This window comes from Coptis chinensis, chromosome 3 (genome assembly GCF_015680905.1).
Source record: "Coptis chinensis isolate HL-2020 chromosome 3, ASM1568090v1, whole genome shotgun sequence".
NCBI lineage: Eukaryota > Viridiplantae > Streptophyta > Magnoliopsida > Ranunculales > Ranunculaceae > Coptis > Coptis chinensis.
The window spans coordinates 7,759,560-7,823,375 of record NC_141458.1 but is presented as its reverse complement, the minus strand read 5'-3'; the positions used below and the strand labels follow the sequence as shown (position 1 = coordinate 7,823,375).

At 36.6% G+C, this 63,816-nt stretch overlaps 4 protein-coding genes and 2 long non-coding RNA genes across 11 annotated transcripts; 3 read left to right on the top strand and 3 right to left on the bottom strand.

The window, feature by feature from the left end:
• The first annotated feature begins 3,981 nt into the window (after nucleotides 1-3,981).
• Nucleotides 3,982-8,926, top strand: SHS1 (Mitochondrial substrate carrier family protein). Its single transcript, XM_086600380.1, has 3 exons — nucleotides 3,982-5,004; nucleotides 7,943-8,104; nucleotides 8,211-8,926. The coding sequence occupies exons 1-3, from the start codon at nucleotides 4,432-4,434 to the stop codon at nucleotides 8,682-8,684; spliced, it is 1,209 nt and encodes a 402-aa protein (XP_086456506.1). The 5' UTR covers nucleotides 3,982-4,431; the 3' UTR covers nucleotides 8,685-8,926.
• Nucleotides 8,927-9,828: 902 nt separating this feature from the next.
• LOC147507676 (uncharacterized protein At2g34160-like) lies at nucleotides 9,829-11,366 on the bottom strand. The gene is made up of 5 exons (XM_086599069.1): nucleotides 10,900-11,366; nucleotides 10,763-10,811; nucleotides 10,627-10,689; nucleotides 10,497-10,546; nucleotides 9,829-10,067 (listed from the first exon to the last, which is right to left on the bottom strand). Exons 1-5 carry the CDS (start codon nucleotides 11,029-11,031, stop codon nucleotides 10,005-10,007), a joined length of 357 nt encoding a protein of 118 aa, XP_086455195.1. The 5' UTR covers nucleotides 11,032-11,366; the 3' UTR covers nucleotides 9,829-10,004.
• Nucleotides 11,367-19,872: 8,506 nt separating this feature from the next.
• EMB1187 (Protein kinase superfamily protein) lies at nucleotides 19,873-27,677 on the top strand. 2 transcript variants are annotated; one of them, XM_086600378.1, is made up of 11 exons: nucleotides 19,873-20,059; nucleotides 20,232-20,323; nucleotides 20,468-20,574; nucleotides 21,220-21,325; nucleotides 24,487-24,609; nucleotides 24,754-24,845; nucleotides 25,530-25,614; nucleotides 26,147-26,252; nucleotides 26,367-26,433; nucleotides 27,080-27,172; nucleotides 27,252-27,677. In XM_086600378.1, the coding sequence occupies exons 1-11, from the start codon at nucleotides 19,926-19,928 to the stop codon at nucleotides 27,378-27,380; spliced, it is 1,134 nt and encodes a 377-aa protein (XP_086456504.1). In that variant the 5' UTR covers nucleotides 19,873-19,925; the 3' UTR covers nucleotides 27,381-27,677. The 2 variants fall into 2 exon arrangements, with proteins under 2 accessions (XP_086456504.1, XP_086456505.1); XM_086600379.1 differs by having other exon boundaries at nucleotides 19,893-20,059; nucleotides 20,404-20,574.
• Nucleotides 27,678-30,138: 2,461 nt separating this feature from the next.
• LOC147507674 (uncharacterized) lies at nucleotides 30,139-33,731 on the bottom strand. The gene is made up of 3 exons (XR_015216216.1): nucleotides 33,471-33,731; nucleotides 30,374-30,526; nucleotides 30,139-30,276 (listed from the first exon to the last, which is right to left on the bottom strand). It is a non-coding gene; the product is annotated as an uncharacterized LOC147507674 (long non-coding RNA).
• Nucleotides 33,732-39,951: 6,220 nt separating this feature from the next.
• On the bottom strand, nucleotides 39,952-42,868 carry LOC147507673 (uncharacterized). 5 transcript variants are annotated; one of them, XR_015217736.1, is made up of 7 exons: nucleotides 42,538-42,868; nucleotides 42,311-42,401; nucleotides 41,353-41,467; nucleotides 41,186-41,245; nucleotides 40,780-40,851; nucleotides 40,575-40,698; nucleotides 39,952-40,322 (listed from the first exon to the last, which is right to left on the bottom strand). It is a non-coding gene; the product is annotated as an uncharacterized LOC147507673 (long non-coding RNA). The 5 variants fall into 5 exon arrangements; XR_015217738.1 differs by lacking the exon at nucleotides 42,538-42,868 and adding an exon at nucleotides 41,916-41,984 and having other exon boundaries at nucleotides 42,311-42,463; XR_015217737.1 differs by lacking the exon at nucleotides 42,538-42,868 and adding an exon at nucleotides 41,874-41,915 and having other exon boundaries at nucleotides 42,311-42,463.
• A 19,738-nt stretch (nucleotides 42,869-62,606) lies between these two features.
• On the top strand, nucleotides 62,607-63,787 carry LOC147507672 (uncharacterized). Its single transcript, XM_086596377.1, has 4 exons — nucleotides 62,607-62,876; nucleotides 62,934-63,175; nucleotides 63,254-63,338; nucleotides 63,431-63,787. The coding sequence occupies exons 1-4, from the start codon at nucleotides 62,607-62,609 to the stop codon at nucleotides 63,785-63,787; spliced, it is 954 nt and encodes a 317-aa protein (XP_086452503.1).
• The last annotated feature ends 29 nt before the right edge of the window (nucleotides 63,788-63,816 follow it).

Here is a 63,816-nt window from a genome sequence, read left to right as displayed (position 1 = left end):
CCTTCTGAGCCCTTTCAACAATAACATGCGCATTCCTGCACTCACCAATTCAGTTCTGCACCTCCACCCGTGAAGCATCAAGAGATGGTTGCAACAAGGCCACCTTACCAGCAAGATCTTCGACCTGCGACCTCAGCCCAGACATTTTAGCTCGCTCCACCTCTTGAACAACGAGCAGCTTGTCATAAGCCTCCTTGGCAGTATCCAACTCCTTCTTGTATAGGTCGGAGATAAAAGCCATCTCTTTCAACTTCCTATACATAGCCAGGACCTGACAACAAACAAAGTAAATCACAAAGCAGTAAAAGTGGAAAACAAGATAGTACCCAGGTCGGAGAGGCACTTATAAAGCACAGGGAGTGATCCATGTCTTTAATGTTCATCCCCAGGTCCTTCCTAGTCTCCAACTGATGCCTATCTCCATCCAGGGTGCACTCCAGCAACCCTCCAGCAACTAAATAGCTCTTGAAACTACAGTCCTCATTCTTCACAAACTTACTCAACCCACTCGTTGGGTCCTCATAGGTGACAAGCCTATCCAGAACATCATCAGCACTCTTGTTATGTGGGGCCAAACTCCCCGATCCCTTCAACTTCTGGGCAACATGCTCATTCTTACTAGCCTTCTTCTTGCCCCGGGTATCAACAACCCCCATATCAACAACAAGTTCCTTCAAATCCATCCTCTTCAATGGAGCCGGACTGTATAAGAAGAAGCGACCTCCAAGTATTTAGGTAAATTTTATCAATTCAGTTTGGGACCTCTTCGCCCCTTCAGTCTCAACCACCTCAGAGCGCCTCTTTAGCTGAGGCCTCTGGAACTGAGTGGGAGCATCACCACCACCACCAACACTCCTACCACCATGACCAGAACGTTCACCATCACCTACTTCGGAGCGTTTGGACGTAGAACGTTCAGCATCACCCACTTCAAAGCGTTTGGATCGGAGCGACTAAAGCGAGCGACTATCGGCTCCTCCAGCCGTCCTTACCAAAGCAGAACGACTATCAGCAGCCCCTCCAGCCATTCTCCTTCCAGAAACAAGTGACTTCCTTTGGCTCTCCCTCTCCATCTCACCGTCTGAGCTAGAATCAGATATGTTAAAAACGAGCTTACGAGCCCTCTTCTTTTGCTCCACTTTCTTCCGGTTGATCTTTTCCCATCCACGCTTTTAAAATAGTGAGAAACCTCCCCCAAGATAGCTCATTTTTCCTCCCAACTCAAACAAGCAAACTTCTCTACAACGTCAAGCTCAGGACGACCTCAAATGGAAACCTCTGCACGAAAGAACACAAAAACATCAGAACGTACAAACATATCAAGTATAATGCTTGCATCACGACCTACAAAATAACTACCTACCAGCCCACTTTACAAAGCGGGTACTCAACTCGCACCCAGGAGCAGTGTAGTTACCCACAACCAACAAAGGCCTACGCCCCCAGTCCTCCTTACTCACCCCCACAATTAAAGACGACTTCCCCTTTATGACCTGCAAACTAAAATTTAGTGCAATCGATCTCTTCACATAGAAATGATCCAACATATAGGAAAACCCTCCAACTATTTCCTATGAACTAACATGGGGCTTTCTCATAATAGTTCAAAACCTCAACAACAAGACAGGAAAATGATAACCTCATCCCAGCCTTCAACTGCCCATAACAAACCACCAATCCTCCATCCGGAGGGACATAGTCGTCGTTATACAACCTCCCCTCTCCACCAAGGTCGTATATGGCCAGGTCGGTATTCACCCAACCGAACTCCTCCTTTAGATCAACATAAAGGTACCTGGGCCCCACCTCCTCAGCCCTCGTCTCTACTAAAGAAGACAATGAAGCCCCATCTCCACTACGAACCCTAACTTCAACGTCATCTCCACTCAAAGTTCTCTCTCTCCATTGATCAACTTCAACCTCCCCACTCAAACTATCACTGGTAGCAGACATTATGAGTTCAAAAAAATAAACAAAAGATCAAATTTTGCAAGATCAAAAGACGCACTTGATATCAAAGATGGGAAAAGTTTTTTTTTTCTTTTCTCTCTTTCTTTCTTTCGCTCTGCTCTTTCCTAGATTGATGAAATGAGAAAGTGGAACACCTTAACACGTCCAAACCCCTTAGCTGCCAAAACCTCGAGAGAACACAAAATGTTTCGTGTTCCAATATAACATAATCATTACTCACCCACAAATTGCCGTGATTTCGGTCCCACGAATCTAGCCCAACAGTTTCCGCATATTTTTCAAAAGCCAATTAAGCCTACCAACTGTCCAATTCGTGTTTTAAAAAGAAAACTTTATTTTACCCTTCCTTTTTACATCAAAGATGTCCAAAGAACGGATCAAATAAAGGGGGTTATGTAAGTACCCTCTGTTATGCACTACAGTACACGTGTCCATACACCAGGTCATTCTCCATCAGCTCGTACCACTCTATCAGAACGTACCAACGACTCGACCCTAGGTCGTCCCAAGCATCAGTTACAGCCATATATGTAAGCAAATCAAATAGCACAATCTTGGAGCTCAGTCAACGCACCAATCAAGGAAACATTAACTTTGTAATATCAGAATAATGGCGAATCATCAAGATAGCACACAAGGTGGATCTACACTTCATAACGGCCTGGAGCAAATAAGAAAAGTCATATCAAACATCTATAAGTAGAGATAGATGAACTACGTAAGGTTGGATTCAAGTTTACCCCAAAAAACATGATACGTAGGTAACTCTTATCCCAAAAAGAGTGTAGCCATTCCCTATCACACAAATCATCAGATCGTTATCCAGTAAACACCAAACATCTACAATGTTATTACAATAACATGGTTCTGACTCCTTACCCATAAGAATATGGCGGCTGCTCTCATGGAGTCGGAAGCCACTATAGCAGTACTTTTTCGCAATAACACACATTCTTTAAGGCCTTTAAGAATGGCCTTCAATTCATTTCTTGAAATAAGACTAATCTCATTCCACCCGAATTAGAAAACACAAGAAGCACTTCACCTAATTAAATAGTTTCTGATTAGGCCACCTATACCAGTTCTGACATCTGACATAGCTCCATCGGTGTTGAGTTTCACAGTGCCCTCAATAGGTTTTACCCATGAGCATTGTTGTTGGGTGTGGGGTTTGTAACTTGCAAAAATTCCTAGTCTTTCTAGCCGTTGGTTCCTTTAGTTTGTGTTATTCTTCAACAAATATTTCATTTTTCATAAAAGTTTCAATGAAGGTAGAGAATCCCTAGCATATGTGATCATTCTAACTTACTAAGTACATAATTCATTAGAACCAGTAGTAACGAAGTCCCCCACTCCCCCAAATGCCAAAATAGAAAAGACCCTAAGGGCATCTTCAATGATAGTATGTAAAACTACACCTCCACATAGGCTCTATGTAGGTGCCACTAGGATTTTACACTCTCATTTCTAAAATCTATAAAAGATATACCTCATAGCTATTCCAATAGTAGTGTGGAAACAAATAGTAAACAATGCATCCCAAGTTTTTAAAAGTGAAATTTGAAGACAACGGACATCATTTTAATTCAAGTCTGTGTTTTAAAAAATATGGAAAAGGAAACAAATGAAAAGTTATAACTTCCCAGTCTGTTTAAGTGACATCCGTACTTTATAAACCATCAAACGAGAGATTATAGGTTTGGGTTTTTTAATAGATAATAATATGAGAGGGGAATTTCCACCAAATTATATAAATTAATAGCTATTGACGTATTGTACACCCACCATTGGAAAAATGTTTTTCAAATTGGGGGTGTAAATTTGACGCTTTATACGCTTTACGCCCGGAGATGACCTAATAAGTAAATTGGTAAATACCACCAAAGCGTTTATTTAACGGATGTGCTCAGTACTTAGCGTACTAGGTGCTCCCAAATTTATGAGCTACCCACGGTTTTCATCAGTTCTGAAATACCTACAAATATAACATACACTTTTGACAAAGTACTCCTTTCGACAGTACCCTAATTCTAAAACTTACTAGTACTAGAAATAAACTAGGAATCCAAAAAGGAAAACAAATAAAATGTACAGAGCCAATCACAATTTGCTAATACTTTGGGAAAAAAATAGGAAATAAAATCGAAAGAGACAGCTTTTCTGGTCAGTACCACCAACAAACCTATTATTCCCTTCGTTATATTCTACACCTTGTTATTTTCATAGATTCTCTCCTACCCCCCTTTCTTCCCCTCTTTTATAGAGGTGTGGAACATAAGCCAACGCTACCATTGTCTCTCTTCCTTAAATCATAACCCATCAGTCCAATATCAAACTCTTTATGTTGATTCTTTAACACCCTTTTCTCTTTAACCATTTTTTTTGTTTGTCCTATTGACTTAATAAAAATCAAATTTTTACATTACCCATTTGTCCAAAATAACTTATTTTTTTATCACCATGAAGTTAGAGTCAATGGATAAAAGAAGATTACAACCAATTGAAGGTAAAAAGAATGGATTTTTATCTAGCCCTCAAATGGGTGTTCAATGGATGCCACAAGAGGATGGTTTATGTAATAGTGGTGGGTTGTTTGCAAGCATTGGGCAAGTGGGAATGGGTTCTCCAAATTCAATAGACAATGGAGTGAAAATTCCATATACAGACCTCTATGTGAAATATGTGTCGTCGCCGAAATCCGGTTTTCGGATTGTGGAGGTACCTCAAGAGGTGTCTGTAGTTGAGGAGGCGGTAGACCAAAAGATGATAAAGAAGAAAAGGGGTGGTTTGAAATTTAAAGTTAAGATTGGTAATCCTTCATTGAGGAGGTTAGTAAGTGGAGCTATTGCTGGTGCAGTTTCTAGGACATCAGTTGCTCCATTAGAGACAATAAGAACACATTTGATGGTTGGGAGTAGTGGGAACTCATTAACTGAAGTTTTTCAGAATATAATGGATACTGAAGGGTGGAAAGGCTTGTTTAGAGGTAACTTTGTCAATGTGATTCGTGTTGCGCCAAGCAAGGCTATAGAGGTGTGTTGAGCATTTAACTTTTCCCTTTGAAGTTATTCATGTAATTGATTTTGTTTGATTGAATTTCTATGGCTTCCAATTATTTGACTCGTTTTGATTATTTGGTTATATGATAGTTTATTCATTAGTTTTGCATTGGATGATTTTAATATAGTGGTTGTCACTTCATATTCTTGGAATGGTCTAACTACACTTACTTTGATACAAATTGTTTGCTAGTACTTACAACATGTGTCAGAATTTATTCTCTTGACATTTTAACAATGTCAAGATTGTCCTCTGTGTCTGAAACGTTTTATCTTACTAAGTCCCTGTGTTTGATGTTTAATCCATATTGTTTGTGAAGAGAGTGGTCTCACTGATTTTAGGAACAGAAGACTTACATAAGACAATTAGGTGACTGGTATTCTTGTCATATTTTTGTTCGGAAAGTAACAGTGTTGAAATCATGAGCCAGCCTTTTGAAAAACCAAAGTTCTCTCACATTTTCCCTAAAGTGTTGAGCATGTTTAGAGATTTCCATCGCTTCAAACTCTTCATGAATTTGTATCGAGTGCACACTAGGAACTTACTTGAGAGTATACCTTTAGTTGCTTATTCCTCATACAACTTTCTTTATTAAAAAATGAAAGGCTAGGCCTACTTTATCATCCGTGTCCCATCCATGATTAAGAAGTTGTTTCTCAAGCTTCCCAACTTATGATAAACTTACGAATCATTTATCCAACAATTCCAATAAGGTTTTGCATCTTCCACGTATTGTATGTTGATAACAGTTTACGATTTCTTGTTGGTCATGTTGGAATGGTGAGAGTGGTGTTAGATCGTTTGATTGTTGGAAGTTAGATCAAATTGGGAATCAGCGATGGTAGAAGCAGACTTTGCTTTGCAAGAAGTACTCAAATAAGGATCAGAGGAGAAACTCTGATATCAAATTTTCAAAGAAGTAATTGAAAGCCAACATTTGAGAGTAGAACCAATAGTCTCCACATTTAATTCATAGTTTTCTTTTGAAAGTTTACTCCTAGCTTTTTGATATCAGAGCTTTTCCCCACTTCGAAATTTAGGGGTCGTTTGTTTTTTTGAGCCTCTGAATGCTGAATGCTAAATGGCCCAACCTCTGAATACTGAATGTTGATTGCCGAACTCTGAAAAACATGTTTGTTTTCTGTTAGAATAATCTAGCTTTGATTGCTGAATATAAATCATTTAGACAATTTTACCCATGCTATCTATTTTAAACACTAACTTAATTTCTTGTAAAACAAAATATATATTAGATTTGAGGAGGGGAGATGGATTATCGAAGAAAAGAAATGATAAATAAGCTTATTTTAAAATATGCTTTTCAGAAATATATTTTAACGGTTTATTTTCATATTTTATTTACTTTCAAAAAATATATATGTAATTCTATTTTTAACAAAGTGGATATTATTCGCCCTAAAAAATGAAAACCCCGTGACGCCACAGTATCAAATTTTGAAGAACCCATTTTGATGTCATAAAGGTCAAGATAAGAAAGTAGATGGATTCTTGAGATTGGGTTCTTAAGAAAAGGCAAAAAGGGACTTCCTTGTTTCAAATATTAGAATTTAGCATTCACGAGGAACTTTGGTGCGGAATGTTGAATGCTGAAACTACCACTGAATGTTTAAACTACTTAAAAAAACAAACAAGTTTTTGAGCCTCTGAATGCTTAAAACGTAAGTTTAAAAGGCTCTAAATGCTGAATCAAAAAAAAACAAACAACGCCTTAGTAACAATTTCAAATTTTTAATCATCATGAATTCGACCAACTGCAATCAATTTAGCTACATTGGTTTTTTCATTGTGGCTAACTTGGTCATTGTCCAATTGTTTTAATTAAATTGTAATATGTCAAGTCAAAACTAAAATCATTATTTAGTCCTATTTATGGATTTGTGACCCTAAAATAACCATCTCATCAGACTTGAACGAGGAAAAATATCTGCTTATCGCATATGATGTTAACTTCTTTTTGTTTTAGACATGTCTGAAGTTCTAGTTAGTATATGCAACTCTTGGCACCATCAAGAATGTAGGTCCAAATTTTGGAGACAATCCTATGCTTTGTAGAGGGACTAAGATCAATCTGTAAGAATATTTGGAAGTTCTAGATCAATATCTCTAGAATTAACTCATTGTAATAGGATTTTATTATGGCTGCGTTTGGTTCACGGAAAGATGAGCAAAAGAAAATGTTTTCATGGAATCTAAAATCTTACGAGTGTTTGGTGAACCATGTAAAACAGAAAAGTGGAAAATGGATTCTCAAAGTATGTCAGAATGGGTGAAAACAACTTCCTAAAAAATATAAAAGAAGTTGTTTTCTTTTCTTCGGTCTCTTGTCATCTCATAAGAGTTTTATAATAAAAAAAAATAGCTTTCTTCGTTGAAACAAACAGTTGGAAAACAAATTTTTGGGAATCAAATTTAGGTCAAGCAGATTCCAGGAATGCAATTTCTTGTTGAAAGAGAATTATGCGAACCAAACATAGCCTATATGTTTGCTTTCCTAGACAACAAATTTACAATTTCTTATTTCTTGTATACTTTTTCATTTGCTAATAAATAAAAGATTTAATGATAACAAAGAGGAGGGGATTCAGTAAACCTTTGATTACTTTCATTATTTTGCAAGATGCCTCATTTGTTGGAGAATATAAGGTCATGACTATCTTGACAGAGTTTACCAATGTGCTAGAGCTCAACCTGCATTTTGTATTGTCGGTTGTTTCTACGGCTAACATAAAGGAAAATCAGTCCCATTTATGGGGATCCAGTTTCACTTCATGCAAACTATGCAGTTTCACTTTAATTCCATGACTCCTTTTGCTTTTCTTGCATTCATTTCAATTATTACGAATCATGATATCTCTTTTAACTTTATGTTGCCAATTTTGTGTGCCTGCAGCTATTTGCTTATGATACAGTTAAGAAACATTTGACTCCTAAATCAGGGGAACAATTGAAGATCCCCATCCCACCTTCATTAATCGCAGGGGCCTGCGCAGGAGTCAGCTCAACCTTATGTACATATCCTCTTGAGCTAGTCAAAACTCGTTTGACTATACAGGTAACTCCAAACTGAATTCAGTTGTTAGTTTTGTCTTTGTTTTTTCAATTTTATCTGTAATTGAAAGTTAATTCACTCTGATAATTGATTTGATTAAATGTTGCAGAGAGACGTATATAAGAATGTACTGCATGCTTTCCTGAAAATTGTGCAAGAGGAGGGACCTGCAGAGTTGTACAGAGGTCTCACACCGAGCCTGATTGGAGTGGTCCCATATGCTGCCACAAACTATTTTGCTTATGACATGTTGCAGAAGGCTTACCGGAAAGTTTTTAAGAAAGAAGAAATTAATAACCTTGCAACCCTCCTAATTGGATCTACAGCCGGTGCAATTTCTAGCACTGCGACATTTCCACTTGAGGTGGCTCGCAAGCACATGCAAGTAGGGGCTCTAAGTGGTAGGCAAGTTTACAAGAACATGCTTCACGCTCTGGCAAGCATACTTGAACGGGAGGGCCTCCCAGGTCTTTATAAAGGTTTGGGACCAAGTTGTATGAAGTTGGTCCCTGCTGCTGGGATATCATTCATGTGTTATGAAGCTTGCAAGAAGATATTGGTAGAGAAAGAGGATGACTTATAATGAGTGTCTCGGGAGTTAGTAAAGCCGGTGAAGTCTTTTTGAAAATGTCAGGTTAATGGCGTGCAAAAGAGCCTGAGTTACCTCTAGGAATTTAGGAAAAAAGTTGTTCTTTATGATTTAGCAGCCTATGAGCCTCGTTTGAGGTGAGAGCTGAAATTTTCTGACTTTTTAATCTTTCATTTGAGAGTTGATTGTTCTAAATGTGAGGCACTTTCAGTTTCAGAATGTTTTTGGTTCTTCTTTGGCTTCAGTGTTTTATGGTGTCATTGGCAAGAACAGAATAAAAGATGGTCATATTAGTCTCGGCAGATTCGGTGACCAAAGGAGTTTTCTCTTTACCCCCCACTAGATGATCCAATTAGGATTTCCCCCTCCCACTATACAAAAAAAAAAAACATGGTTTTTTTTATGTACTTAGGGGGAGATCTTAATTTCCCCATCTATAAGAGGGAAATCCTAATTGGCTCATCTAGTGGGGGGTTTCATTTCAGTCCAGAATATTTGCCACGGGACAGTAAAACTGAAAATGTATAATTTCCTCAAAGCTTAGCCTGTTAATACCAGTATCCTTACTCCTAAATTAATCTGATCAATTTTGAAATTTCTAATTTTGTACTACATATTTTTCAAAAATTATCCTCGTTATTTTTCTTCATCTGGTCGACTGGTCCATACGGCCCTCAATCGAGACTGGGAAGCTTCACAACTAATAGTAATCTTCTTGTCTGTTTGAAATGGTTGTTGTCTTAATTTCATTTAAGCTGGACAGATTCCCAAACACTGACTCCAAATCGAGTCATTCATCTTTCTCAGAATTGACTTGTTAGGGAGTTGAAAGTTGAAACAAGGAGTTGGAATTGAAGTGCTTGCAACAGTCAATTTGATCGGGAAAAAAATCCCAAACTCCTAGCTTTAGGAAGAAAAATCAACCTATTCCAAAGTGACTGGATATACAAAGTGACCGGAGGTCAGGATTCAGGCAGGCCAACGTCTATTAATAATGTCCCGGCAATTATCTCAGCTATATTGCTCACATAACTTTCACATCATTAGATTCTTACTACCCGCAATGATATGGATTACGACTGCTATTTGCAAGTGCTTTCAATATATGCTTATAGATATAACAGTAGAAGCCAAAAAGGAAACGAATGAAGAATTCAATTCAAAATTTTCAAACAGCAGTTTCTTAATCCCAAAAATCCTAACACAATGTTTATCCCTGTCTACTAGACTTTTTCAATGTCAATTTACTTAAGATCCACAAGTAATATCTTATACTCGGAAGACTTTTAAGTCAATCTGGAAAATTTCGGCTCTTTACACTTCAGCAGCACCCATCAACTCATCAAACTTGTCAGACTTGCCAAGCACTATCGCAATCTGAAACAAGAGAATGTCGACATTAGTCAAAGATTGAGTACAAAAAAATATCTTAGTTGCTCCAAAAGAGTACACAACAAAACACCAAACGTCGACAAAAAGAATACTTGAATCAGGGTTTTCGTTAGAAATTTCATTCAACTCCAACTTGAGATAACACAATTCGTCAACAATTAAATTTTAGACCTTGCTGTACATATAATCTGAGTCGCAACTACTTATAGTTATAGGCCAACCCAATATTAACAAAACGGAGAAAACCTGTAAAATTTTACAAGTGGTCCTATATACTACTAGAACAAAACCCTCTAAAATACATATCACGATACAATTATCACAGGCATAAATACATAATCGACACTAAACAGTTCCTAATATTATGAACACAATGATTAATCTATCTGTGTTATAATTCATAACTAATCTTACCTTTGCTTTTCGGATAGCATCATTCATCTCAACAGTAGATGTGAAAATCTCTGCATATTCAATTTCAGATTAGTCAACTTGTAATACTATAATAAGTAAATCAGAGACGTAAAGTGTAAATCTTTCTTACTTTTCTCAACAGCAAATCCATTGCTTTTCAGAATCTCCGAGATAGATACAACAGACGCAATTGCTGCAATATAATAAATCCAATTAATCTTTAATTCTTTAGAACAAAAAAAAAAAAAAAAACCCCAAGTCAATACCCATGCCAAGAGCAGAAAGTTCAACTTCATTATGTTGCTTCATAATTTTCTGTAAAAAACAAAACATGGGGTCAGTTAAAACATTGCCACGTAAACAAACATTCGTCCGCTTAAACCATATGATTATTATTATTAACCTTGGCAAGATTGACGTAGTGGAAGATAGAATTCTTAGTATTGGAAACTTGAATACGATTTTTTTTTAAAGTATCATTGACGGTCATGTTTTCAACTCCCTCAGTAATTCCTTCCACTGCAACTCCCTCCATTGTAATCCTAAAGATAGAAAAATAAGGGGAGAGGTTTTATTTACTTCTCAATTATGGGAAAGATGAGAAAGGTAACCTTGGTGGTGTATTTATATATATTTATATGTATGAGATCAATAACCGCGAATTAGCCCACACCGCTTTACCAAATTGGACTTCTTCTAGAAGTTCTTCTCGTCTTTTGATTTTAGAACTAGGGTTTCTTTTTATTTTGGGTGTGGGTATTGGGTATACGAGCATAAGTAGAGGCCCAATAATGGCCCAAGAGTGACAAAATGGATAAATATTTAAGAGCAAAGAATTTGAGCCTAATCCTAGAGAGAGAGTTTTACTATGTTTCCACTTTCCACTCACTTGTGTGGCTTTTAAAGAGCTTCCGAAAAAATTGAGGTGTCGACCTACGTAGTTGACTAGTTGCATGATCAAGCTTGAGCGAGTTAAGCTTTAGACTTTAGTAGCTCGGTTAGTTTATCCTTTTCCTATAGCCCAAGAGAGTACAATGGTGAAAACACCAAATTTTTTAATAAAATGCCAAACCAAAAAAACACCAACTAACTTAAAGAGAAACATTAAATATTCGATATTAAATGATGCAGTTTTGGATAAAAGCCATATAGATAAACCAAGGCCATCAGCTGACTTCTGGGCCCCTACAGCTTAAGGTCAAAAAAAGGCCCTAGATAAACAATAAACACTTGTATGTTACATACCTCAAGCCAGCCAAAACCAATACTTACATGGTCCAAGCCCAATAATTGAATAATTTTAAAGATTATAAGCCCAACGATCTACATGGTCCAAGCCAAAAACTAAATCATCATTTCGTTCAATTTTTAAAATGGAGAGGAATGCATCTGTTGGAATGAAAAAATGCAAAGTTCTAACCCAATTGAAGCCAAGGCGCTTTGTGAATCTTGATGATATTACAAGTTTACACGAAAACCAAATTAAAGGTTTTGTAATTGAATAGGCCCTATATTTTGTGCTCGCCTTGGGCCCCAAGGAACTCAGAGCCGGCCCTGTATAGTCCACACAGTTTTCTCAAAACCGCGCCACTGAAACTTATTTTAAAAGTCCAAGCCCACGTAGTTTTCCAGAAACCGCGCGATGTGTCGCACATCAACTTTCTTCTTTCTTTTCTTTCCCAATCTCTCGCGCGGTTTTGCAAAACCACGTAATTGAAGCCGACTATTTAGCACAAGCCATACGGTGCCCACACGGTTTTTCTAAAACCGTGATAAAGATTTGATACAGCACCAAATCTGGAACCAAATTTTGGCCGATTTGGTGTTTAGTTTGGTGTTTTCATCAAAATGTGTCTCTCCTGAAGATTAAAAAACACCAAATTTTGGCCGATTAAAAATTTGGTGTTTGATGCTAGGATAGTATCTCACCTAAAGATGCTTTCAGTTTTTAGATAGCGTCAAATATATGTAAAATTATCATCGAAATATATATAGTCCGGCTCCTAAAAGGACCTTAAATAAATACCAAATTTAAGTACCAAATCTAAAACAACCTACAACTTCACCTACAAAATGATTTAAAATTTAATCTTTTGTGTATATGATCTACTAACTATAAAGAACATCTCTACAAAAATTCAACTCGTTTGATATTCTCTAACTTAGATAAAAATTGTTGGTCACTTTTAAAAAAATATCTAAGAAATGTCTAGTTTTTGTAATCATCTTTTACCAATGTTAAAAATTGTTTTCAAACAAGTTGAATTTTTGTAGAGATATTCTTTGTGGTTAGTAGATCATATCCACAAAAAATTAGGCTTTAAATCATTTTGTATGTGAAGTTGTAGGTTATTTTAGATTTGATACTTATTTAAGGTCATTTTAGGAGCTATATATATATATACTCTTCCTCAGCCAGGCTTGGGCTGAATAGCAGAGCAAGTACAAGTATTAGTAGCATAGCAAAAATGCGTTACTCATCATTAATATGTTTGCTCGCGGTAATTGTGGCCTCTCGGGAGAATTGACATACGGAAATGATATATACGCATTACAAAAGCAGATTTGCACATTGAACTAAGGGCTGATTTTTGGTAGAGATGACTTACCTACTATGGATAGTATCTCCACAAAAATCAGTTCAATTAGATGTCTCTAGTATTGTCAAAAAGGTGTTTAAATTCTGGACCGTCAGATAAATTTCTAACTTGAACTTAACTTTTGGTTGGGTTTGATATGTTCAAAGGAGCTGATTTTTTGTAAAGATGATGATCTCCATGTTGTGGAGATCACATCCCCAGAAAATCAGTTTTTAGTTTATTGTGTAAATAAGTAGGATTGTGTATGTCATTTTCGTATGTCAATTTTGTATGTCGACATGGCCATATATATATATATATAGTCATTCTCTAAAAAGTAGCTACTTAAGTTAACTTAAAATAAGTACGTAGGTAAAATTTAACCTATAAAATAAATTCAAATCTAATTTTTTGTGGTTATGAAGCACTCACCATAAAGATAATCTCCACAAAATTTCAGCTCATTTGGAAATCTCTAACATCGATAAAAATTATTGTAATCTTTAAAAAGAAATCTAACAGTCCAGAAATGTCGAGTTTTTGCAATATTTTTTTGCCAATGTTGGAGGTTTCCAAATGAATTGAAATTTTATAGAGACGATATTTATAGTAAGTATATCATATCCACAAAACATTGGGGCTGAATTCATTTTATAGGTGAAGTTTTACCTACATACTTATTTTAAGTTAACTTAAGTAGCTATCTTTTAGAGAATATGATATATATAGGGATAGATCCATATTTTTATACGCACATTATAGCCACATTTTTCGACATACAAATGAATTAAGACCTAGATTTTTGTGGAGATGATCTCCCCACCATAAAGATCATTCTCACAAAAAATTATAATATTTGGATATGTTTAACCATGTGAAAATTAGTATTCATTACTATATATATATATATATATATATATATATATATATATATATATATATATATATATATATATATATATATATATTAAAGCTCCTACAATGAGTATTTTTTTAGCTCTCTTAAAATCTTGAACTATGACAATACCCCGCTTTGAGGTTCCAAACTTTGCCAAACTTAATTTGTGAGTTTTTCTAGACTAGATCCGATGGGGTAGTATGTCCTTAAAAGCAATACACCAGATGGTCGAGCAACCTTGAGAAAGGCATGCAAGGCCATTACTGGAAGATTCACACTACCCAAATCAGACTCATCATAGGGAACTTAACCCAGGGTATTCATACCCTCCAATCAAGCTTCACGAGATCATAGGTATCGATAAAGTCACTGAATGATGTTAATTGGTCAAAACGAAGACAAGTGAAAATTATATTCATTCACTAAGAAATTTAAAGGCTATTTACAAGTACTAAGAAACATAACACAAGCTACTTTTTCTCTTTCACTTTTTGTTTGGGGTTTAGAGGTAGTCATTCACTAAGAAATTTAAAGGCTATTTACAAGTACTAAGAAACATAACACGAGCTAATAAAACAGAAGATCTTACTGATGAGATCAATCCTGTTAATGAAAAACTAAATGTAATAATTGATGAGGATGCTAGAGGTGTAATAATATAGAGTTTAAGAAATATAGGTTTGGGTTGGCCATATATAATCCATAACTTTTTCAAAAAAAAAAAAACATAACATGAGCTACTTTTTTTCTTCCACTTTTTGTTTGGGTTTTAGAGATAGTAAATTTATTTATGTATGGCAAACCTTGAGCGTGTCATGCTCACTTAATGCCTTAATGGCTATCTATATTTTTCCGTGTGACCCACGTGATCTTACAAACCTTCCATGTAAAAACTTTTCAACCTTACCTCACAATTGAATCTTTTCGATCTAATTACCCATTTGTCTATAAGCAATCTAGACTTCTTAGGTATAAAAATATCATTTGATTGTTATACACTAAATGGACTAATGAGGAACAAGTAATGGCGATACTGGATGAAGCCTTATTTTTCGAACCTTTCAAGTATTAATATTGCTATTTCAAAATATGGTCCCCTGACCATTCTACACGGAAACTTAGTAATTCTTCTTCAACTATTTTAGTGACACGTGAAGGCTTTATAATGAACTATATTTTCCATTATTGTAGCATGCATGTCAAACATAATTGCTTTGATAGGAAACCCTAGGTGCAACACTATTAGGAATTATTGGAACGACGATGAATTCTCTTGCACTGTAACAACTAACAAGGTTGGAGACCATAATTGGTAAAACCCTTAATAGCGGGTTTTGGTTGAAAATGAGATTAAACTTGAACTTTTGAACTCACCTTATAAGTATCAATTGCACTTGTAAAAGTAAAGTGTTGTACCAAACTTAAGTACCTAATCTTTTGTGCATATGATCTACTAACCATAAAGAACACTTCTACAAAAATTCAACTCGTTTGATATCTTCTAACTTAGATAAAAATTATTAGTCACTTTTGAAAAAATATCTAACTATCTATAAATGTCTAGTTTTTGCAATCATCTTTTATCAATGTTAAAAATTGTCAAACAAGTTGAATTTTTGTAGAGATATTCTTTGTGGTTAGTAGATCATATCCACAAAAAATTAGGCTTTAAATCATTTTGTATGTGAAGTTGTGGATTGTTTTAAATTTGGTACTTAAGTTTGGTACTTTTTTAAGGTCTTTTTAGGAGTCGGGCTATATATATATATATATCGGGCTACGTCGACATACAAAAATGACATACATAATTGACATACGCAATCTTACGTACCTACATAATGAACTAAAAGATGATTTTATAGGGATGTGATCTCCACAACATGGAGATCATCTCCACAAAAAATCAACTCCTTTGAACATGTCTAACCCTACCAAAAATTGAGTTCAAATTAGAAATTTATCTGACGGTCCAGAATTTTAACACTCTTTTGACAAGACTAGACACATCTGATTGAGCTGATTTTTTGTGGAGATACTATCCATGGTAGGGAGATAGTATCTACCAAAAATCAGCCCTTAGAGCAATGTGCAAGTCCGCTTTTGGACTGCGTATGTTAATTCCGTATGTCATTTTTGTATGTCGACGTAGCCAGTCCGTATATATATTACGGACTCGCTATGCCGACATATAGAATTGAAATACAAAAATGACATATGCATTACAAAAGCAGATTTGCACATTGAACTAAGGGCTAATTTTTTGTAGAGATGACTTACCTTACCATGGATAGTATCTCCACAAAAATCAGTTCAATTGGATGTCTCTAGTCTTATCAAAAAGGTGTTTAAATTCTGGACCGTCAGATAAATTTCTAACTTGAACTGAATTTTTGGTTGGGTTTGACATGTTCAAAGGAGCTAATTTTTTGTAGAGATAATCACCATGTTGTGGAGATCACATCCCCATAAAATTAGTTTTTAGTTCATTGTGTAGATAAGTAGGATTGCGTATGTCATTTTCGTATGTCAATTATGTATGTCGACGTGGCCAGCCCGTATATGTATAATCTTTCTCTAAAATGTAGCTACTTAGGTTAACTTAAAATAAGTACGTATATAAAATTTCACCTATAAAATGAATTCAAACTTAATTTTTGTGGTTATGAAGCACTCACCATAAAAATCATCTCCACAAAATTTCAGCTCATTTGGAAATCTCTAACATCGATAAAAATTGTTGTAATATTTAAAAAGAAATCTAACGGTCCAGAAATGTCGAGTTTTTACAATAATTTTTTGCCAATGTAAGAGGTTTCCAAATGAATTGAAATTTTATGGAGATGATCTTTATAGTGAGTATATCATATCCACAAAACATTGGGGTTGAATTCATTTTCTAGGTGAAGTTTTACCTACATACTTATTTTGAGTTAACTTAATATATATATATATATATATATATATATATATATATATGATAAAGCCACATTTTTATGCGCACATTATAGCTATATTTTTCGACATACAAATGAATTAAGACCTAATTTTTTTGTAGAGATGATCTCTCTACCATAAAGATCATTTTCACAAAAAATTATAATATTTGGATATGTTTAACCATGTAAAAATTAGTGTTCATTACTACATATATATATATATATATATATATATATATATATATATATATATATATATATATATATATATATATATATTAAAGCTCCTACAAGGAGTATTTTTTTAGCTCTCTTAAAATCTTAAACTATGACAATACCCCGCTTTGAGGTTCCTAACTTTGCCAAACTTAATTTGTGATTTTTTGAGATGGTCGAGCAACCTTGAGAAAGGCATGCAATGCCATTATTGGAAGATTCACACTACCCAAATCAGACTCATCATAGGGAACCCAGGGTATTCATACCCTCCAATCAAGCTTCATGAGATCATAGGTATCGGTCAAGTCACTAAATGATATTAATTGGTCAAGACGAAAACAAGTGAAAATTATATTCATTCACTAAGAAATTTAAAGGCTATTTACAAGTACTTAGAAACATAACATGAGCTACTTTTTCTCTTCCACTTTTTGTTTGGGTTTTAGATGTAGTCATTCATTAAGAAATTTAAAGGCTATTTACAAGTACTAATTAGAAACATAACCTGAGCTACTTTTTCTATTCCACTTTTTGTTTGGGTTTTAGAAGTAGTCATTCACTAAAAAGTTTAAAGGTTATTTACAAGTACTAAGAAACATAACATGATCACCATCTCATGATCACATTGTAAATAGCTATTTAAAGAGATTGGAAGAATGTGTGGGTCGAATATCAGATTCAGTGGTAGTGGTTTTGGCATTTGGGTCAGGCAAACTTCCATGGTAGTTTAAGGATAGATGAAACAAATGTATATCTGCAATGCACTAGCTCATGATCACATCAACTTAGAGGGAAGTGAACTTCTCGGCAGATCAAGCGGTAAAAAAGCAACAACTATGTCTTCTGAGTCCCGTTTTCTATATCATGGCAAGCCTCCATGGTTATATAAATGAGGCTTGTACAAGTACTTACTTTAGATTCGACTAAATGGGGTGAGGTGCTTGAAGAAGTGTTGTATTAGAGGCCTACCTGGTAGGGTTGCAATTCACTCCCTCAAGTACTATTATCTAAGACAGTATCACACTATAATTCTAGTTTTCCTTTCCTTTATTTTACACTTTTACTTTCTATAATTTTCCTTCTCTTTTTCATATACTTAATACAATTCTCAGCTCACTTAGCAAAACAAAAAAAATAACATGAGTTACTTTTTGTTTGGGTTTTAGAGGTAGTCATTCATTAAGAAATTTAAAGGTTGTTTACAAGTACTAAGAAACATAACACAAGTTAATAAAGTAGGAAATCTTACTGATGAACATGTGATGTTTTGTATCAATCCTATTGATGAAAAACTTAATGTAATAATTGATGAGGATGCTAGAGGTGTAATAATTGATAGAGTTTAAGAAATACAAGTTTGGGTTGGCCATAACCCATAACTTTTTCAAAAATAAAAATAAAAATAAACATAACATAACATGAGCTACTTTTTCTCTTCCACTTTTTGTTTGGGTTTTAGAGACAGTAAATTTCTTTATGTATGGCAAACCTTGAGCGTGTCATGCTCGCTTAATGCCTTAATGGCTATCTATATTTTTCCCGTGTGACCCACGCGATCTTACAAACCTTCCATGTAAAAACTTTTCAACCTTACCTCACAATTGAGTCTTTTCGATCCAATTACCCATTTGTCTATAAGCAATATAGACTTCTTAGGTATAAAAATATCATTTGATTGTTATACACTAAATGGACTAATGAGGAACAAGTAATGGCGATACTGGATGAAGCCTCATTTTTTGAACCTTTCAAATATTAATATTGTTATTTCAAAATATGGTCCCCTGACCATTCTGCACGGAAACTTAGTAATTCTTCTTCAACTATTTTAGTGACACGTGAAGGCTTTAGAATGAACTATATTTTCCATTATTGCAGCATGCATGTCAAACATAATTGGTTTGATAGGAAACCCTAGGTGCAACACTATTAGGAATTATTGGAACGACAATGAATTCTCTTGCACTGTAACAACTAACAAGATTGGAGACTATAATTGGTAAAACCCTTAATAGCGGGTTTTGGTTGAAAATGAGATTAAACTTGAACTTTTGAACTCACCTTATGAGTATCAATTGCACTTGTAAAAGCAAAGTGTTGTAGGCACCGATCATGACTAGTATATGTACAATATCCAATACCTTATCAACAATAGATAAATGCTTAGCCTATTCCTAGTTATCCATGTTTTTCACGATAAAAATTCCAATACTCACGAAAATCCCAGATTTATTGAACTTTTAGAAAACACTAAGGGCTGAAAAATTCCAATCAAGTCGGGTTTTCAGAAGTGTAAAATGCATGTTGAATACCCTCGATAAAATTTATAGAACCACCACTGCCTCTGTAGGGATGGTATTCAAGCCAAGCTAGACACAACATTTGTTTGAGTTAAAAGAGCCATCTAGACTGATACGATTACACTAAAACAAATGGTTATTTCAAAATTCTTCAAGGCATGCAACATGAGAATATGAGCAATCAGTAATGTGATTGTCCATTTAAAGAGAGTTCCAATTCAAATAAAGCAATATTCTCAAAAGGAAAAACCTAATTTCCAATATAGAATATGAATGTTAAACAAGTGTTTGACAAATCAAAAAGAAGCTTTCTAACTGTCTTGTCTCTTTCTCTCTGGGCCCAACAACAAATTCGCCAATAATCACGTCAAAGAAGGAAAAGTCAGCTCAAACTTAGCCCCCGGTCCAACCCGGTTCAAATATGTCCGCTAATTTTTGCAAAAAACAGACCCAACACATTTTTGTTTGGCTTTGATTTGTTCGTTAAGAAGAAGAGAATGGGAGCACAGAAGATCTGGAACGGCATGGAAGTAGCAGAAGAAGCTAGAGAACAGTGTAGTTCAGACATACCATCTTCACATCTCATCATTGACATCACTCTTCCTCTTCCACAATTGACACCAACAATCATGTTTGTTTCTATTCTCTCTATAATATTCTTCTTTGTTTAATTTCATGTTTTCTTAGCTCACCTAATTAAACTCGGGCCTTTCCTATTTTTGTAATTCTAAATCTTATATATAACAAGATAAGACAGTAGAGATTTTAACTTGTTGTTTTTTTTTTTGCTCTGATTTGTACAGAAGTCTGTGCAAGGATTTGTTCAAGAAATGGTCTGTCTTGGATGATTCACATTTCGCGGTCGAAACAGTTTCTGGTGGCATTACCAATCTTTGTAAGCATACCATTTACTCACTGCTTGATTTCGTTGTATTGTGTTTTGGCATTTGGTATGTAACAGATCATTAGTTATAGGTCTTAAACATCATCTTTCCTCTCCAAGAAGAACGTGAGCAAAGTTTATCATTCATCTTTGCAGTGCTGAAGGTGTCAGTGAAAGAGGACGACGGGAGTGATTTTTCCCTAACTGTCAGATTATATGGCCCAAATACTGAATTTGTGATTGACCGCAATAGGGAATTGCAGGTGAGTCTCTTTGTTTCTATTGTTTAAATTGTTAAATAACTCATGGAGTGTTTTTTGGATTAGGAACGGTTCACAGCGGAGTGCTTTATTCTGGACCCTGTTATTTTTCCTGTTACAGTCACTACTGTGCAATTTGATCCCCTCGCTAACACAGTTGTACATTTAGTTATTAGTTGAGCAATTAAATTTTCCCTTGCTTAGCTCATTTTGTCCTTATGTATGAAATATAAAGCCAGAAGGGATAGCTTTCTATAATTGTCCATGTAACACTTATTTATAGAACAGTGTACACCTATTTCCATTTGGAAGGTTTTCACCTTTTCTCAGTGTGTGTTCCCAGTAGCACCATCCTTGGAATTCTTACACACCTTCTTTTGAATAGGTTCAATTTGTATGGTTAAAATGTTAAATGTGATGGTTCAAAATCACCCAAAGTCCATTAGATAGTCACGATGAATCCAATTTGGGCACAATGCTTGATTTAATGGTCCAAAAAACCTATTGACTTATATTAAACAATATATAAAAATTGTAACATTGAATGCTTCAAAGAGATGAGTCCTGGTACTATTTTGATGTGAGTCTTGGTGTTATTTCGATGAGCGTCCTTTCATATTCAGCATATACGTTCCACTTGGTGTTTAGGCCATTGGATATCTCTCAGCTGCGGGTTTTGGTGCCAAGCTGCTTGGAGTATTTGGGAATGGCACGGTGCAGTCATTTATCGATGCGCGTACACTTTCTCCATTGGGTATGTATTATCGACTTCGTTTTTCTAAATTCAGTTATTAGTAAATAGCTTATTAATTAGAAGGTGTAAGACTGTAAGGTGAATCTTTCATATCCAAGACCTGTAGTGGAAGCATTGTACATATAGGATCCTTCACGACCACTAAGAATTTCAGTTAAAAAGGTACTCTCACGTTAAAAAGGTACTCCCACTTGAAAACATAGTTAAGGAATCTTACCCTTCCATACATTTCTTTATCTGCCCAACAAAACATTGTCTTTTTGATGCTTAGAGTTTTGATTGTCATTTATCCTTTTAATTGCTATAAATACCCTGGTCTTTTTCTCTTTCCGTAATGACCATGAAGTTGCTGCTTGGAGGTGGTCTCACAGCTATTCACCTTTTGTGGGTGAATCAGTTTAGTTTTTCTTGAAATTAAGTAATGAAAGAGACATAGTTATGTAAAGAGAGTCAAATATCTTTACATATCCCAGCCGAGATAGAACTTGTACCAAAAAGTGATTCTCCTCCTTTTCATATATATTAGACTTTGAGATGGACACCCTCATTTCTTAATTTATCTACTGATAAGATTTCTCGAGTATAAGAGCCCAAGGTAGAAAGCCATCTTTTCATGGAAAACAAGGATTGATCTCATTTGGATCTAAAGCCACTGATGCTGATCCAAAGACTAAGCTAATTGTGCATGGATTCCATCACGGATATTTCCTATCTTTTATTACTCCCACACTCTTTGTATCACATTGCTTAATGAAGATCTTGCTTTGTTAAGAACTTCAGTAGTCAATAAGTGTTAGCTAACCTGACAGTTTTATAGCGGAAATTAGAAAGAAAACATTGAGTGAGAATGTAAGTCAACTTGGTTCGTTCAGCCTCCTTTGTCGTGCAAGTGTTATACTGTAGATATAGAAGAATAGTCCTGATAATGGTAGGACTCCAGAACTAGATGATAAAAATACCCAACTATTCTATTAAGACATGTAAATTACTGACTCGGCACACATACTCTGCATGTCCAGCTTGAAGTAGGATATTGAAATCTAGAAACTAAAACACATTCTTGCAAAACAGTTTTCAGTCTAACTTTGATGTCAAAACAATGAAGTATCAAGTTTTAAACAACCACATGAACTTCAAGCAATTGTAAGCGACAGTTATTGTAACACCCCGGATCTCAAAATAGATGTTTTGAGACCCAAAGTGCACTGTCCATAAAATATACAGATGAATTATTCCATAAATCCAAATCCAACATTTATTCTAAATGTCATCATACAAAATATTATGATCGACAATCAAAATCTCAAACTCCAAAGAATTAACGTTACGTCTTACATCCAGAAATGAATGAAAAAAATGATAATAGAAACCTATAACGTACAACTAATAGAATTCAACCCCTGAAATCCCGCTATCCACAATCCCACGAGCTCAACGTGTAAGAGAACTAATCTGAAAAAACAGTAAACAACGGGGAGTGAGCTTTCAAGAAGCCCAATGAGTTACTACAACTCTTGTAATCTTAATTACCAAAAAGAACATACCTGTAATGAAACAATTTTCATAACAATAAAACTGGTAATCGTTACTTAATGTAAAAACCATGCATATCCAAATATTCATCATGCAAGAACAATGCATTTTAAAATACTCTATCAATGTGAATACCATGTCGACTTAACCGCTCGACAAACGTTACCAAAGGGTTGACATTCGCCTGCTCAACCAAACATTCCTTGACGTGTGCACCAACGTCAATACACATGGATCCAGTGTTCCTTTTGGGTCTTACACCCTAGGGATATCAACACCCTTCTTAAGTTCCGAGTCTAAGCTCAATTCCAGGTCACATTTCAAGAACAATGAATTTCCAAAATTAGAACAATACCACATTCACAATATTTTACTAATTTCATTTTATGCACAACAACCATGCATCCTTGTGAATGTAAAATGTAGAAATTCAATTGAAATACACACCCAAATAACACAAGAGTTTCTTTAAATCGTTAATCGAAAATCGGTTTACAAAATATATTTTTGACACGTTTAACCAAAAATCATTTGATCAATAAATAGGAATTATCATTCTTCATAGTAATGGAAACTAGAAAAGGTGTAGACCTCACCAAATATCAGTGCTAAAAGCCAATTACTCTTTGCACTGGAAATAATTGAGTGGTCAACAATTTCCCCGAGAACACTATCTAGCAGGAAGGATTATGAACTTGAGTTGATACTGCCAACACTCGGCCCAATCAACAATGAAACAATGTAGACTTTTCATTGCCAAATAAAGAAAGGAAGAAATTTAAAGTCTGTGTTGATCGCCAAATTAGCCTTTGCCCTTTTGTTTTGTTAACTGAGAAGGCAATTTAAATCTCCAACCTAAGCACGTTCCAGGAGTAACAAACTACCACCAAGTAATATTTATCCAGTAGGCCGAACCCATAGTACTTAATACTTGTTCTTTGAACATATTGACCAAGGCTCAAGGACTTACTTTTAATTTAAGCACTTGGACTATGTGATGATTCCACAATGTATATCTCCAACTAACTCAACATGCTCATTTCTTTTGATCCATTCAATCATCAAATCTCCAAACAGTACACTAATCTTAATTATTTCCCAAGAATCTATTCTGAAAGTTCAATACCAATGATATTTAGAAAACTCCAAAACAAAATATTATCAACAAATTCTTGCAATCACTTAAATAATTAAACTAAGAAATCAATAAATTGGGATATTACAGTTATATACACGATCAACAACTAAGTATCACCACTCATGTCAAATTTCTAACAACCCATGTATATGCATAAATCTCTCGCAACAAGAAACAAAACAGCCTTTGTAAATGAAAATTCTCTCTACCCACGCATCACTCTTTTGGAGTAACTCATTACCTGTATGCCATTAAAAACATAATGTTGTCAGAGTTCTTCGTATTTATGGGACATTTTCTGAGCACGAATTCTAACAAATTTGAAATTGAATACTCTTTTCATCATCCAAACCAACCACATGATCTCTGCCTTTGCAGGCGGGAAGAAATACGCCTTTTGGATGGATTTACTTACTAATTTGTTGACTAAGCTCATCCACATTCTTTCTAATCTGTTGACTAAACTTTGTTCATCTTTCTTCCCTGACAGACATGAGTAAACCGAAGCTGTCTGCTGATATTGCTAGGCAACTTCGCAAGTTTCATGAGGTTGAAATACCAGGTTCTAGAGAACCGCAATTGTGGAATGACATGACCAAGTTCCTAGAGAAAGGTAGTCATTGATTGCACCTTGGGTCGAATTGGAATAAATAGTGTATATTACATTTACCTTTTATCAACCAAAATATTTGGCGTCCATCTTCTTTTGGTTCTGGGATATGCATCTCATACTTGTCTGCTGAATGTTGCTTTGCAGCATCTGGTCTTAAATTTGATGATATTGAGAAACAAAGAAGGTATGAGACAATTTCATTTGAAGAGGTTCGCGATGCAGTTAGTGAGCTCAAGGTATTCTTTTGAAGTTTCAATCGCTTGTCATTTGATTCCATGGTTTAACGACCTGTCCTTCTGTAAGTTAGTGGTAATATGATGAGTTAGAAAGTCATTGCTGATCAAAAAATGAAAAAAAGTTGGTGATCCACTCCTGTCCAGCTAGCATGACAATTGTCGTGGTCATGATAACTGGGTCCTTGATATTTTGGAAGAAGGTAGATTATCATTTCAAATGGAAGGAAGTTGTGATTTGTGATGAGCCTAGGAAAAGTGTTCACGGCTGTAACTGCCAATTATGATGTCAGAGTACCATAATATTTACACACCATTCTGTAATCATAACCGTAGAAGAAAATGCCGTAAATCTTGAAATATTGCGATATCTGCCGATCTTTTTGGGATCAGAATCAAAATATCCACTGTCATTTTTTTTTTGTGTTGAATTATCCAGTATTCAATCTGGTTTTGATGATAGTGATTGTGGCAGCGGTGGGTTGGGTCTGGTTATGAAGTTGATATTCGTCTCCGAATTACCAGTTTGTGAAATTTGGTACCTCTTATTCCATATGTGGTTTTACGGAATAATTTAATCCGTTAATCATTCCATTGGATATTCTTCATCTCACTCATCATTGAGGAGTATAAGAATAAAAGAGCTTCACTCCCATTTTAGTAGACTAATGGATATTTTTTCAACAGGATCTAACTGCCATGCTTAATGCCCCTGTGGTTTTTGCTCACAATGACTTACTTTCGGGAAACTTGATGCTTAATGAAGATGAGGGTAGGTACATGTCTATTCACGTTAACTGTGAAATTTGGTAGCAAAACTACTGCACTGCTATTTTAGTATTAAAATTTGAGGATTAACTTGAACACCATATATATTTTTTCTCTCACCTTATACCTTTATGTGCCTTCCCATTAGTCTTATCTAGAAAATTTCCTATTCTTGAAAATTGCGAGACCTGAGTTTCTAGTGATGATTATGAAAATTTATGGAAATACCTTATGATTAGTAATGCCGCAAGTGTTAAGTTTTTTTAGTCATTACCTGTTTTTAGTTCCTATTTAGAACTATTTTATACTGGGTACTTCTCTGGTCTTGTTAGCTTTTAGTGGTGCATTGTGGTGAGCTCTATTCTCCCTCTGTTACCAAGTATGGAGAACGTTGGGATTCCATTTCCTACCGGAGAAGAATCTTTAAAGTGATTCTTTTTCTTCATCATAAATTTTTCTTAATCTATTGGGCTGACTTTTTTCCTTTTATTTTATTTTTATTTTTATATAATGACATTGTGCTGTTTGATGTGCAGAAAAGCTCTATTTCATTGATTTTGAGTATGGGTCATACAGCTATAGGGGATATGATATTGCAAATCACTTTAATGAATATGCAGGCTTTGATTGTGACTACAGCTTGTATGTACTCTTCATTTTACATCTTGATATCTTTTATCCTCTCAATTGAGTATTTGAATGCATTGCTAGTGGGAAAAAATAAATCATAATCGTAAATTTATTGCTTCAATGTAGATACCCAGATAAGGATGCGCAATATCATTTCTTTAGGCATTACTTACACCCTGATGAACCTCAAGAGGTATGCTGTGCTTCTTACATACAATCTAGATTCTAGTTGGTATGATGTAAGCACTGTATTAGTTCTGTAAGCTCTGTTGACTGTTCATTGAAGAAAGTTTCAACTTGATCATTCCTCCATGTCTTCTCTACTAACTGTTCGTTAAGCATCTCTCACACCCCAGCCTTGTACCAGCATTTGTTATACTGCTTGTCTTGCCTAACAACGTCTGGGGTCGTCATTCTGGATAAGTGCCTGTTACAAGGGTCGGAAAAAGGAGGACAAAGGGGCGTGTATGTGGAGACTCCCCCCCTCTCCTTTTGTCAGTGCATGTACTGTTGGGTCTGCTTATGTTGGCCATAGTCTGACGTACATATCCCAGTAAAGTATAAACCCTACACTTGGTATAGAGCTTGAGCAAACATGCCGTTTGGTAAACAACAACATTCACTCTTTACATGTATAAAATCGGTGGAAGTACTTTTAAGGACTGTGTCATTATTCATGTGTTAAAATATTGTAGTACTTTGCTTTTATAGATTTAAACCAGTTCTCGAACTTTTGGGCAAGTTTTAATAGTAACACCAACTTCTCCATTCTAGTGCAGGCCCATGATTGTTTGAGTTTTTGACATATATGCATTGAGTATCCTCTTTCTTATCACCAGGTACCTGAGGAAGATCTCAACTCTCTCTATGTTGAAACAAATACTTACAAGCTGGTATCACATCTTTACTGGGCTGTATGGGCATTGATCCAGGTAATTTTTACCCCCTTCCCATTGGCTAGTTAGATCGAATAGGCAAAGATGATGTACATAAACATCTTTAAATGTGTAGGCAAATGTATCTTCAATCGATTTCGATTACCTCGATTACTTCTTCTTGCGATACAAAGAATACAAAAAACAAAAGGAGGAATCTTTTTCGTTGGCAAAATCATTGCTTGCAGGATGTGGAACCGGCTGACGTCTGCATGCCTGCCCTACCTTCTCGTCACCATTAGAACGTGTTGTGAACTAGTTGGAAACACTTGAGTGTTGATATTGATACCCTCCTTTACCATGTCAGGCTGAAAAAAAGGCCTTTTTTTCCTATTTTAATTCCTCTAATTAGATATTCTTTGTATACTATTCTTTATAGTCATTTATGTGTCGACAATTAAGCATGTAGCAAAACTGTAGACAGATAGTGCTAGTTATTCTTTTTGTTGTAATGAAAGTACGTGTATTTTGGTAGTTGTCCATCACTAGGGCTCTTTCTCGATTTTGTTTTTGCACGAACATTTCTTTTTCTATCATATATTTCTCCAATTGGTTATTGTTATGTAAAACGCTTAATGTGTGTTTTATGGTATGATACTCGTCTTTATTATTATCGCCTTATCGGAATGTGTAAATTGCAACTAAGACCTGTGCCATCCTTGAACTTAACTTTGATTACTAGCACTAGTACAAATTTCAAATATCTCAAAGTCATAATGAATATTTGTGAAACTAGTGGAAATATATCAAAACTTTGGTTGCATTACTTAGTTATCCCTGAAAAAATTGCAGTTAAGGGGCTATTTCTCTGTTGCTAAAAGGTATTTTGCATCAGTAGATACAATCTGTTCAGCAAAATTTTCATTACCAGCTATTAAACAAAAGCTCTACAACGACTTTGCGTGATTGACAGAAAAGGTTGCTGTCTGCCGGAATGAATGTCCATTTTCTGGTAAAGGAAGTGCCCCTTTATTCTTTTGCCTAAAATAGATCGATGCTCTAAGAGTCTGGCACACCATGGTGTTTCCCTCACTGAAAATGCTTGCGGGAACAATTAGATATGTTATTCCCTGTAGGCAAAACTACCACTTAGGCTGGGTCCAATGGTTGGATAGAGAGTAGGTTTTGGTCATTCAATGGTGTGAAAAATACTACACAAAAGACTCCAATTCAAATGGCGCTAAATGACAAAAGTGCCAAATGACTCAAATTCAAATGATACCAAATGATGCAAAAGACAAAAGTGCCAGATGACTCCAATTCAAATGGCGTCAAATGACGCAAAAGACAAAATGACGCAAAAGACAAAAGTGCTAAATGACTTCACTTCAAATGGCGCCAAATGAAATTATATTTTACATTCCACGCCACTTCAACTGGCGCCATTTGGGTTTTTTCATTTGATGCCATTTCAACTCGCGTAGAATGCACTTCGCATTTCTCAAAAATACTCTCTATATATAGAGAGTGATATACGGATGGAGAGGAGAAACCGCCGCAAACCACACCACTTTTGGGGGGATGCGGAGCCATTGGACTCAGCCTTAAGCCGATGAACTTGTTAAAATATTCAACTTTACCCCATATACTTTTTTTAGAGTGAAAACCACCTTAAACTTGTAATGAAATTCCATTTTATCTATCCGGCCCATTTCAAGCACCGGATTGCTGATGTGTCTTATTTTACGCCTACGTGTTTTTTGTCTATTATTCCAAAAATAAGAAAATAGAAAATTACATAAGCAAATAATACACCTCATCCTCCCTCACATACTCCTCACGTGCTCTTTAGTGAGGTGAGTCTAATAAAATCGACCCAACTCTGTTTATCAAAAACAAAAAAATCGCCCAACTCTATCTTCTTCTCCAAACTTGTTCCCTAGTTCAAATCTAAACATCAAATCTATCCTTGCTCTAAATTGTTTTACCTATTTTGTGTGGTTTTGTTTCTATTGAAACAATGTCTTCGCAATCGATCAATTTGTCGGCTTTGTGTGAGTGTGGAGTTGAATATCCTCTTCGATCAATCAATCAATGATATATGACATGTATCACCCTCTTACACAATGATATATGACATGTATTACAATGATACATACACGATAATATATTTTATGTATCATCCTGACATACACGATAATACATTGTATGTATCATCTTGACAAGAAATTCCAGTAATAATGGTGTGAACCAAGACATAACGGTGTCCAATAGGATGATAGACATACTTCCACTATGCCATTTTAACCTATTTCTCAACATTCTGGTTTCTCTGTCGGCCTCTCTGTTTACTTAAACTTGATTTTCATTTAATTCATCAAAGTAGGTACCAGCACCTTCTGTAACTTTGATTCTACATGAAGAAAGAACATTCTCACTCCAAATTGTTTGTAAACATAGCTTGTAAACATTTGGCATGCCTAAACATTCACAATACATAATTTGTAAACATTGCACCATTCAAATACATAGTCTACAACAACAACAACAACAACAACAACAAAAAAAAAAAAATCAGTCTGTAAACATGTCAAACCATATTTGTTCCAGACAAGTGATGTAACCATTCACATATATTGAGTACTACTACAAAAAAAAAAAAAAAACACAAGTAGTACTATTGCTTAGACCCTCGATCTCATTCAAGTACTACTACTGCTTAGACCTCCTTTGTGATTTCCCTTTACCAATAGCAGTTGTTTCATTAGCATTACTAACTGCATTTGACCTTGTAACTCTATATGGACTTGGAGGATTGCTGCAGTTGAACCATCCATACATCCCTGCATCTTGATGGATTGGAACTAACTACCTTCTACATTTCTTGGTGGGGTTGACCTTTTTAGCCTTGGACTTAACCTTGGTGGAGTTGCAACAATAGTTGACCTCCTAGGTCTTAGTGGTGTTGCACTTGAAGGTGGAGGTGCATTTGAAGTATGACTTGAAGTTTGTGTTGACTGTGGAGGTGCACTTGAATTATGAGTTGAAGCTTGTGTTGACTGTGGAGTTGCATTTGATTTTGCCTTTGTTTTTCTAGTTCTTGGTGGTGGTGGTGGAGGAGAATCTTTCTTTATCCATCTTCCCATTTTATGACCTGGTAACTGTGGACATACAAAAAAATAGTATTACTACTTGTATGTATTTTATAAAAAAAAAGTTTAACAAAACCACTCTAAACTTACAAAAAAATTCACTAACCTTTATGTATGTATCTCCAGTGTTTGGACATTCAATCACTCCAAACCTAGGTGGTGGGTTCACCCTTTTTTTTGAAGTGGTATCACTCACATTTGGGGTAATAACATTACCAGTTGGTGTTGTCTCTGCATCTGAATTGGTTCTCTTCTTTCTCTGTAATAATTAAACACACTTACATTATTCAAAAATAATGTAATACTTACATAATTAAATACATTTAAATTATTAAACACTAATGTAATACTTATTACATGACTATTTCTTTGTTGTGGAGGTGCTGGAACAAATTCATTTTTGCAACCTTTCATATTGTGGTCGGCCTCATTGCAATTAGAACAATGCATTTGTGCCCCCCCCCCCCGCTCGACAGATGTGAAGGTTTCTTTGGTGATTCATGTGGATCCTTTCTTCTATTCTTTCTAGGTCTTCCTGGCATTCTTCTATCAGGTGGTGGTAAGAATTTCACCATCCCCTCAATATTGGTCTTCCTCCATAATTTTTGGCCATTTAAAGGTTTTATACTTACTCCATAAGCCTTATTGATTGTCTCTACCTTATAACAAGATTGGACATAGTCATCAGGACTGGCACTGCTATGGTTAATGGTTGTAATTGCATGGCAACATGGAATGCCACTCAAATCCCACCCTAGGCATGCACAAGTTCTAGCTTTGGTGTTAACTATATAAGCATCTACACAATTTACATGCCTGACTTCAAACTCATTGTCACCATTGTAATGACAAGTCCAATACCTACTATCCACTTTGGCAGTCTCTATCCTCTCTCTAATCTTTGGTGCAAACAAGTCAATCCACCCATTTACAATATCTTTTCTCTGTTGCATTCTCCTCATCACATACAACCTTATATCCTTCAGCACGTAGATAATTGGTTTCCCCCTTGCACCAATTATATAATTGTTGAATGTCTCACACATATTGTTCTCCACTGTTTCACATGTTGAATTGTTCAGAAAATAGGCTCTACACCATTGCTTTGGGTTTTGTTGTTTCATTAGGTAATCATATGCATCATCAGAGAGAGCCTTGATCTGATCCATGACATTCTCAAATTCTTCAGGAGTCCCACTTTTACAGGCTTGCCAAAACAATGACTTGAACATTTGACCTGTATGCCTCTTTCTGAAGTTGGCATAAACATGTCTAGCACAACACCTGTGCTCAGCCAAGGGAAATATTTGTGATATAACCTACACAAGACCTTTTTACTGATCTGATAAGATTGTCATACCAAGCCCATTTGATGTCCCAATGTCCACATCAAACAACTCTAGAAACCACAACCAAGACTGAGTATTCTCTCCTTTCACCACAGCCCATGCAATGGAATACATATGATTATTCCTATCTCTACCAATAGCTGTAAGTAACTGACCCCTAATGTGCTCCTTTAGAAAGTAACCATCAAGACCAAACACATGCCTACGTACAACCTTGTTTCCACCCCCTAATCAAACTCTCAAAGCCTATGTACATCCTCTAGAAATAAGCTGGAGGCTGGTCTTCAATTGGCCAGTGAAGTTCAATCCTCACTGTACTTCCTACATTTCTTCTAAGTATCTCCCCAACATAGTCTCTTACTTTTTCATAGCGTTAAATCAAAGATTTATCTATCTCCCCAGTTGCAAACCACTTAGCCCTAAGGCATTGTGATTGAGACACATCAACACCATAAGTCTTTCTTACGTCTAACACAAAATCAGCTAACTTTCATTGTGGAGTTTCAATTAGTTTATCTTTGTACCTCCTAGATAGCTAGTTAGCATCCCCAAGCTTGATCTTGAACTCTCTTACACATGTATGTTGTTTTATGTATGTCTTAACTTGAACAGTTTCCGCACCTTGCATGTAGCTTGTATACAATTTCCAAACATAGTTCTCAGCACACCTAGTCTCTATGAATCTAGCTTCATTCTTTTTAAACCATATTGGACGACCATTACTTACAAACTGCATAGTTTCTAATACATCCTTTCAACTCTTCAATACTTGCAAACTTCATCCCAAGCTTAGGTTTTTGTAGTTTCACATCAGTTTTAGGATTAAAGAGAGGGAATCTATCTTTCTTTCTTCTAATATCTGCTTTCACATCAAATTCATCATCTTCAGAACTATCATAGTCATCATCACCAATCTCATTATCTACCAGTGTTTCACCATTAACATTATTATCTTCTGCTTCATCATTGACATCATTTTTCACTACTTCAGCATCAACACTAATAACCTTAATTGGTGTATCACTAATAACCTCGGTGTTAACCTTACCCTTATCCTTATTCTTATACTTCCTCAACTCTATTATCCTCTTCCTAACCTCAATAAGTTCTTCATTATCAGATATATGATCCAAACTTGCAACATTCTCATCATCACTTGTATCATCTTCTTCAAAGAAATTAACATCTTCTTCACTTGTTTCATCATCACTCTCCCTATCAGGTTCAATATGGTTCAAATACACCTCCATAGAAGCAAATACTTTAGCTTGATTACACATTTTTCTAATTTTATCATCACACTGAATCAACCTCAGACCACTAGTTAAACTCTCACTTGGAACCCTATAGTAAATCTTACTGACCTTGTTATATCCTTCACTTCTCACCATATCATTCAAAATGGTCATAGGCATCTTGTTATAATCAACATGATAATGAAAATTCACTTTCCCACCAACATAGTGTAAACTACCAACAAATTGGCCCCATAATGCAATTGCAAAACAAATTCATCCATTGTTAAACAAATGTATATATCAACACTTCAATAAAATGAATTAATCTAAACTAGAAAATGAATTATAATACCAAAAAACATATTAAACAGATATAAAACATAATAGAATGAATTTATTATAAATGAAATTCAGTATCGCAGTAACAAGTTGTAAAACATAATATAACATGAACATGAATATTGCAATAGACAACCTAATAATCAAATGAATAATAGAAAGTAAAGCCCTAATTTGTAAACCCCTAATTCGCAAAAAGAAAAACAAAAAAAAACCCTAATTTGTAAAACCAAAAACCTATTTTGTAAACCCCAAACTCGAAAGGATGATTACTTACTCTTCAATGGAGATTCACCCTTCGATATTTTCCTAGTTTTGTGAAAATCACAGCTCCAAATTAACTCTTCAATGGAGATTCCCTCTCGATATTTTATTAAATTTATATTTTCTGTCGAACTAGAGAATTGTTGATGTATTTGATTTGGAGCGGGAGGATGAGGTGTATTATTTGATTATGTAATTTCCTATTTTCTTAATTTTGAAATAATAGACAAAAAATGGAATTTCATTACAAGTTTAAGGTGGTTTGTGGCTTTGTTAAAAAAAAATAGTATATGGGATAAAATAGAATATTTTAGCAAGTTCATAGACTTAAGTGGTAATATTGCCTTCCCTGTGTGGGCTAGGCCGCAATCTGTATAATCTTTCTCCACAGATAGATTCCAACTTGAATATTGCAATGAAGATAGATAATTTTTTTTGCAATAAAGTGGGGGCTATGATAGCTAAAAAGGAGAATGTCACACGTCAGAATGGAGGGAGATAACCAGATAGTTATCAAGGCACTGCAGGACCCAGCAGCAGCAAGTTGGTGGATGCAAAATGTTGCCTATGCGACCATCAATCTACTTGGCAGTTGTAATTCTTGTTTTTATTGGACTTCTAGGATATCTAATGGACATGCTCATGACCTAGCCAGTTGGGCTTACAATCACCAGGCCTAGTTGGTTATGTAACTCTGATTGTAGACTTACAAATTTTAATGAATATACGAGGGTTTAACGAAAAAAAAAATATGTCTATCTGTGTAACTTTGTCGATGTATTAAGTCACTTGCATAACTTTGGCTACAAGCATTGTGCATATACATAGTAAAATACAAATTGCTTGCGAAAAGCACGATAGAGACTTGTTCATAGCATGTAAACAATGACTTCTTAGTGTTCAGGTCTTCGGGTCCAAGTGAAATGAGTAAAATATGAGCTAACGCATTCTAAAAAAAACAAATGCTTGACTCGGGAGTCGGGAACCTATCATTGCTATATTTGCTAACTCACCAGGCACCAACGTGATGTCACATTGTTTTTGAATGCTACTCTATTCAGCCTATTCTGTTTCGAATTCAGTCACTTTGGTACTATCATTAGGGCCCCCCTGTCATTATCTTATGGTGAGTAAATAACGTACATCTTTACCAAAAAAAATAAAATAACGTACATGAATGAAGTAGGACCAGCCATCGATTTACTGCAGACTATGTTACGTACTATAATAGTATCAATCCACATCTTGGTGACTAGGTTTATCCAGGATACATCCATGATATCAGTGGCGGAGTCAGGTAATTTATTCAGGTACTAACAATAAATTCCTAATACATTTATAAATACATCACAATTACTTTTTTAATATAAAAACAAATAAAATATATAATAAATACATCATTAGGAAAAAAAACACACACACACATACACACAAATAATCAATCATAAAAAAGAAAACATAACTTGGAAGAAAAATTATCAGTTAATATAACTCCAATAACATAATAACTTTCACAATTGTCCTTGTCGTTTGTCTCTCTTTTAAAATGCTCGATGCAAGCAACTCTATGCCAGTAAAGTTTAGATCATAAAATCTCAAGGCTATTCTGGCCAAAAGAAAAATAAAAAATTAGCGGTATAATAACAAAAAATAAATAAAATAGTACAGAGCTAATTGTCGTTTTCAATTGTAGGGTGTGAAAATAATAATGAAAGAGGCAAAATTGATAGAAGAACTACCTGATGACATCGTGATCAAGATATTAGAAACTGGAATTAATAATTCCATTCTAACTTGCAAAGATGTCTGCTCATTTTCAACGTGTTGCAAAAATTTCAATAAATTAGACAACGAAGAGACTTTTTAGTGTTGTCTATTAATCTGAGATTTTCCCTCAAGTGAAAATGATGGTTCACTTCATAAAAATTATAGTAAGAAATTAAAGAAATTTACAAGTTCAGAATGGTAAGAAATGTTAGAATGAAACGTGCTTTTGTTAAGGCTTTTTTACTTTTTCTTTTTGGCGTCTAATATATATTTCGTGGCGTGTTTAAGCATACAGGAGGCTAGTTTTGTGAGACTATTTGAAGTTTTCAAAATTTATATGTTTTTATTATCGAAAAAAAAAAAAAGAAAAGAAATTTCTATGTTTTTACATTCGCAGTATAACACTATAACTTATAGTTAGTAAAAATGAACTTCCGCACAACGTCTCACTGTGGAACTCGGGCAAGTTGGGTCGGGTTGAGGTATAATCCGAGTCTAATCCGAGTTTCAAATGTTTCAACCCGAATCCGGAACCAAACTCTAGTCGGTCTTTAAATTTTCAGCCCAAATCCTAGCCCAACCAATTCGGGTTGGGTCGGGTTATGTCGTGTTGGTCAAATTTCTCGGGTTTTTTTTAGAATTAGGAGATAAAAAACACCAAAATTAAAAACTTCTAATGAAATCAAAGAGATTTGATTGTTTGAAAGGAAAAATAACCTTGTTGATTACATTATTATCTCTAAAATAAAGATTTTAAACCATATTTTTTATAAGAATAGAAAGATTGAAAGATATATGTACATATATTCACACAGGCTCGGGTGGTTTTTCGGTTTTTTGATATTCTAACCTGAGCCCAACCCAAAACTAAGTTGGGTTTTGATTTTACAAAACCAAGCCCAGACCACGGATCTAACGTGTTAGCCCAGGACCAACAAAAGTCGGGTTTTAATCCATCGGGCTTGGGCTAACCCGACCCAAGTTCCACCCCTACGTCTCAGCCTCCACGTCCTACTAGAGCCACCACTGATGTCTGCCTTTTGCCTTGGTCCCGCCTAAGCAGCCAAGTCACTCACCTAGCTGGCTAGCCCAAATGGTTATCGGAAGTCGGAACCAAAAGGTTATTAGATTTGCAAAGATATATATGTACTGTAATTTCAGTTAAATGTATATACACTTACACACAGGTGCGAACAATTGGGCAATCACATCACATCATGTCATCTTAATTTTGTAATTAGTTTACCTAAACCTATCTTAATCTTTCGCATCACGATCAAATGCATTAGTTGTAATTGGTATATCTCTATATATTATTATTGCAAAGTAGAAGAGAAACAACATATGTTTAAAGTTTTCTAGCAATGGAAATCTTACCAAAGGAAATTATGTTTGGTTTAGATTATTTTAGCTGGCGAAGTGGCGAGGTCTATTCAGCATATCTCTCCGTTTTATAGAAATGCCCCTAGCAACACATCAGTTGCATCATGCCTTCATTTTTCAAGTTTTTTTTAGCATATTTGTCCGGTGTAGTTTATTAATGAGTTTTTGAGTATTAAAACAAGGGTATTTTTTACTTAATCCCCCAAAAGTTGACCCAACTTTTGTGATAACCTCTCATTTTGAGAATCATTACAGATTACCATCAGCTGACCCAACTCCGTCTGTTTTGTGACTACCATTAGATGATATTTTTCATATTGGCCATTTTACCCCTATTAGATAGCAGGAATAAACACGATTTGTGTAAAACCCCCTAAATTGTGCCCTAATTATATCCGATCATTTTCTCTCTCACTGACACTCTCTAACACTATTGATCTTCTTCTCGTTCGATTGTGGCCACTTCTCCGTCTTTCTCTTTCGTTCTCACTTCACTTATTTCACTGGTAAGTTCACTCTCACTATTCACTTTTTCGTATGAAATTTTAAAAAAATTGCACATTTATGTTCGTCAGGTTGTTTTGCACATTTATTCACTTCTTGTTTGGGTTGTTTTGTAGTTTGGAAGTTTATATTCATGTTTCTTTTGTAATGATGATTGTATGATCAGAAAAATATTTGATTTGTAATACTGTGTTTCCCGTTTCAGAAAAATGTCTGTTAGAGGGTATAGGGTTTTAAATATACATTTTAATGAAGAATGGAGAGAAGCAACTAGGGATGGTGTTAGGCGTAATGTGTATGTGGGTGAGAACACAGTTAATACAGACATGATTGATGGTGATGTAGCAAATATGGTCGAATTGGTTGGTTGGATCACATGTAAAATTGATTGTCCCCCAAACCTTATACTTGAGATTAGTTGGGCTGATGGAGAAAACATAAGACAAATTGTGTCTGATGCTGATTTGTTTTATATGTGGGGTCATGCAAGTAGAGATAGGAGAGGGTATAACCATTTGTATGTCAAAGTTATTGAAATGGAAGAACTGAGTAGTACTGATGATGAGGATAATTCTAGTCAGTACCCACCCATAGACTATGAAGCAGAAGAAAGTGATGATGATGTCATATATGTTGAAGGCATACTATGCAAGAAAGGACAAGATTTTGATCTTGATGAATGGTCAACAGTTGAAGAAGTTGATAGGATGATGGACTTGACAAGTGGTTCTTTCAAGGGTAAAAAATTGTTGGAATATAATATTGTTGGTGATGGGCTTGGGTCTTGGTCCAATACTTTAGGGCCTGATACTTTAAGCAATATTGCGCATGGAGGGGACCAGTTGGGTGTGGGAAGTTAAGAAAATTGTTTTGAAGGAGATGCAGAAAAGTCTCAAAGCTCTACCTAAAGGAAGAGGAATAGTAAGAAAAGTTCTCACTCCCAAAGATATTGTTCTCAAGTTGCAGGTACATTTTGTTCTTTATTATATTTTTTCTTGAGATGTCTTCATATTTCTGAAAAATGTTTCATTGATTTTAGCAGATAAAACAAGCCATGGTGAGTTTGATGGCACTTTAAACTTTGACTTTTTGAACTTTGGAGTGGAACAAAATGTTGCTCAAGCTGATAATGTGACAACAGACAATGGTATATTACATATATTATTTTACAATTTACATTTTATTTTTTATTTTGTACTGTACAAGAAATAGGTTATGATATATACTTACTAGATCTGTTTGATAAACTAGCAAGGCCAGAAAGACCACAAGTTGATGTGAATCAGATTGATGCAGAAGAGGAATACCACAGTTGTGAATCATCAGATGAGAAATACATCCCTTCTGAAGGTGATAGTGATATTGAATTTGATGCCTATGTTGTTGAAGAGCATAAGCATGAGCACTATGAAGATGTAAGCAATGCTGGTAGAGTTATTGATATTGTAAACAAAACATTCAACATACCAACTGATGAAGGTGTTACTAGGGGTGCAAAACCATTGATTTTGGAGGTTGGTCAGACTTGGACAGACAGGTATGAATTAAGAGATTACATTAGACTTTATGCTATTAGTAATAAGTTCATATTGAAGCAAACAAGAAATGACAGTGATAAAATGGAGTGGAAATGCAAGTTGCAGGATTGTAAATGGAGGTGTTATGTCAGGGTGATGACAAATGGTCATATAATGAAGTGTAGAAGCATGAATGATATACATACATGTGTTGGTGATGTAGAAAATAGGAATCCAATGGCAAATGCCCATTGGATAGCAAGTCGAATTGAGATAGAAATGAGGCTGCATCATAGGAGTTTTACTCCTAATGACATCAAAGAAGAAATGATGCATAAATTTCAGGTAAGGATTAAGTATTAGCAGGCTTGTCATGCAAGGACCATAGCAATGGAGAAAATAGATGGAAGTTATGATCTTTCATATGCAAAATTGCCTGAGTTGTGTAGGCAACTTGTTGCTTCTAACCCTGGAAGTGTTGCAATACATTCTAGGCATGAGAATTTCCATAGTTTTACAACTCTGTGTGTTTCTTTCAAGGTTGCTCTAGATGGATTTGTAAAAACGTGTAGGTCTATGATAGGACTAGATGGTTGTTTCTTGAAGGGGAAACATGGAGGTGTGTGTCTATCCATCATTACTTTGGATGGTAATAATGAAATGTTTTCGATTGCCTTCTATATTTGTATTGCAGAAAACACAGAGTCATGGACTGATTTTTTGGATAAGATGACACCACACTTGAACAAGCATCATGACAAGTTGACTATAATTTCTGATAGGCAGAAAGAATTATGTAAGGCAGTGGAGACTGTTTTCCCCGACTACAACCAGACACTACTAAAAAAAGGGTTTATAAGCTCAGCTAAAAGGTGAGATGTTAGAGTTTTTACCTCGGTTTTCTAAGAAAAAACAACCGAGGTAAAATCCACTGAGATAATAGAGTTCTATAAAACCGAGATAATAAGCTACTAAATTATCTCAGAAGTCTGACATCTTATCTAAATATATTATCTCAGTTTTCTAAATGAAACTGGTATTATATCAACTAGCATGGAACAAAGTTGAGACACTTTTCTAATTGAAACCGAGATAATATCAAAAAAACAACAGTGATAAATTCTTTTGGGAAGGGCAATCATTGGACAACCGTTTATCTCACCCTTTATTCAGCTAACATAGTTTGTCATTTTTTTTTGGTGCTAGTATTGCTCACTTAATTATGACAACCTACAAATAAAAACCTCTCCCAAACAACCACATTCCCTTTCATATTCATAAACATTAACACCAATCAATCAAAAACAACCCAACATAAGTAAATTCTTTGAACAATTTGATTTCATTAAGATAAGAATGAACAATGTCGAACATGATGAACATAACTTCCACAGAGTACTACTGATCAATTCTCAAGTACTGTACCAACTAATCTTCGAACTATAATAAGACATGGTTTTAACTTTTCTGAATATATTCAGGAAAGGAAACAGATGGACGAACCAACAAAAGTCCAATGGTTTTGCAGCTTTGTCCGATGAACTGATCGAGCTCCATTGAGAGATCAACCTTGTCAGCAACAACACATGTTCCCCAAAGTAATGTTAGGAACATCACAGTTGATCCAGCAAGTGCAGCCACTCCACTCACTACCTAAGCTTGAGCCATTTCTGTATTTCCAGAAATTCCAGATGCTAAGACACAATAGAAGAAGCTAAGTCAGTTATTGGTCAATTTATTTTGGAAATGGAAACTGATCATCCTTAATCAAACTAGAGTAGCTTATGCGATGCACCTTCCTAAGCAACAATTTGGTTCAGACAAATATGTCAAGACTTTGAGTAGATTCGAACCTAAATGAATTTTTCAGACCATGTATATAAAGCTATGAAAAATAATTCAAAAGAAATTCATAATAAATAGAAGAAAAGAAGGATAAAACATACGTTTGGGCAGTTAAGAAACTCTAAGTTACTTATAGAACCCCTTTCCCATATCTTTCTTCCCCACACTAGTAGCTTCTCTTTTAGCTGGCTCTCTCTGGATAAAATGATTAGGTCTGCCATTATACTACAAGCAAAAAAAGATCCCATATAAGAATAATAGGTTAACAAAAAATCACAAACAAAATAAAGAAAGAACACAAAATACCAGGTCATTTTGGTCATCATAAGCCCGAAAACCGCCCTTTTGCAAGTTTTGTATTTTGAACGGTAGCAGACTCTGCAACATAAATGCCTTGCTCACTAGACAATGTATTGATCCATATATATCGTTCATTATAAACTAATAATAGCCCATGCAGCGCATCACTGAATTTAAAAGGCCATTCCACATACAAAATTTAATTCATACCTCCTAGTGAGATCGATACTTAAAAATGACAAATATATTTTGTATATTATGCTAGGTTTGAAGAAAGATATCAAACAGTCTACTCCAAAATCGTATAGTTTAACTGGCAAAAAGAAAGGTATAACTAAAATTAATAGAAGGCAAAAGCAACTTCCTAAATCACAAAGCGGTGTAAAACATAACTATAGGCTAGAAATTTGACCTGAACTTCCTTTTCTGAAAGTGTATTATGTAGAAGAAGGTTGGGAAGCTTGGTCATGTACTGGCCAGACAAACAGAGAAATGACAGTCAGAACAATGCAATAACATCATTGGATGAAGGAAAAAGTAAATCAGAGGACTAACTTAAGCAAAACCTAAGCAGCTAACCTTCTCAACCTCGACATAAGTGTCTTTGGGAAATATAGACATCAAAGTTGATAAACACTTTAAAGCAGCACTTTAATTTGTTCCACAGGGATAGGACTCATTAACCCCATTGGTCCTAGTAGATCAATCCATGACAAGGAGAAGAAGTTAGTTAAATTCAGAATCCTGAAAAGAAGTTCGCTGCCACTCGTAGTATATTTTTGTCGCCAAGGTATAGCAGGTACACTCATATACAACAATGAACAAACCTACCGATTTCCATGCTTAGCGAGTAACAACACTGAACCTATCAATGGTCAACTCAACAAATATATTAAATGGTTATACAACCCACCAGCAAAATTTCAAAATACAAAAACATGTTAACACAAAACAATTCCACCCTCCAGCAAGTTCTGCCATATTATAAACAAATTTTATCCACATAACAATAACAAAATTAAAGGTTCTAACCAGGTGTGTAACACGTAATTTATAGTCATACAACGGTAAGAAAAAAGCTCTACTAGTCGTTAACCAACCTTTGAGCTTGAATCGGGAATCGGGTGGTGAGAAGGAATCACCTGGCAAAGAAGAATCTGATGATAAAACAGCAGAATCTTTCTACAGGTGGCCGGAGTAGACTTGCATCACTAACGGATAAAGTAGTTTAATTATCACTAGAACTGCTCTTATAACTTTTTTCATGGAATTACACTATTGCATACCACAACTCTAGAGCAAGCAATACAAAATAAACTTATAGACCTTAGCACTAAAAGGTTCTCACATGCGAGTAACAAAAGTGAACCTATTTACAATTGAGGAAGCATATGAAATGGTTATACTACCCGGATACAAAATTTCATGACAAAAACCGCCTTCTCAGCGTTCGGGAAACCAATTTGATATAGTCGTACATACAAGAAAAAAAACTTGCTACAAGAAGGCCTTATCTAAAAAAATGATAGAGTAGTACCTGCTCTAAAGCAAATCAAGTTGAGGCAGGACGACGAGAACCTCCTCGGATCCAATTTGTTCTACCAAGGAATGAATAGCTGAAGCAAGATCTGCAAATCAATTTATTAAGTTTAGCCACTAACTTATTTATAGGGATTTCTTCTATTACTACTTTAATAGCTGGAAGAACACTGAGAAGCTCCAGTTACCAACTTTATTTCTCATAGCTTTTTATAGGGGCCTTACATGGTGTATAAAATCGGTGACCGTCTTTCATTCATTCAACAAGAGGGTTTACTTATGAACAAATGTTATAACAGGGGAAAGGATTTATCAGCTATATTGTGTAACATGAACAAGTGAACATCCATTTTAATAGAAGGCACCCAGCCTAATTATAGGGAGATTGGATTGAAACATGTATTCAAAGTGTCATCTAACTTTTCTGCTACTTCAATCCATATCTGTTTTGACATTCCAAAGAAAAAAAAATGTCTCAAGGCTTTAATTGTTACGACTTTATAGTGATCGATCAATGTCTTCTTTTTCTGACATCTACGACTTCTATGACATCTTTTTCTACTTTCTTTTCAGTTTAGTGATCAATGTCTTTTAGTTCAAAAGCACACTAAAGCATCTCGAACTGCCGTATCTTAAAACCTTAAGTGATAGGTTTCTCTCAAGCTCAGCTCAAAGAAAACAAAAGAGAAGAGAAGTGAAACTCAGTTTCAAAAGAATCAAGGACTATTTCATATTACATAGCCTTAATTTCAGGGAATCAACTCTCATCTCTGAGTTGCTTTCATCTTATACCAAAGGTAAGATTAGTTTTATTGAATTCTATGTTAGTTTCATAGATAGTTCTTATACCTAAGATAAGATCCTTGAATTCTCTGTGTAGTTTCAGATAGTTCCAATACTGGATGTAAAAACAGAGGGATTTATTTATAAATTCAAGTTTGAATTCTCCTTAAATTCTATGATTGTTAGCTTTTTAACTTGAATTGCTATCAGCAGCAATTTCTGACTAGGATTTTGTTCATTCATTTTGTAAGGATCCTCAACAAACCTAGATAGATGACATTCAATTTATGCAATTTTTTAATAGAATTGTGGCAAAGATAAAGTTTTTTTTATGCAATCTTACGTATAGCATCTCCAAAAATTAGAGAAGTATGTTTCTCAAATTCATAGTAATCCCAGTATTCAAATAAGGAGAAGAGGATCTATTGACCTTCCTAAGGCAGCTGTAAGTAGCACTTAACATTCTGCAATCTCACCCATGCTATATAACCAATTACCCTACAGCCTCGAGCTTGTACACAGGTACACCAACAATGTAAATCAAAGGGATCATGATTCACATGCACAAACCACACATACAAACAAACACGGGTTGTCGGGGTGGGTATAGACACGTAGTTCATCTATCTCTACTTATAGATGTTTGATCTGACTTTTCTTATTTGCTCCAGGCCGTTATGAAGTGTATATCCACCTTGTGTGCTATCTTGATGATTCGCCATTATTCTAATATTACAAAGTTAATGTTTCCTTGATTGGTGCGTTGACTGAGCTCCAAGATTGCGCTAGTTGATTTGCTTACATATATGGTCAGAATCGATGCTTGGGGCGACCTAGGGTCGAGTCGTTGGAAACGCTCGATAGAGTGGTAATGGCTGATGATGGAGAATGACCTGGTGTATGGACACGTGTACTGTAGTGCATAACTGAGGGTACTTACATAACCCCCTTTATTTGATCCGTTCTTTAGACATCTTTGATGTAAAAAGGAAGGGTAAAATAAAGTTTTTTTAAAACACGTATTGGGACGGTTGGTAGGAAGTTTAATTGGCTTTTGAAAAATATACGGAAACTGTTGGGCTAGATTCGTGGGACCGAAATCACGGCAATTTGTGGACGAGTAATGATTGTGTTATATTGGAACACGAAACATTTTGTGTTCTCTCGAGGTTTTGGCAGCTAAGGGGTTTGGACGTGTTAAGGTGTTCCACTTTCTCATTTCGTCAATCTAGGAAAGAAGCTTAAAGAAAGAAAGAGAGAAAAAAAAAAAAAAACTTTTCCCATCTTTGATATCAAGTGCGTCTTTTGATCTTGCAAAATTTGATCTTTTGTTTATTTTTTTGAACTCATAATGTCTGCTACCAGTGATAGTTTGAGTGGGGAGGTTGAAGTTGATCAATGGAGAGAGAGAACTTTGAGTGGAGATGACGTTGAAGTTAGGGTTCGTAATGGAGATGGGGCTTCATCGTCTTCTTTAGTAGAGACGAGGGCTGAGGAGGTGGGGCCCAGGTACCTTTATGTTGATCTAAAGGAGGAGTTCGGTTGGGTGAATACCGACTTGGCCATATACGACCTTGGTGGAGAGGGGAGGTTGTATAACGATGACTATGTCCCTCCGGATGGAAGATTGGTGGTTTGTTATGGGCAGTTGAAGGCTGGGATGAGGTTATCATTTTCCTGTCTTGCTGTTGAGGTTTTAAACTATTATGATAAAGCCCCATGTTAGTTCATAGGAAATAGTTGGAGGGTTTTCTATATGTTGGATCATTTCTCTGTGAAGAGATCGATTGCACTGAATTTTAGTTTGCAGGTCATAAAGGGGAAGTCGTCTTTAATTGTGGGGGTGAGTAAGGAGGACTGGGGGCGTAGGCCTTTGTTGGTTGTGGGTAACTACACCGCCCTGTGCGTGAGCCGAAAATTACCGCTCTGTAAAGTGGGTACGGTAGTAGTTATTTTGTAGGTCAGTCGATGCAAATATTATACTTGATATGTTTGTACGTTATGATGTTTTTGTATTCTTTCGTGCAGAGGTTTCCATTTGAGGTCGTCCTGAGCTTGACATTGTAGAGAAGTTTGCTTGTTTGAGTTGGGAGGAAAAATGAGCTATCTTGGGGGAGGTTTCTCACTATTTTAAGAAGCGTGGAGGAGAAAAGATCAACCGGAAAAAGGTGGAGCAAAAGAAGAGGGCTCGTAAGCTCGTTTTTAACATATCTGATTCTAGCTCAGACGGTGAGATGGAGAGGGATAGCCAAAGGAAGTCACTTGTTTCTGGAAGGAGAATGGCTGGAGGGGCTGCTGATAGCCATTCTGCTTTGGTGGGGACCGCTGGAGGAGCTGCTGATAGTCGTTCTGCATCCAAACGCTTTGAAGTGGGTGATGCTGAACGTTCTACATCCAAACGCTCCGAAGTAGGTGATGGTGAACGTTCTGGTCATGGTGGTAAGAGTGTTGGTGGTGGTGGTGATGCTCCCACTCAGTTCCAGAGGCCTCAGCTAAAAAGGCGCTCTGAGGTGGTTGAGACTGAAGGGGCAAAGAGGTCCCGAACTGAATCTGATAAGCGACCTAGTATTGGTGGAGGTCGTTCTTCTGCAGGTCCGGCTCCATTGAAGAGGATGGATTTAAAGGAACTTGTTATTGATATGGGGGTTGCTGATACCCGGGGCAAGAAGAAGGCTAGTGAGAATGAGCCTGTTGCCCAGAAGTTGAAGGGATCGGGGAGTTTGGCCCCACATAACAAGAGTGCTGATGATGTTCTGGATAGGCTTGTCACCTATGAGGACCCAACGAGTGGGTTGAGTAAGTTTGTGAAGAATGAGGACTGTAGTTTCAAGAGCTATTTAGTTGCTGGAGGGTTGCTGGAGTGCACCCTGGATGGAGATAGGCATCAGTTGGAGACTGGGAAGGACCTGGGGATGAACATTAAAGACATGGATCGCTCCCCTGTGCTTTATAAGTGCCTCCGACTGGGTACTATCTTGTTTTCCACTTTCTTCGCTTTGTGATTTACTTTGTTTGTTGAGGTCCGGCTATGTATAGGAAGTTGAAAAAGATGGCTTTTATCTCCGACCTATACAAGAAGGAGTTGGATACTGCCAAGGAGGCTTATGACAAGCTGCTCATTGTTCAAGAGGTGGAGCGAGCTAAAATGTCTGGGCTAAGGTCACAGGTCGGAGATCTTGCTGGTAAGGTGGCCTTGTTGCAACCGTCTCTTAATGCTTCACGGGTGGAGGTGCAGAACTGAATTGGTGAGTGCAGGAATGTGCAGGTTGTTACTGAAAGGGCTCAGAAGGAATATAACGATCTGGTCGACTTGGTAGAGAGTGGTGATACTTACGTTCTGGTGGATGACCTCCTGGAGCTAGAACGTAAGTATAAAACCCTGAAAATGTCGGTTGAAAGTGGGGTTACACCAGTAGTTGTGGAAAGTACTGTTGCAAATGCTAGTAGACGACCTGATCTACCATCCGATTTTGCTGCTGCTCCAAACGCTCAGCCAACTAAAGAGGTCTCCATAGAAGTTGTGAATGTGAGTGATGATTCAGCTAGTGGCCCTGTTGGTGAAGAGGGTGGCCTACTACAACCTTTGAATGTGGAGAATCTTTCCCGTGTCTTCTGACTGTGTCTTTTCTCTCTTTGCTATTGATTTGTTTGAATGATGATGAACTATGTTTTCTCACTTGCTTTGGTTGATACTGATAATTGATATTGATAACTTTGATTTTTGATGATGGGGGTGATGAGGTTGTTTTCTCAGGATAACCTGGGGGTCTCTAGTATCCAACCAAATTTTGTAAGTAGTAAAATATTTAAATTACTTACTTGTTCTGCCTTGATGTTGTCTTTGAACTTTTCATGGATGTGATTGTTTTTATTGCTGTTTGATTCGTTGTATGACGACCTGTATTGCATAGTGGTGGTCTTAATGACTTGTTGTACTATGGTAGATTGTCTAATGTCATGTACGACCTGGTGAGATGATCGTAGTTGTCACCTAGGTCGCCTTTTGTGTTTGATTAGGTCATTCCTTTTGGGGGAACTCCGATTGTCTGATAACTAGTCTTTGATTGGTAGTTAGAGTTGAGCTAAACTTAACTCTGTTCAAAGGCCTTAAGTTGACTGTGGGTCCTTTTGGGGGTCCCATATGTTTGAATTGAACTGATAATTGAGTGGAATTTTCAGTTGAATCATGCTTAACCCTGGCCATGCATTGGTGTGAAGTTGATTTATGGTCCTTTTGGGGGACCTTGGGTTGGATTGATTTGATAATTTACCACTGCGTGGTAACTGTAGTTGAGTCGTTCTTGACTCCGTCTTAGATGTACGATCTGACATCGTGATGTCCTAGGTCGGGTTGGGTAGTGCGAGATGCCTAGCACTCATGTAATGCAAAAAATGATATTTGTGCTCGAAATATTGATGAAATTTTATTCATATTGACTAATACATCTGGAAAAAAAATTATTGATAAAATTGCTTGAGGAGAGCTGTATTCCAAGGTCAGGGAAGTGTATCACCGAGTTGTGTTTTGATCCAGTAAGCGCCATTTCCAACGACTTTGTCAACGATGTAGGGGCCTTCCCATGTTGGGTCGAGCTTGGGTGGAGATAGAGTCTTTTTGAGGAATAGGTCACCAACTTAGAAAGATCTTGGGACGACCTTTTTGTTATAAGATCGTTGGATTGTTTGGCTGAGCTAGGGATATTGTAGCTACTTCCCTTCGCTTTTTTAGGAGATCGACTTCTTTTGCCAAGATGGTGTCACTATCACCTGTTTCGACGATGTCAGAACTTGTGGTTGTGATTGTTAGTTCTGATGGTATGACTGCCTCTGTTCTGAAGCAAAGTGTGAAAGGAGATTCATTGGTACTAGCTCTGGTTGTTGTTCTGTAAGCCCATAGAATGTTCTCGAGTTGCTCCATCTATTGGCTTTTCTTGCTCTCCAACTTCTTTTGGAGATTTTCCTTGATTGCTTTGTTGGTAGCCTCTGCTTGACCATTGCTTTGTGCATATCTAGGTGTAGAAAATGCTTGAATGATTCGCCATTTTTGCAAAAATGCCTTGACTTGTGAGCCAGCAAATTGAGTGTCGTTGTCCATGACAATGGTGTGGGGGAGACTAAATCTTGTGATGATATTGGTCCATATGAAGTTGATGACGTGAACCTCTTTGACTTGGACTAGTAGGATTGCTTCTACCCATTTGGTGAAGTAATCTGTGGCTGCTAGGACGTATTTGAGTCATGTTTTCTTTTGTGGGATAAATGGTCCCATGATGCCTAGCCCCCACATATGAAAGGGCCATGGGCTGGCTATGTTGATCAACTTTCGTGTTGGACTAAGATGGTTGTGTCCAAATGTTTGACATTGGTGGCATTTGAGAACATATGTCTTTGCCTCGATGTGCATGTCCGCCAATAATACCCTTGAGCGATTACTTTGTGAGCCAAAGATCTTGCTCCTGCATGGTTGCCACATTCGCCTTTGTGAATTTTGTCAAAGATGAGTTGACATTCACGTGGAGTTATGCATCTTAAGTGAGGTCCACCTGCGGATTTGCGGAACAATCGTCTGTTGATTACAGTGTATCTGGGAGCTCAGAATTTTATGGCACGAGCGTTCTTTGCTTCTACTGGGAGCTCCCTATGTAGGATAAATTGCAGAAATGGGCCCATCCAAGATTAAGTGATCTCTTCTTCGGATGGGGGCTAAAAGTCTGTGAGGTTGTTACACTTTCTTGCTGGTATGCAGGCCTCTCCAGGATGTCAATGTAGACTGTGGTTGGACATGTCTCTTGGGTCTTCGAGGCTAGGAAAGCTAGGTTGTTTGCATGTCTGTTGTCCTTTCAAGGAATGTGTTCTAGTGAGAATGTTTTGAACGAGCTAATGATGTCATTGATGACCTGGGCGTATTTGGTCAGGTTTGTTCCGTTTGTTAATTACATACTCTTTTGTGAGCTACTTGACGATTACCTGTGAGTCACTGTGAGCTTTGATTTTCTGAACTTGTAGTTGCTGTGCCATGCAGAGGCATGTGATTAATGCTTCGTACTCTGCTTTATTGTTGGATGTTACGAAGTCGATCTTGATTGACTTTTGTAGCTGTGTTCCTTCTGCTGAAGTTAACATAGCCCCCAATCCACTACCACTATTGTTGCACGCTCCATCTACATAGAGGTGCCATGTGTCTGGGTGGATGGTTGATGAAATGAAGTAATTTGCTCGGGTTCCCAGTTGACATCTTCGACGGGGAAATCTGCCAAGAAATCTGCAACGACCTGACCTTTGCGAGACATTCTGGGAACGAAGTCGATGTGATGTTCTTCGAGTTCTTCAGCCCCTTTTGCCTTGCGGGCTATTTTGTTGCTAGACCTCAAGACCAGTTTGATGGGTACATCTGTGATGACCTTGATGCTGTGAGCCTGGAAGTAAGGTCAGAACTTTCGAGTTGAATTCAGTAAAGCTAACACTGTTTTCTCTATTGGGGAGTAATGTTTTTCTGAGTCGGCCAATGTCTTGCTAGTGAAGTATACTGGCTTTTCGATTCTTTCGTGCTCCCGAAAGAGAACCGTGTTGATAGCAAAGTCGGTAGTTGCAAGGTAAATCCCCAGTGTCTCTCCTTCTGTTAGTTTGGATAGGACGGGAGGAGTTAATAGGTAAGCTTTCAGGTCGTTGAAAGCTTTTTGGCATTCGTCTGTCCATGTGAATGTTGTGCCCTTCTTCATTATTTGCAAAAATGGTTTGCACTTGTCAGATGCACGTGAGATGAATCTGTTGGGGGCTGACACCATGCTAGATAACTTGTAGATTTGTTGATTGGAGGTCGGTTCTGGCATCTCGAGGAGAGCTCGTATCTGTTCTGGGTTTGCTTCAATGCGCCTTTGTGAGATGAGGTATCCTAGGAACTTCCCTGAAGCTACCCCGAATACGCATTTTGCTGGGTTGAGCTTCATTTTGTTTTGGCGCAGTTGTTCAAAGGCTTCTTGTAGGTGAGAAATGTGAGCTCTAGCTTTTTCACTTTTGACTACCATATCGTCAATGTAGACTTTCATAGTGTCGCCCAACAAGTCTTTGAACATTTTTGTGACCAGTCTTTGGTAGGTCGCACCTGCGTTCTTCAAGCCGAATGGTAGGACGTTGTAGCAGAACGTTCCCTGTTTGGTGATGAAGGACGTCTTTTCTTGGTCTTCCTCTTCTAGTGGTATTTGATTGTATCCACTGTAGACGTCCATGAAAAAAAGGAGTTCGTGACCGCATGTTTGATCGACCAGAACGTCAATTCTTGGCATAGGGAAGTTGTCCTTGGGGCAGTGCTTGTTGACGTTAGTGAAGTCTATGCAGAGTCATACCTGGCCGTTCTTCTTGGGAACGGCTACGATGTTAGCTAGCCAGGTCGGGTACTCGATTTCTCTGATGAATCCCATATTTTTAAGCTTTTCTATCTCTTCATTGATGGCTTTCTGAAATTTGAGAGCTAGTTTTCGAGGTCGTTGTTTGATAGGCTTTACATTTGAATTGACATTTAATTTGTGGCAAGCGACCTGTAGGTCGATTCCAGGCATATCGATATATGACCAAGCAAAAACATCTTTATTGAGAGATAAAAATTTGACAAGTTGCTCCTTGAGCTTGGGGTCTAAATCGCCCGACAAAGACAAACTTTGGGTCATCATTTGTGCCCAAATTGACTTTTCTCCAAGTTCTATTTGTGTTTGTTTCCCTTTGAGCTTGTCTGTCTGGCCTGCCGGTGGATGGTTGGAAGCTTGAGGATCTTGCTTCGGGACGCCCGTCCTTCGATGACCCGGCTTTTGGTGTGGTATTGCCAGGTCGACGTGGTTGCATCGGTGTGCTTCTAGTTGGTTGCTTCTGAGCTCCATGATGCCTCGGGGTCCGGAGAATCGCAGGACCTGGTGTAGGGTTGATGGAATTGCTTGGATCTTGTGAATCCATCGGCATCCTAGAATGGGAGTGTAGGATGACTTGACATCGATCACACTGAAGCGTGTTGAAGTTTTGACCATGTCCTCCTTTTCGCTAATGGAGACTGGTAGGATGACGTCTCCAATGACATATGTGCGATCTCCATTGAACCCATAAAGCGGTGCATTAGATTCTATCATCACCGAGTCTGGCAGGTGCATGTCCTTGTATATTTGATAGAAAAGTATGTCGCACGAGCTGCCTAGATCAATGAGGACTCTTTTAACTGCCCACCCATTGATTTTGACGTGCACTACCAGGGCATCATTGTGGGGTAGGTACACCATCGTCATCCGTGAATGTTATGGAGGTCGTTGATTGAGAGCTGGTAGGAGTGATGACCTTGGCTTTATGGGAGAGATGGTAGATCTCCTGAAGCGCTCCTACCCTTATGCGCTTTTTCCGACTTGAGGTTTCGTCGTTGGAGGTATCAGTAATCATATTGATTACCTTTTCTTCATTGTTGTTGAGAAGTGCTATCTCCTGTTGTGTCTCGACCGACTTGGAGATTTAGATCATCGGACCGTGTTATTCATACATTTGTTGGGCGGGGCGTTAGGTCGGCGCCCTCGCCCTCTGTGGGCTTTAGCATCCAGCTTATGCCTGAGGTCGCTTTCTGGCAGGAATTCTTTCAATTTGCCCTTCTCGACTAAGTCTTGGAGGTAGTGCTTGAGGCTCCAACATTCGTTGTTGTCATGGTGGTGGAGTTTGTGAAAATTGTAGTATAGACATTCTGGTATATCGATCACCTTGTTGATGTTAGGTTTGAAGTATGGTGCTGTATAGATCTTCTTCAGGATCTGGTTCGGCGTCCTGGAGAAGTTGGAGAATTCTTCTTTTGTATATGAGGGCTTGTTGGAGTTGGATCCCTTGTTTTATTGTTGTTGTTGTTGTTGTTGCCCGAGTAGTGCTTGTTTTCTTTGGGTTCTCTCTTGCGCTTACTGTGAGAACTTCTTTGCCCTTGCACTGGGCCCTCCACTTTTCGTGATTTTGATGTAATTTATCAATTACGTGGTACCGGGTCATCTAGGCGTTTCCGGTTTGTTATGCGATCGAGAGATCCTGCTAAGTCGGAGTCATCCAGGAGAGCGTTGGTGAATGTAGACATTGCAACGCTATCCTTTAAGCCTGGCTCCATTGAGAGGTGCTCTTTCTTGAAACATCCTAGGAACTCGCGGATTATCTCACCATGTGCTTGCTTTAGTTGAAACAAGGAGTCTAGGTCGGCTTGTTTCTTCTTGTTGTGGACGAACTCTGTGGCGAATGTCTCAGCTAGCTTGTCGAAGTTGCTGATTAAGTTAGGAGTGAGCGTGTAGAACCATTCTAAAGCTCCGCCCTTCAGCCGGCTGGAAAGAGCTTGCACGCCGGTGTAGTCGTACTCACGGAGCCACAGAGTGTGAGAGTCTGGCTGAAATGAGCTATGTGCTGGCCTGGACACGATGGTACAGCGGGAAATTGGTTGGATGAACTCTGACGGAGGTTGCTTATCCCTGATTTCAATTGTGAATGGTGACGCCTTGTACGTCTTGAGTATCTTTTGTGCGATCTGCAGTGTGCTTGCCTTATCATTCGACTTCTCCAACCTTTGTGCGAAGTCTTCTAACCTCTGATTGGTGGTGGTTGTGAGTGATGTGGCGGTGTTGTTCTCCGCCATTAATGCCGAGTGCCGTTGTTGGCGTTGGAGGTGGCTTGTTCCCACATCGCCCTGGTTCTCTTGTTTTAAGGCGAGGAAGGCTTATTGGAGTGTCTTCATATGATCTGCCAACATCTGAAGTGAGGGGTCCATGGTGGTTTTTCTGAACAGCTTCGTGGGCTTGAGAAAATAGTGTATGTTCTTTTCTTAAGGAAACGGTAGCGGCGCAGCGCGCCAATGTAGATGTTTGGTGTTTATTGGACAGCGACTTGATGATTTGTGTGATAGGGAATGACTGCACTCTTTTTGGGATAAGAGTTGCCTACGTATCAAGTTTCTTAGGATAAACTTGAATCCAGCCTTACGTAGTTCATCTCTCTCTACTTATAGATGTTTGAGCTGACTTTTCTTATTTGCTCTAAGGCGTTATGAAGTGTAGATCCACCTTGTGTCACTACAAGAAAATTGAGCTTTTGCCACAAGTACAACCTTGCTTTAGCCATCGCCATCGGTATTGCCGGGGTCCAACGCCCCGTACCGTGGCCAAGTTTTTTAAGTGGTCGTGGGGTATTGTTTGAGTAGTTGGAATTTAGTTCCCATTTTGGCTACGCGGTACCTGTCCATTTGTTTAGATCCCTTTGTTGGATTAGACTTGGATTTTGATGTCCGTTAAGATCTCATGAAACCCTTGTGAAAATAAAGAGTAACCCGAAACAACTATTAAAAATCGAAGAAGAAGACTCGAGTTGTTCGAAAGAAAACTCGATTTTAAAGCAACAACAAGGTTTGTCTTCCTTCTCTCTCTCCTCTATAAACCGTACTTCTCTATTATTCACTTCTCTCATCTAATAGAACTTTCCTCCCCCCCTCTCTCTGTCTCTCACCCAGGTTGAAGATCGAGGAAAAGCATCAATTTTTTCCCCCTCACACATTCTCTCTCACGGTAGAGTCACGAGAACCAGGTTCGATTGCACTCTTATATCTGTTTTTGTTTTTTTATACTTATTTTGACGAAATTACTTGTGGCTATTTTTTTGATGTCATGTATGTTCTCTGAGATCCTGTATTTTGTTGTTATGGGCCATTTTGATATCTGGTATTCTTGTTTTTTGTTTTTTTTTTTCAGAATGGTGATAAAGACAAGTTACTAGCAAGGAGACATTTTTCAAAAGCAGAAGTGGATCAAGCTATTTATAGTCTATATGTTCATGCGTATGTGCAGGTGAGTAATGAAAGTATGAATTTGTGGTAGCATTATTCACTATGTACTATCCTTACCAAGAGTATTATTTCAAGCAGTCTGAAGGTGAAAAGCTCAATTATATAGGAAGAATAGTGGAATTTTTTGAATCGACAATAAGGAGCCTTATTTTAGAGCCGCAATGGTTTTAGACCGGTTGATCTTGTAAGATCAATTGCCGACTCTTTGCAACACTTTGTTATGTTATATATCTTGTGTGTTTATTGTAATGGTGTTTTTTGTGCTTGGATGTTTAACTAGGTCTTTAAATAGGTTGTCACCCAAGAGCTGAATAGCACATTCGATGAGAGACATGTATTCTATTATGAAATTAGAGGCGACAACCCATTAGAATGTCCGGTTTCAAAGATCACAGCTTTTACAAGTGCCCTCAAATGTATGCCTCTATCACTCTGCCCCTCTTTAGTCGTTTTCTTTCATTTCAGTCGGACTAATTCATCTTATTAAATAGATCGGTTGGCGGAAATACCGCTAGATGTGATTTTTTTATAATATGGCATACTCTTTGCCTTATTCAACCTTTCAAAGCCTACCGGCGGGTATATTATATTTTTTTGTTTAGTATTGGAAAGGCATCCGATTATGCCATATGCCGCAATACTGACTGATAACAAATCTGGTTAGATTCTTCAAGAGAGTTTCTGGAACCATCTTTGCCAAGTTCGAGTAAGGAATGTTCTGGTGAAGCTTCAGAGGAATCCGAGATGAAGTTACTTGATTTGCATTCTGGCTGTGGTGCCATGTCCACTAGTTTATGTCTTGGGGCTGCGACATCCGGGGTTAAACTTGTCACTGTAAGTCAAATAGTTGTAACATGTGTCATATCTTGTTTGAAGATCTCATTAACAAAGTGTTGACTCATTGTAATGCTTACTGTAGAAATGGGCAGTTGACCTTAATAAGGACACCTGTAAAAGCTTAGAGCTCAATCATCTAGATACCAAGGTCTGTTGATTAGTTGTTGTTAACTTCCCATGTCAATGAGAGTGCATACATTTGAAAGAATACCTTTTTTTCCAGTCGTCGAATGAAGCCTTTCTCGATTATCATCCTTTGCTTTCGAGGAATGGCCGAAAGTGTGTAAACTTCTCCTTGTTGGGGACTAGAGCGCAACAAGACACCAGCTGGAGTCAAGTATCTCTGAAGAGGATGTATTTGGAGATGGGGACGCCATTCCTGAAGGTGAATATGAAGTGGGGAAGATACTTGGTATTTGCTATGGCGATCCAAACGATAAGAAAAAACCTGGATTGTACTATAAGGTACTCGTAGAATGGAAATTTATAGCCATTCATTTATTTGAATGTTCTTCGGATTCAACAAGTTGTGATGCATATTTATATTTGCAAATCTTTTGCTTACTCGACCTTTTGTTCAATCTAAATGTATTATGTTTGGCATTCTTGGGAAAAATCGTTCTACGGGATTTTTTATTTTTATTTTAGTTTTAGTTGTAATAGATAATGCATTTTGGATTATATGTTTTTGCTATTGTTAATTTTTTCAGTTTTACACTTTGCCTTGAATCTGTAGGTAAGTTGGAAGGGATATGGCCCTGATGATGACACATGGGAGCCAGCTGAGAACCTCGGCTATACAATACTTGTGTAAATGCTATTGTAAGCTTTGTATGCTTTAGTATGTCTCTGTGTACTTAATGCTGTTAATATTTATCCTCCAGTGAATACCCGCAAAAAGTAAAGGAGTTTGTGACCCATGGTTACAACTTGAATATCTTGCCTTTGCCTGTAAGTTCTTCTGTGAATTTCTTAGCAGCTATATTAGTTTACAAGAAATACTTATATCACCTATGCTCTGTGAATTAGGTTGATTCATTATCAGATATATGATCCAAACTTGCAACATTCTCATCATCACTTGTATCATCTTCTTCAAAGATAACATCTTCTTCACTTGTTTCATCATCACTCTCCCTATCAGGTTCAGTATGGTTCAAATACACCTCCATAGAAGCAAATACTTTAGCTTGATTACACATTTTTCTAATTTTATCATCACACTGAATCAACCTCAGACCACTAGTTAAACTCTCACTTGGAACCCTATAGTAAATCTTACTGACCTTGTTATATCCTTCACTTCTCACCATATCATTCAAAATGGTCATAGACATCTTGTTATAATCAACATGATAATGAAAATTCACTTTCCCACCAACATAGTGTAAACTACCAACAAATTGGCCCCATAATGCAATTGCAAAACAAATTCATCCATTGTTAAACAAATGTATATATCAACACTTCAATAAAATGAATTAATCTAAACTAGAAAATGAATTATAATACCAAAAAACATATTAAACAGATATAAAACATAATAGAATGAATTTATTATAAATGAAATTCAGTATTGCAGTAACAAGTTGTAAAACATAATATAACATGAACATGAATATTGCAATAGACAACCTAATAATCAAATGAATAATAGAAAGTAAAGCCCTAATTTGTAAACCCCTAATTCGCAAAAAAGAAAAAACAAAAACCCTAATTTAAAAAAAAAAAAAAAAAACAAAAACCTAATTTGTAAACCCCAAACTCGAAAGGATGATTACTTACTCTTCAATGGAGATTCACCCTTCGATATTTTCCTAGTTTTGTGAAAATCACAGCTCCAAATTAACTCTTCAATGGAGATTCCCTCTCGATATTTTATTAAATTTATATTTTCTGTCGAACTAGAGAATTGTTGATGTATTTGATTTGGAGCGGGAGGATGAGGTGTATTATTTGATTATGTAATTTCCTATTTTCTTAATTTTGAAATAATAGACAAAAAATGGAATTTCATTACAAGTTTAAGGTGGTTTGTGGCTTTGTGCTCTAAAAATAGTATATGGGATAAAATAGAATATTTTAGCAAGTTCATAGACTTAAGTAGTAATATTGCCTTCCCTGTGTGGGCTAGGCCGCAATCTGTATAATCTTTCTCCACAGATAGATTCCAACTTGAATATTGCAATGAAGATAGATAAATTTTTTTTGCAGTAAAGTGGGGGCTATGCTAGCTAAAAAGGAGAATGTCACACGTCAGAATGGAGGGAGATAACCAGATAGTTATCAAGGCACTGCAGGACCCAGCAGCAGCAAGTTGGTGGATGCAAAATGTTGCCTATGCGACCATCAATCTACTTGGCAGTTGTAATTCTTGTTTTTATTGGACTTCTAGGATATCTAATGGACATGCTCATGACCTAGCCAGTTGGGCTTACAATCACCAGGCCTAGTTGGTTATGTAACTCTGATTGTAGACTTACAAATTTTAATGAATATACGAGGGTTTAACGAAAAAAAAAATATATCTATCTGTATAACTTTGTCGATGTATTAAGTCACTTGCATAACTTTGGCTACAAGCATTGTGCATATACATAGTAAAATACAAATTGCTTGCGAAAAGCACGATAGAGACTTGTTCATAGCATGTAAACAATGACTTCTTAGTGTTCAGGTCTTCGGGTCCAAGTGAAATGAGTAAAATATGAGCTAACGCATTCTAAAAAAAACAAATGCTTGACTCGGGAACCTATCATTGCTATATTTGCTAACTCACCAGGCACCAACGTGATGTCACATTGTTTTTGAATGCTACTCTATTCAGCCTATTCTGTTTCGAATTCAGTCACTTTGGTACTATCATTAGGGGCCCCCTGTCATTATCTTATGGTGAGTAAATAACGTACATCTTTACCAAAAAAAATAAAATAACGTACATGAATGAAGTAGGACCAGCCATCGATTTACTGCAGACTATTTTACGTACTATAATAGTATCAATCCACATCTTGGTGACTAGGTTTATCCAGGATACATCCATGATATCAGTGGCGGAGTCAGGTAATTTATTCAGGTACTAACAATAAATTCCTAATACATTTATAAATACATCACAATTACTTTTTTAATATAAAAACAAATTAAATATATAATAAATACATCATTAGGAAAAAAAACACACACACACATACACACAAATAATCAATCATAAAAAAGAAAACATAACTTGGAAGAAAAATTATCAGTTAATATAACTCCAATAACATAATAACTTTCACAATTGTCCTTGTCGTTTGTCTCTCTTTTAAAATGCTCGATGCAAGCAACTCTATGCCAGTAAAGTTTAGATCATAAAATCTCAAGGCTATTCTGGCCAAAAGAAAAATAAAAAATTAGCGGTATAATAACAAAAAATAAATAAAATAGCACAGAGCTAATTGTCGTTTTCAATTGTAGGGTGTGAAAATAATAATGAAAGAGGCAAAATTGATAGAAGAACTACCTGATGACATCGTGATCAAGATATTAGAAACTGGAATTAATAATTCCATTCTAACTTGCAAAAATGTCTGCTCATTTTCAACGTGTTGCAAAAATTTCAATAAATTAGACAACGAAGAGACTTTTTAGTGTTGTCTATTAATCCGAGATTTTCCCTCAAGTGAAAATGATGGTTCACTTCATAAAAATTATAGTAAGAAATTAAAAAAATTTACAAGTTGAGAATGGTAAGAAATATTAGAATGAAACGTGCTTTTGTTAAGGCCTTTTTACTTTTTCTTTTTGGTACACTTTTTGTCCAACAGTAGATTCTAATATATATTTGGCGTCTAATATATATTTCGTGGCGTGTTTAAGCATACAGGAGGCTAGTTTTGTGAGACTATTTGAAGTTTTCAAAATTTATATGTTTTATTATCGAAAAAAAAAAAAAAGAAAATAAATTTCTATGTTTTACATTAGCAGTATAACACTATAACTTATAGTTAGTAAAATGAACTTCCGTGACAACGTCTCACTGTGGAACTCGGGCAAGTTGGGTCGGGTTGAGGTATAATCCGAGTCTAATCCGAGTTTCAAATGTTTCAACCCGAATCCGGAACCAAACTCTAGTCGGTCTTTAAATTTTCAGCCCAAATCCTAGCCCAACCAATTCGGGTTGGGTCGGGTTATGTCGTGTTGGTCAAATTTCTCGGGTTTTTTTTAGAATTAGGAGATAAAAAACACCAAAATTAAAAACTTCTAATGAAATCAAAGAGATTTGATTGTTTGAAAGGAAAAATAACCTTGTTGATTACATTATTATCTCTAAAATAAAGATTTTAAACCATATTTTTTATAAGAATAGAAAGATTGAAAGATATATGTACATATATTCACACAGGCTCGGGTGGTTTTTCGGTTTTTTGATATTCTAACCTGAGCCCAACCCAAAACTAAGTTGGGTTTTGATTTTACAAAACCAAGCCCAGACCACGGATCTAACGTGTTAGCCCAGGACCAACAAAAGTCGGATTTTAATCCATCGGGCTTGGGCTAACCCGACCCAAGTTCCACCCCTACGTCTCAGCCTCCACGTCCTACTAGAGCCACCACTGATGTCTGCCTTTTGCCTTGGTCCCGCCTAAGCAGCCAAGTCACTCACCTAGCTGGCTAGCCCAAATGGTTATCGGAAGTCGGAACCAAAAGGTTATTAGATTTGCAAAGATATATATGTACTGTAATTTCAGTTAAATATATATACACTTACACACAGGTGCGAACAATTGGGCAATCACATCACATCATGTCATCTTAATTTTGTAATTAGTTTACCTAAACCTATCTTAATCTTTCGCATCACGATCAAATGCATTAGTTGTAATTGGTATATCTCTATATATTATTATTGCAAAGTAGAAGAGAAACAACATATGTTTAAAGTTTTCTAGCAATGGAAATCTTACCAAAGGAAATTATGTTTGGTTTAGATTATTTTAGCTGGCGAAGTGGCGAGGTCTATTCAGCATATCTCTCCGTTTTATAGAAATGCCCCTAGCAACACATCAGTTGCATCATGCCTTCATTTTTCAAGTTTTTTTAGCATATTTGTCCGGTGTAGTTTATTAATGAGTTTTTGAGTATTAAAACAAGGGTATTTTTACTTAATCCCCCAAAAGTTGACCCAACTTTTGTGATAACCTCTCATTTTGAGAATCATTACAGATTACCATCAGCTGACCCAACTCCGTCTGTTTTGTGACTACCATCAGATGATATTTTTTATATTGGCCATTTTACCCCTATTAGATAGCAGGAATAAACACGACTTGTGTAAAACCCCCTAAATTGTGCCCTAATTATATCCGATCATTTTCTCTCTCACTGACACTCTCTAACACTGTTGATCTTCTTCTCGTTCGATTGTGGCCATTTCTCCGTCTTTCTCTTTCGTTCTCACTTCACTTATTTCACTGGTAAGTTCACTCTCACTATTCACTTTTTCGTATGAAATTTTAAAAAAAATTGCACATTTATGTTCGTCAGGTTGTTTTGCACATTTATTAACTTCTTGTTTGGGTTGTTTTGTAGTTTGGAAGTTTATATTCATGTTTCTTTTGTAATGATGATTGTATGATCAGAAAAATATTTGATTTGTAATACTGTGTTTCCCGTTTCAGAAAAATGTCTGTTAGAGGGTATAGGGTTTTAAATATACATTTTAATGAATAATGGAGAGAAGCAACTAGGGATGGTGTTAGGCGTAATGTGTATGTGGGTGAGAACACAGTTAATACAGACATGATTGATGGTGATGTAGCAAATATGGTCGAATTGGTTGCTTGGATCACATGTAAAATTGATTGTCCCCCAAACCCTATACTTGAGATTAGTTGGGCTGATGGAGAAAACATAAGACAAATTGTGTCTGATACTGATTTGTTTTATATGTGAGGTCATGTAAGTAGAGATAGGAGAGGGTATAACCATTTGTATGTCAAAGTTATTGAAATGGAAGAACCGAGAAAATCTTGATGATGAGGATAATTCTAGTCAAGATCCACCCATAGACTATGAAGAAGGAAGAAAAAGTGATGATGATGTCATATATGTTGAAGGCATACCTATGCAAGAAAGGACAAGATTTTGATCTTGATGAATGGTCAACAGTTGAAGAAGTTGATAGGATGATGGACTTGACAAGTGGTTCTTTCAAGGGTAAAAAATTGTTGGAATATAATACTGTTGGTGATGGGCTTGGGTCTGGGTCCAATACTTTAGGGCCTGATACTTTAAGCAATATTGCGCATGGAGGGGACCAGTTGGGTGTGGGAAGTTAAGAAAATTGTTTTGAAGGAGATGCAGAAAAGTCTCAAAGCTCTACCTAAAGGAAGAGGAATAGTAAGAAAAGTTCTCACTCCCAAAGATATTGTTCTCAAGTTGCAGGTACATTTTGTTCTTTATTATATTTTTTCTTGAGATGTCTTCATATTTCTGAAAAATGTTTCATTGATTTTAGCAGATAAAACAAGCCATGGTGAGTTTGATGGCACTTTAAACTTTGACTTTTTGAACTTTGGAGTGGAACAAAATGTTGCTCAAGCTGATAATGTGAACAACAGACAATGGTATATTATATATTATTTTACAATTTACATTTTATTTTTTATTTTTATCGCATACAAGAAATAGGTTATGATATATACTTACTAGATCTGTTTGATAAACCAGCAAGGCCAGAAAGACCACAAGTTGATGTGAATCAGATTGATGCAGAAGAGGAATACCACAGTTGTGAATCATCAGATGAGAAATACATCCCTTCGAAGGTGATAGTGATATTGAATTTGATGCCTATGTTGTTGAAGAGCATAAGCATGAGCACTATGAAGATGTAAGCAATGCTGGTAGAGTTATTGATATTGTAAACAAAACATTCAACATACCAACTGATGAAGGTGTTACTAGGGGTGCAAAACCATTGATTTTGGAGGTTGGTCAGACTTGGACAGACAGGTATGAATTAAGAGATTACATTAGACTTTATGCTATTAGTAATAAGTTCATATTGAAGCAAACAAGAAATGACAGTGATAAAATGGAGTGGAAATGCAAGTTGCAGGATTGTAAATGGAGGTGTTATGTCAGGGTGATGACAAATGGTCATATAATGAAGTGTAGAAGCATGAATGATATACATACATGTGTTGGTGATGTAGAAGATAGGAATCCAATGGCAAATGCCCATTGGATAGCAAGTCGAATTGAGATAGAAATGAGGCTGCATCATAGGAGTTTTACTCCTAATGACATCAAAGAAGAAATGATGCATAAATTTCAGGTAAGGATTAAGTATTAGCAGGCTTGTCATGCAAGGACCATAGCAATGGAGAAAATACATGGAAGTTATGATCTTTCATATGCAAAATTGCCTGAGTTGTGTAGGCAACTTGTTGCTTCTAACCCTGGAAGTGTTGCAATACATTCTAGGCATGAGAATTTCCATAGTTTTACAACTCTGTGTGTTTCTTTCAAGGTTGCTCTAGATGGATTTGTAAAAACGTGTAGGTCTATGATAGGACTAGATGGTTGTTTCTTGAAGGGGAAACATGGAGGTGTGTGTCTATCCATCATTACTTTGGATGGTAATAATGAAATGTTTTGATTGCCTTCTATATTTGTATTGCAGAAAACACAGAGTCATGGACTGATTTTTTGGATAAGATGACACCACACTTGAACAAGCATCATGACAAGTTGACTATAATTTCTGATAGGCAGAAAGAATTATGTAAGGCAGTGGAGACTGTTTTCCCCGACTACAACCAGATCGAGGTTCTGTTTTAGGCATATGGTCCAGAACATGAAGATAAAGCATAGAGGAGTTGACTATGAAGCTTGGTGTGCTGCCAAAACATTTGCACAAACAGAGTTTGACAAGTTGATGCAAAACCTGGAAAAACTTGATAGTGGAGCTAAGGAGTATCTAATGGGTGAAGACCCTAGGCTGTGGGCAAGATCACACTTTGATCATGTGTCCAAGTGTGAGCAGGTGTCAAACAATTTTTCTGAAGCTTGGAATAGCTACATACTGGATGCTAGGGACAAGCCCATTGTGAAGATGGTGTCAATGGTGATGGTGTTACAAATGAAATTGTTGTATGATAGAAATGAAAAATGTGAGTTATAGGGTGATAATGAGTTGGTGCTAAGGGTTAAAGCAATCATAGATGACATATGTAACAAGATTGAAAACATGAGTGCCAGTGGTTCTCAACTCCAGGGAAAGTATTTAGTGAATCATGTATATGGTAAATGGTGGAATGTGGACTTAAAGTTGCACACATGTGATTGTGGTGAATGGCAACTCACTGGGATTCCTTGTCTTCATGTTGTAACAGTCATCAAGCCTAGAAGATTTCAATGGCATGAGTAAGTGTGAGTAGTACATATTGTCTTGCCCTTTATTAATGATGATACATATTAATAATCCATACATTGTTGTTATAGGTATTGCAGCCCTTACTTTACTGGAGCAGCTTATAAAAGAACTTGTGGGGGTCACATCACACCTTACTTGCATGAAGATGAGTGGGTAACAGTGAGACACTTATCCCTAATTTTCAATAGGCTTTAATATGTGAATCTTCAAAGTTAGCCTTAATATTATATTTTTTTTTTTATTAGCCAACTGAATTTGAGTTTATCTTTCCACCAATCAGAAAAAGGCAGCCTGGGAGGCCAAGAGTGAACAGAAAAAGAGGTGAAGATGAATCAAGGGGAAATACAATAAGATGTTCAAGGTGCCAAGCTTATGGGCATAATGCCAGAGGTTGTCAAGGAGGTGCAGTGGGAGACAATGCCAATGCAGAAGCCAATGCACAAGGTAATGCAACTACAGCTGCCAGTGGCTCTCATAGAGGAAAAGGAAGGCCTGGGAGACCTAGAACAAAGCCACTACCAAACCCTTTTCTAACCAGACCAATCAATGTTGCTGATGGGAGTCAAGTTCCTGAAAGTGAACTGCCTGCAAGGGGAAAATGAAGTAGAGGTAGGGGAAAGGGTAGGGGAAA

Excerpts from the sequence above, each read along its gene's own strand:
- LOC147507672 (XM_086596377.1), top strand. The coding sequence starts at position 62,607 with ATGAAGATAAAGCATAGAGGAGTTGACTATGAAGCTTGGTGTGCTGCC. Across the intron at positions 62,877-62,933 it reads TTGTGAAGATGGTGTCAATG|GGTGATAATGAGTTGGTGCT; the intron begins GTGATGGTGTTA and ends TGTGAGTTATAG. Across the intron at positions 63,339-63,430 it reads ACTTGCATGAAGATGAGTGG|CCAACTGAATTTGAGTTTAT; the intron begins GTAACAGTGAGA and ends TTTTTTTATTAG.
- EMB1187 (XM_086600378.1), top strand. The coding sequence starts at position 19,926 with ATGGGAGCACAGAAGATCTGGAACGGCATGGAAGTAGCAGAAGAAGCT. Across the intron at positions 20,324-20,467 it reads TGGTGGCATTACCAATCTTT|TGCTGAAGGTGTCAGTGAAA; the intron begins GTAAGCATACCA and ends TCATCTTTGCAG. Across the intron at positions 26,253-26,366 it reads TTTGATTGTGACTACAGCTT|ATACCCAGATAAGGATGCGC; the intron begins GTATGTACTCTT and ends GCTTCAATGTAG.
- SHS1 (XM_086600380.1), top strand. The coding sequence starts at position 4,432 with ATGAAGTTAGAGTCAATGGATAAAAGAAGATTACAACCAATTGAAGGT. Across the intron at positions 5,005-7,942 it reads CGCCAAGCAAGGCTATAGAG|CTATTTGCTTATGATACAGT; the intron begins GTGTGTTGAGCA and ends GTGTGCCTGCAG. Across the intron at positions 8,105-8,210 it reads AAACTCGTTTGACTATACAG|AGAGACGTATATAAGAATGT; the intron begins GTAACTCCAAAC and ends TAAATGTTGCAG.
- LOC147507676 (XM_086599069.1), bottom strand. The coding sequence starts at position 11,031 with ATGGAGGGAGTTGCAGTGGAAGGAATTACTGAGGGAGTTGAAAACATG. Across the intron at positions 10,690-10,762 it reads ACTTTCTGCTCTTGGCATGG|CAATTGCGTCTGTTGTATCT; the intron begins GTATTGACTTGG and ends ATTATATTGCAG. Across the intron at positions 10,068-10,496 it reads ATGCTATCCGAAAAGCAAAG|ATTGCGATAGTGCTTGGCAA; the intron begins GTAAGATTAGTT and ends CTCTTGTTTCAG.